At 41.8% G+C, this 72,089-nt stretch overlaps 1 protein-coding gene across 1 annotated transcript; it reads left to right on the top strand.

The window, feature by feature from the left end:
- Positions 1-28,703: 28,703 nt before the first annotated feature.
- SLC38A4 (solute carrier family 38 member 4) lies at positions 28,704-51,765 on the top strand. The gene is made up of 16 exons (XM_076331835.1): positions 28,704-28,776; positions 32,880-33,110; positions 33,988-34,078; positions 35,130-35,245; positions 38,308-38,381; positions 38,509-38,601; positions 40,228-40,309; positions 40,408-40,490; positions 40,589-40,647; positions 41,042-41,320; positions 41,439-41,518; positions 42,640-42,740; positions 43,722-43,846; positions 46,501-46,645; positions 47,620-47,717; positions 49,155-51,765. Exons 2-16 carry the CDS (start codon positions 32,992-32,994, stop codon positions 49,254-49,256), a joined length of 1,647 nt encoding a protein of 548 aa, XP_076187950.1. The 5' UTR covers positions 28,704-28,776; positions 32,880-32,991; the 3' UTR covers positions 49,257-51,765.
- The last annotated feature ends 20,324 nt before the right edge of the window (positions 51,766-72,089 follow it).

The raw sequence follows: 72,089 nt of genomic DNA, 5'->3' as shown, positions 1-72,089 counted from the left end.
TGTCACAATGTTCATGCTTGCAGGTGCAATCCTTGCTAAAAATGTTTTCCAGAGTGCAGAGATCACTCCACAAATCTCAGCATTTGCTTGATGCAGTTTTCTGTATCCAATATGTATTCATACTCATTAAAAACTTATCTCCTCTAGATAATGTATCCATGAAACAAAGAGCAGTAATTGAGTGTATATTGCCTGTCTTCCCAAAGTGCATTTCACCTGTGTGACAGTCATAGTGTTTTAATTGCCAACTCAAGAGCTAAGTTAAGAAGTTCCATAGTCAGTTTGTCCGTGTGTCCTTTAATCTGTTGTTCTGCACATTCTCAGGTATGTAATAGTATGCATTATTTAATTAAATGAACACACACTCATTTGTCCTTAGGAAAAGTATACATTTGCAAGTAATGAATGCAAAATATTTAATTCTTATGCAGAATCTAATTAATTCTGAATGTAATTTGTCTGCATAGTTGGGTTTTTTTGAAGTTGGCCTAGTTAATTATGGTAATCCAGTAGTATTACTCTGTCTTCATTCTGATATTAAAAGCAACAAGCTCCTCATGTTAAAAGAAACTTCTTATTTTTATTTTTCTCCTTGGGAATGTATGTGGTTTGTACTAGATCATAACTGGATATTTGTGAGTCTTGGTTAATTTGTCTTGTCGGTGGCCTTGAGGGGGAAAAAGGGATTTAATCAAATGATTTAACATTATCTAAGCAAGAATTAAGTAACCATGTTCATATTATTCTTATGAGCACTTCAGTTAACCCCAGTGAGACTACTCATCTGAATCAAATGAACAGGATTAAGCTTTCTGATAGCTGACTAGTTTGTGTGATGTCAAAATGGATGTCCATGTAGTCTGAATATTAAAAATTGAGCTAAGGACAGAATTTTGATTCTGAGGATCATTCTTCTAATTTAAATGACTGACAACTCATAAAATGCAAAGGTTTCTTCTGATCTAGCAGTTCATCAAAGTCAAAAAAACATTTGTCTGTTAACTAGTATGTAAATTTTAGCACTTTGACCCAAGGAATGTCCTTTGATTACACTTGTACAGCACCTAACACACAGGGTTGCAACCTCAAGGCACTCAGTGGCAGTAGTTTTGCCATTAATCACAGAAAGAGATAATTTGCAATTGAACCAACTGGAGCAGTAAGACCTGGGATGGGGTTACAGCAGAATTCACTAAACCCTGAAAATTCAAAACTAAACGGAGACTTTGTCCTTTATTCATCAGATATCACAAGTTCTTGCAACAGATCTTACATAACCTGCAGCAGATGCTGTAATACATAAACAAATTGTATTGAGCCAAGAGGGAAAAAGAGTTGATGTCTTAACTGTGAATGTCTTTACTTCCGTGCATTTGGTTTTACTCCTAAAAAAGAATTACCTTTTTGGTGGTGGCTGGTGGGAAAGCAGAGCTTTACAGGAGTTCAGTGTCACAGATACATTTTCTACACGTGCAGATGTTTACCCCTCAGGCAGAAACAACTGCATATTCAAATTGCTGTGATTATTAAAATGAAGTCTCAACCACATATTTGCAGAAGTAGTCTACAAAATTGCATTTAAAAAAAAATTGTGCATCATACGAGCCAAAGCAAGCACAAGACTTTCTTCTTCTAGAAGAAATTCTGCATAAATCTCTGGTTTGTTTGGCAGCTATTTTAATCTGCTTTTGTAATTATCTTCCTTTTCTCTTAGTCTACATGTCAGTGCATATCCAGTGGGCCGAATTACATATAAGATCAAAAATCAAGTTCCACTAAATTTCTGTTTCCTTAAACCCAAGGAGGCAGTGCAGAGATGTGTCTGCACACAGACACAGGGGGTGTGTCAGCAGAAGGAACTGTAAATGCCAGTGCACATCGCCCATGGCTCAGTGTTTCTTCTCTTTAAATCTGTCCTGTTAGAAAGTGCAAATAATTGTTCAGCTTTGCTTCTCAATGCTCGTCAGGCTCTCCAGAAGGATTGCTGCAGCACTGGACAATGAGCTGAGTGCTCTCAGAGGGGCTGGTGGCACGTGAGCTCGTAGGGGACAGCCACCGGGAGAGGAGGGCAGTGCTGGGCAGCTGACAATCCAGGCATTAGCAGCTCACCATGAACTTTACATGGTCATTTTCCTGCCTTCCACGCATTTCCCTAAGAACCAAGAGAACCTTAGCTAAATATTTCCCAGAGTTTGAATTTGGGATTTTGTGGTCCACAGCCTGAAAGAGCTCCAGGGGCAGCAGTCTTTGTTATGCGTCATTACCTTTTCTCTATCCTCTTTAATAAATGAGAAATAAAACACAGTGAATTACAGGATTAAGCAGCTGAACATGGGTTCTGCCAAGAGTGCTGAGGCCCACTGCAGCCTGGGAAGGGGTTTTCATGTGTGCCTTTGGTTACAATCCTGTCTTTGCCTGGCCTCGCCTGCTACCATTTTCCTAAGAGAGTATCTCTCACCTATCAAGTGCCCCAGTCCTCCTGGTTGGCAGCAGGAATAATTGCAGCTTCTGAAAACCACTAAAGCAGTCCCTGTTTGCATTTTTTTTGACTGCTGTCAGGCACTGCGCCCTCTCTGCTCTGCCCATTTCTCTGCCCTGTGTAAACTCCTGTCCTTGCAAGGAGGGAGCCCTTCTCCCATGATGGGCTCCATGGCAGGAGAGCGCTAGATCCCCATGTTTGAGTGCATGTGGGTGCCTGAGCCCCACAGAGATGCCCAGTTCCCAAAGGAAGCTGGGCACCCCAGAGTTAAGTCTTCATGCTTTGTCCCAAAGGATGGCATATCCGTCAGACTCTTATTGCAAAGATATGTTTGCTAACTATGATATGGAAGACTGACTTTCAAAAACACAAATTTTGGAAGGTTTTATAGCTAAGTACAAAGAACTGGCTAAATGTTCACCTTTAACCAGGACTGGGAAAAAATAATTAGGAAACTGCCTTCCCTAGATTTCATCTGATGCCCCACAAATACAGAAGCAGAAGGGTGAGCATATATCCCTGACAATGCAATTGTTTGCAGAGCGGTGTTGGGATCTGGCTCCAAAGAGATGAGCTTGGGGACCTCCACAAAAATCCACTCCGCCCAATGCACAGAGCAGCCCCAGTACCAACACAAGTGTAGGGGTGCAAACAATTAGAAGAGGGCAGAAATACTGGAGTCCAGCACTGCTGACAGGAAAAAATGCTGTGCAACTACAGCCACAAGCACGTCAGCTTGATTGATCTACAAGCTGAGCTGGAAAGACCAAAGGGGAGAAGTGAAGGAAGGTTGCGGAGGAACATCAAGCAATGAGACGTCCCACCCCAGCTCTGCTACAAGCATTTGTTTCAAACAACAGCTGTTTTCTATAAAGCTGACTTGAAAATTGGTATCTTCCTACTTCTGAGAGAACTTGTTCACTTCATCTTTTTACTGGCAATAGTACTGTTATTGCTTTTCATTCCTGCCAGCCCTGCAGAGCCACCTCAGCTCTGGGGAGGTGAACTGGAGTCTATTTTGGCATAAAGCAGAAAGAACACAGCTTGATCTCAGATCCCAGGGTGAATTTTCAGTGCTGGCAGTCAAGAAAGTCATGGTTTTATTTGTAAATTAAAAGAGAGGTCAACAGGAAAGTCATTGGGGAAAAAAAAGAAAAAAGCAAATATGGAACCCTACCATGCCATTTATAGTCTCTTTATAGATGAGAGCACAGTTTATGTAATGTAATTTGAGTTATAAATAATATTATTGTTTGTTTCAGCCAAAAAGCTGTAGCTCATGTAATTAAGAGAATGGGTGTGTTTGTGTTGTGTTACTCATTACTTTATTGTAAAATGTATCTGTAATGATAATCTATGGAAAAGTTACTCCAGTGGCAGGGAAAAGGATAGTAAAAGAACTTACACAAAATATTTCCAGTAAGAAAAAAACCTGAGGATTGTCGGATCTCTTTGTTTCTTTAAATCAAATAGCTGAAAAAAAACCCCAAATTTTAAAGAAAAAGAAATAAGGGAAGAAATGTGAATTGACAGATTTGACTTTGGAGTGCAACGTTAAAAAGGGACCATTTGCACCAATAAGTCTGGGAGAGAGGCTTAGTCATTTTCTAAATCTGTTCAACGCTCAGGGTGTCCCATTCCCTTGGCTGGTGTGCAGTGCATACTCAGCAGTAAGCCACACAATATTGTATCAATCTTTAATGCTCACTTATTTCAAGCACCACTGATGAGGAATTACTATGTGATGTCAAACAGAAACGTTCACTGCAGAAGATAAAGAAACATTCTTTTTCAAACATTGTAAATGAAAACATCACGCAAAAACACAGATATAGCAAAAAATATGTCACGCTGTCCAGAAACCTGGGATGGCAACAGTAGAAGATTTGTGGTACTTCTCTGAGCCACATAAATGCTGACATTTAATTTTTACAAAGCTGATATGAACTTTTTTTTTCCCCAGAAAGAAAATAAGAAATGAGGTTTTAAGAAAAATAAAACATTAAGCACTATAAAACAATAATTTATAACACCAGGTTGCAATAGTGGAACAGCTCATTTCCATCAGGAGTAAGGCAGGTGGAGGAAAAGTAAAGAAGAAATACATTCTTGTGAGGCAAGGTTAATGAGGCAAGGGGATGTGATTTGATTTTTAATGAATGGATCCACCCAGTGAATATCTACAGCAACACATATAGCAGGATGTCATGAGTTATTTCCATGGCTCCCTAATGTGGTTGACGTTTTGTGCGGGGAAGAGGCAGGGGGTGGGAGACTGACAGGGCTCCCTCCTTCGGATCCAGAGACCAAAGTCCAGTGTCTCATCTGTACTGGTGCCAAAGGCCATTTTCAATAAATCCAGCTATAAATAGAAACTCATCTGTTGAAGCCAGGGACTCAAAGGCAGCTGAATGTGATGCTGGCCACATCACATCCCTGGCTGTCACTAGTTACAGAAAATGGTATACTTCGGTCATGCTTGTTTGGAGAGCCATATAGGCAGACCTTTAATTCATTTCAATACAGGTTGTGTGGGGTTTAGTAACCTGGATTTACATTAGCAGGAACAAGTGATGTTACATATATATCCCTGTGATAGTTAATCACAAGGGTCTCAAGCTAATATAAGAAAATCAAAGCCAAGGTGGCTAGGCTACTTCAATCACTTAAACTAAAGTACATGTATAAACCTAGGTCTTGAAAAGTAATCTAGATTGTTATTGTTTTATAATAAGTTTTGGCCATATTATTATTTCAGTCATCTGAGGACCACAACCAGCAATTCCTAATAGTGGGAGCTGTCAAACTTGCGGTAGATGCACGTTGGATCCATCAGCCAGGCAAAACCCAAGTCCAACTGGTACCGAAACTGAAAAGGAAACAAAGGACACTCTCCCCACAAAAAAAAGAACTACAGAGATATCATTGCTTGGGAAAGAGGGCTAGAGATGTCAGGAAGCCATGGCATAGCTCACATACCCTATGACAAACTGTGCCACCACAGGGTCACAATTTACATTATCCCTACGCTGAGCAAAGGGGCAGTTGAAACTGAGCACAGCCAGCAGCTTAAAGGAACTTCTGAATGATAATGAAGTTGTAAATTGTCACACAACTTCTGAGGCAGGCACTCTTTGGTGGGCTTTCACTAGTGCCAGCTGAACCATCCCTTCTCACCAGAGCAGCAGCACGTTTTGCACCGATGGGCAGTCATGGCAAGGGAATAAAAATCAGGGATTAAATACATCTCCTGGCGCAGCGTGTCTGGGAGGGAGGCCACCTGTCCTGGTGGGGGTCTGGGTTGAACCCTCCTCAGCCGCTGGAGCACTCAGCCTTGGCCCCCACCAAGGAGAGGGCACCCATCCTGGGGGCATGGAGCCAGGGTAGGGGTTTGACCCAGCAGCACTCAGACCCCAAGGCAGGGGAAAGGTGTGCCCATGAGTCCCACCACAGCCAGGGTTACCTGGGACCAGGACACGTCACCAATGCTCAGCAATGCCGGGGACCATCCCTTCTGTCACTGTGCATCATCCCTTACCCTAAATATAAATAATCCTCCATGAAAGTAAGAAAATAGAAAACCAGTGGGGAAACGGTGCTGTAATAAAAATAAATTCCATATGAGGTGGATGCACTTCATCAGTAGATTTCTACATCAGATTTTTAAACATCTTCAGTGGAGAAACATGTTAGTTCGTAAGAAAAAAAACACTTCCTTGTGATGAAAGGAGACATGCTGATTGACGATGAGGTTTTTGGGCTTATTAAAATACTTTGAGGCTTTAACTGAATTTCTGCCTCTGCTACCAAAAATATTCACAATATATTTGAGGTTTTTGCATTTCTGTACCACAGGGAGAAGACCTTCTTGAACCATCTAATTTTGGAATAACATGAATTCTCAGGACCAGTGAAGGGAGCGTGCCAAGGTAATAAATCGTTCACTGCTTAGCAAAGAGGAAGAATCTAGGGACTCCAGCATGGCAGCAGAGACTTTAAAGAATACAGCAGGAGTTTTAACCTTTTAACTTGACTGGAGTTGGCAATTTCTGAGAGCCCATGAGAGGTACCTAAGAAAAACAAGGCTTTTGTCAGTAGGATCAAATTCACTGCAGAGAATCCTTACTCATGCAAAATTCATTAGAGGTCTCTAAATTTAAAATAGTTGAAAGCTGTTGGTATAATAAGCCAGTAATAAATGTGACCAAATCAGGTAAAGCAGAAGAAATAAAACTCATTGATGTAACTTCTAGAAGAAATAGTGCCATTTAAAACAAGTAAAATCAAAGCATAACATAAAGATTACAACAGTAGTAAGGATGGCCAATATATTTATTTTTATTCTAGAAGTTGCTGATTACTTCTGTTACAAAATATGCAAAACCTCACTTGTCCTGAATGATGAATGCAAAAATTGTGCACATGATATTGCTCTGGTTTGTGCTAATTGATCTTTTGTACTCTGCATCCCACTAACTTAGGTTTCCACAGTCATTCTAAACATAAACTTCTGCATTTTTGACAAGTGTTTAGGGTCCATATACAGATTTTTAAATCAGTTGGTTCAGCAAAATTGCTATGAAAACCTATAAGAACAATACAACACATCCCCAGATTGACCAGTTTAAGGCTGAAGAAGACCTGTAAGGTGTATCATTAATCAAGGAAGTTTAGATTTTTAGTGAATGAATGTGCTGAACGACACTGAATACATTCATGTGATCATATGTTTGGGGAGGTGCATTGTGTTTATAGTGTAAGAATACCCTTTCAAAGATTTATACCCAAATCCTGCTGGTTGACTGGAGCTGCTCTAACATTTAAAGGCAGGGAAGGCAGTAGATGAGTCACCTGTGGTGTGAAACAGTGCGGCAGAATGGACATCACTCTTTGCAGGTCAAAAACCAACAAAGAACAAACTTACTACAACAGCGGCGTTTGTGCACTTAAAGAATAGCATTTCATTAAACTGCACCTATTTCATACTGTTTTGGCATATTTCCCTCTGTCTTTTGGTATTAACTGCAGACTACATAACATGTATTTATCAGAAGATGAGTCATAACAGTTTGGGTCCTGTTAAAGCCACAAAGTGAATGGGACTGCTACCGCAACAGCAGGTGGTACAAGTTTGGAGAGAGGGAAAAGGGAAAGGAAGTGTTGGAATCTGCTCAGGGTTTTGGTACATTGGCATCCCCCATCAGCAAGGTGAAAATAAGTTTTAGCCATGCAGAAGTCATTGAAGGTATATTTCTTGACACTATGTTTTTTTGTTCTCCAAATTCAGCCATGTAGGTCTGAAAAGTCACACGGGTCTGTGAGTTTTCAGGGTTGAAAGAACATCACTTTTTGTGTATGAAAGGAGAAATTGCATTATTTGAGCATGAAAGACAATGTACATTCAAAGACAGAAATTTCAGCAACTTGATGACACTACCATTTTAGTCCTGATCTGTGTCTGCTGGCATGTATTTCTCAGTAAAAGTGAGGACAGTGTAACCAGGGACATACTGCTAGTCTTACTCCTGCTAATTCACTCCACCTCACCTCTGACAAACCAGAAGCCCTAGAGTATAATTTGTCTGAGCCTATTCCAAACAAGACTTTTCATGTCTTCTCTATTTAGGAAGATCCTGATTTCTTTAAAGCACATATATATATATTTTTGGAAGATATTACAAAAAATAGGTTATACTGCTTACTAGGACTCATTCTAATAATTTTTACAGAACATAGAATTTTTGCATTTTAATAACTATATTAATTTTTCTGATATTTCTTTATTTAGATGTATGCCATTGGAGCTGTTCCTGAGCACTACAATAGTTGCTTAATTTCACATTCTTTTTCCGGGAAAAACACAGGCATTTTCATAATTCTCAGTTGACATTTTAGCATATTAATTTGTTTTCATATAGCTCAGGATTTTTCACTCTTCATACCTGAGACATGTAATATTTCTAACACATAATTCAGAATACTGAATGGAAGGATATCAGTCTAGAATACATCTGAACAATAACCGTTGGATCTTATCATTTCTCCTGTTCTGCTGGATTTCAGCATTTCAGAGAAATTTCACATACTGAAGATACCTGAATATCTTGCAGTAACATCTTCTTTTCTCTCCTTATTAGTCCCAAGAACATGGATTTCATTCATTTATTGTTTTGTTCAGGTGGCTGCATTCTTCATGCGATTTATTCTGCTGAAGTTTGGAAGGCTTGAAATATGATTAATATGCAAATTAGAGTGGTAGGTGAACCCCTACAGTTCCCCTAAGATTAAAAATACTGCTTGTCATTATTTTAGAAAAATAGCAATATTAAATTATGTTATTTTAACATAGTTGTGGACATATAGGTCTATTGGGCTAGCCCAAGATTCAGTGTCTATTCTCTCATAAAAACAGTGTTAGAGGGTGGCAAAGTCTTCTTAAGGGAAGCACCTCTCTGTTGGCCTGACATTGATGTTGCGGGAGAGGCGCTGCTGAGGTATAAAAGAACTACCAAGTGTTGCTCATGTTTTCTGCAAAGTGCAGAGCTTTCCGCTGTGAAGTGTAGAAAGTAATTGCTATTGATGATTAAAGTGGATAACACTTCAGAGGTTTAGCAGGCAGCTGATTCTGTGGTGATCACGTAATGATATTCAGTTGTGTTATTCCTGTGAAATTCTGTATAAGAAATCTGTAGGTGTAAAGCCCCACTGTTTCCATAGACAGTGAGCTTCCAGATGCATTACAGTTCATCTTGGTATACCAGCTCTAGACAATCACAAATGTATAAATCAGTTTGCATCCAGGTGAGCTGCTATTTTGAACAACACCCAGTGTAATCTCTTCCTTTCTTCAAAAAATAGTGGAAATCTTAAAATATCCAGTTCACTGACAAATCAGGTAGTTGCTCAGTCCACGTAGGCTAAAGTAGACTTGGGAGAAGGAGCAAGAAAAGACGACCATATTGCATATTAGTAATTTAGTAGAACTAGCAGCCTTGTCTCCATCTCTTCTTCCTCCAGGTGGTCCCAATGGACTAGATATGGAGAGGAGGGAAGCTTGTAGCCCTGGAGCTGTGCACAGTTCCCGAGTTGCTCATGTGATGCTCCTGTGCTCAAGCTACAGCACATAACCAACAGATTAAAGACTTTGGCATGTGTCTCCCAAGAAAGTTGGTCAGCAGTGATGAAAGAGCCTATGGAGACAACTTTATGTGGCAAAACAGAATACTGGTTGTCTTCTTTATCAGTCTTCTCAGGTAATGTGAGAAAATGGGTGTTCCCCCTCTACAAGTGAGATCTGGGAACAGGCAATACAGTTGCTTAATAAAAGGAAAAGACCAAAGCAGACGTGATCACTTAATTCTCCTTCCAGGAGTAAATTCTGCCATGAATTGTTGGGTAAAGTTTAAGAAAGATCCAGCAGCAAAAGCTTGATTGCAGGAGGCATAGCAACCCGCTGGATATCATCAGGAACTTGCTTTAGGCACTGCATAAATGATTTAAAGTTGATGCATATGAATAGGCAACCTGCCAAGGATTTTGGTCAAGTTGGAGTCAATGGTACATCAACCCAAAAGCTTTTTATTAAGATATAAGTAATACTGGATATATTAAGGATCAGGCCTCCAAAGGAAAAATGCTAAAATCAAATTCAACACAGAAAATGCTTATATCAATCATAGGAGAAGGACTGAAATGATGAAAACACTTAAGTAAAAAAACCAAGCTGTAACTTTGTAAATACAATGACATTTTGTTCATGCAAAAGAAGGAAAGCCAACCTGAATAAAGATAAATTGAAGGGACACATATTAGCTGATAAAATTCAAGATGAAAAGTAAGAGCAGAGGGATAATGAAGAGGACACAGTCATACGCCTAAAAGTGGGCTACAAGATTGCAGAAGAAAATCTACTTCCAACCTTAACTGTATTCACATCATTCTACTGAATATCTCATGGCGAACAGTAGTATTTTTGCAAGATCTCAGGTCATCAGCAGTAGGAGGCCCAAAAAGGACAGGTGAGTCTCCTGGATTAGTAGGGAGTGTAAGGATTCACAGTGACATTTTGGAGGAGCTCAATAATGTGTTTGTCACTATTTTTGCCATACTGAGTTGGGGAGTCATCTAAACTTACATTCTGAGGCAATAACCATGAGACAATGAAAATAAAGTCCAGTAATAAATTAATAATTTACATAGCATCAAGTTATGTTGCTTTTTGATATACTGTATGGCAAAGTATTTTTGAAACACAATTTGGAATTGATAGATGTTTACCTAATATTCATATGTATTTCTTCAGGAACGTTTGCCGTATCTTAGAAGCAGCATATCTGCAATGTGATGCAGGGGTTGCTATGGTGAGTTCACATCTCTTATTTAATGCTGTACCTGAGTAAATACACATTGTAACAATCTCTGTTAGAGGTGCTATTAGTAAAGTTATGTCAGCATTTCTATCAAAAAATACCTGTTTTCCTGTTGCAACTTGGCCAAAAGACAAAGAAAATTATTCCTAGACCAAATCCACAGAAGTCTTTGCACTCTTCTAGTGTATTTTTTTCACAGCTTCAATCACTTTCTGAAGCCCTCCGTCATAAAAACCAAATAAAAAATCAGTGGATTTGTTTCTATTCTTTAGTAGCTAGTGATTTTGATGACAGTTATGGCACTTTTCATTTAGAAAAATCTTGAGAAAAATTTGGGGGTTAGTTTTCATTTCACTGTTCCAGTTGGTGCCAGTTGGCATTCAGTCAGGCATTAATTGCAGTACTTGTTTTACAGCCCTTCTGTACTGCCAGAGTGGCATAAAGACAGTTTTGTGTAAAGGAGAACCATGTCCTTAGTTCTTGTATTTAATGACTCAATTTAACTAAATGGCATCAGAAATTTAACTTGCAGACTCCAGTGCATTCTTTTTGAGCAATTATTAGAGTCACTCTCCAGGATAACACATAAGAAAGGAGTGCATTGCTGGAAGTAATCAAATATGTTTATCTTTTTGGCTCCTATTTATTTTTCTAATTATTTAATTTGAAAAAGAATAAGCAACTTTCTGAGAATATTTTTTTCTATGAGCTCCCCTGTGTATGTCAGGATAACTCTTGCATTATGCATTTGTATAAATTTGTAGGTTGACCTGATTAAATGTTTTCCTTCTGTGAGGTTTTTTTTAACTTGAAAAACTTTTGTAGGAAATGTCTATATTAGGCAAAATCCCTTATACCAAATAATAATATTTGTGAAACAAAACTGCTACAAAATTATTCCTAAATACACATATTTTTGCTCAAAATTGTGGGTTCTAAGGACTTGAGTGGAAAAGTCAAAATTTACAGTAAAAAAACAAACCACCTTTTCCAACTTGCCCATAAGGTCTGGTTATTATACTGGGACTTGCATATGTGCTTGTATGTTGACCTTATGAAGACTGTATGTTTAAGTGGAACAGTTCCTTCTGTGCTTCATGTCAGCCAGTAAGAGTGGATACTCATTACTGAATTGGCCGAACAGTGAGGCTGAACAAACACATCTTTCCCGTAAGTCAGGAAGAACACGGTTGAATGGAGAAACTCAAACAAATCATAAATGTACATCATTTGCTGGTAATGAGAAGGGAAGGCTATTTTTTGAGAATTTACTCCCATAGTCAGAAAGAGAGAGATGTGATGTGTTTCAGATGTTGCCCTGACATAAACTATAGAAGCTGGGTTTTGAAACGGTATAAATCAAAGTCCTTCGTGGTAAATTGAGTCATAGAGATCCTTGAAATAATTTTGATAGTGTTTTTGGGGGTGACTCTTTTGAAGTGCTACAGTATTTGGATGTTACTGCCTAACTTGTTGCTCGGTTTCTGCAGCACCATGTAACAGGATAGATCTCAAGCTCCACAAAATCAAGTATTACAGCACTAGAAGATGAGAAATAGATCATGCACTTTCAACCTTCTGTTGTAAGGCGTTCTTTCCATATACAAGGCAGTATCTAACATTGCAGTATTCAGGGCTAAAAGGTGCAACACTAAAGGATTTAGAAAATACTGTCCAGTAATATGAATGTATATTATATTTATATATAATATAATAGGAATAATAGAACATAATGAATTCTACAGGTCTTATGGCACTTACCTATGAGCAGATTATGTCTAAAACAGCAGCCTGTCCACTTTTCAAAAGAATTATCACCATGAAGCACTAGTAATTAATCTTTTTTTTTTTCCCATTAAGGTCCTGTATTCATATTTTACATAGCAGTTATCTTCAGTCTTATTCATCCATGTGCAAAGAAATCTATCTCTCCTTCTAAGACAGAGAGTCAGCATATTCTTTCTTTCTCTTTCTATCGTCTTCCTTCACTTGTGCATATAAAACTGGAGCAAGGAAGACTGGAAGGAGAGGTTTAAGTTCTACATTTAAGGGTCTTCATCGGAAAACAGTTTTCAGACCCCAAGGGTGAATACCTATATAATATCAGCAGGGTAAACCACGGCAGCTCTGTCAATCTTATTCATGGTAAGACACAAATTAGTTTTTCAAATAAGTGGATCCGAGAAAGTAGCATTTGAGCTATCTTGAAAAAAGCAGCAGAAAACAGTGTGATGCACCAGGGCAACCTGCTAAGACCAACCTCCCACCACCTCTTAGGAGGTCAGTGTCTACATGTTGAAACAGTTGACACTTCTCTGGTTTCCCTATGGACGGTACCAACCAGAATGAATTCCAAGTATAGCCTTGAGATGACAAAGGTATAGATTAAAAGACCTACAAGAGATGGAAAAAATCTGGGTCCATGCTTAAAAAGTTGTACCAGTGTGATACCATTTATTGTATGTACCACTTTTCTGAAGCACAATGGATTGTTTTGAAGTTAACTATAAATTTTCATTGCTTTTGTTTTGTGATAAATCTAGCACGTCTTAGCGAACCTCACTGGTGGCTAAGACTTCTTGTGTTTACCTTCTTTATTCTTATGATAGAAAATTTATCAGGTGAATCTGGAAATATGACCTCATGTGTTACATCTTTACCAAAAGTCTTATGGGCCACCAGTGAGCCACAGACTCTAGCTCTTGACAGTTATGTGACATATACCCTTTATATTGGTACATAATTTGACATTTTAGTCTGTAAACTATTAGCAGCAGAAAGCAAAAATTCAGAACCACAGTGTGATAATTTTCATCACTAAAAAATCAATAGCATTATCCGAGTGTGTTCTGAGAACAGGAAGATTCATCATCTTGTCAATATTTTAAATTTCACTTTCAAATCATGCAAGGTGCAGCCTTGTGCAAGATATCAGTTGCTAGACCGTGTCATAGCTAAAGAATACAACGTTTGAAGGAAGTAAAAGGAAAATGAAGAATTATGTTATTAAGAAATACATTAAGAATATTTAATATTACATCAAGGTCAGATGTCCGATTAAAAGATGTGCATTCATGCAGCATTTTAGCCAATCAAAACATTCTACAAGCACTAACTGGTTTTCACAAAATCATTGTGAAATAGGGAGGAAATTATTATCACACTTTTCCTATCATCAGAACTGAATATTAGGACTTGAAAAACGTATCATATGTCACTACCACTGATGAGACTTGCAAGAAGTAGTAGACAAGATTGCCATCTAGTCTTGATAAATTGTTGGACGATTTGGAGTTCATAACCACCGTGGACAGCTTCTCTATGCACTATGAAAAATGGTTGAGCTAGCCCATTTTGCTTCAAAGTAAAGTAGAGTTTGCTTCAAAGTAAAAAGAAAATTTCATAACATTGCAACAAAAAATATAACATCTTCCTGTTTTTCTAGCAATTCATGACCTTAATTTACAGAAACTTTTGATTCCTAATATAGCTCGCTTTCTGCTTTTTTTCTTTAATTTATCCAGCAATTAGATCTGAAAATTTGAAAGTCATATTTCAGAAATTAATGTTAAAGACATTGCACAGGAGGAGAAAGACAAGGTAAGTTAATAAAAATCAGAAAATTCCGCTATGAAACCAAAGGTTGAAATTTAAGGAACAAACCTTTGCTTCTCAAACCCACCACAAGTCCTGTTAGGAGGCATGGTTTTACCCTTCTGCTTTTAAACCAGCTTAGGGGGTAATGTTCTGATTATTGAAACTGAGAGGAGCAAAATTGCTAGATGCTGCGGGAATATGATTTTTTTAGTATTTTTTCCTTTTTACAGTGAAAAAATTAGGGGATGATAAGGTTACTCAGACAGATCTTCCTTTGCCAGTAATAAGAGTTTAGCCTCAATGAGTATCTCAGGATTCAGTCCATGTTTCTACTTTATGGTTTATTGCTTACAGACACCAATGCAGGTGAAGACACAAAGCAAACGAAAGAGTAAGTGGCTGATGGACACTTTTAGTTTTGTTTGAAATAGGTATCACAGAACTCTCACGCATCTTAAAAGTGTGACTCATCTTGTACTTTTTTGTTTCTATTTTGCTATGGAAAACATCATTTCTGCTCTGAGAAAGTTTGTTTTTGTGGCACTTAGTGTACTGCTAAATTAGCTCAGCTTTTCCTCCATGCGAGAGTGAAGTTGGTCACATGCTTAAATGCTGCCCACAGGAGTAGAAGGGACATTGGATCGAGCCCTTTCTGACAATTTACATCATTGGCTAATGGTCGAGGAGAAGATGAGTGGCACCACCTCAGCCATGGTCCATTGATGACCTGCCTTTTGTCACTCCTGATTCCTTTTATTTTTTGGAGCTAGAATGCTTTGCAGAAAGCAGCTCCAAGAGAGAAGGAGCACTTTGAGAAATTTATTCAGTTAATTAAAGTTCAGTGTCGACAGGCTGAAGGGATTCCCATCCAGACATTGGCAGAAGAAAGGCTAAAACAGAGCACAGAAAAGAAGTGTAAAGCGTGACTGGCTCAGGAGACATAAACTTTCCCCTCTAGGTCAAAGCATCGACCTTAGCCTGGAACAGGGATGATTAAAAAATCTCTGTTATCACTGTTGCTGTTCAGGACGCCGTGTGAAATTTAGTGATAGCCAGTCCGGCTACACACATCACAAAACCCTTGTTATCTTTCTCAGCTGTTTACAGTTTAACGTAAATCAGAACCAGATCTGAAACAAGTCGTATAACTTGAATTGGACTGATGTTCTCTATACAGTAATTCTTGTTTCCCTCTTGCCAAAGTGGTGAAGTTAGAGTAGCCAGATCTTAAATATCAAGCCAAATATGGACAAGAAGGAGCTGTATACACAAACTCTTCTAGAAATAGAAATATATTCATTTTCAAATAGAAATGTCACTGAGCAGTACACACAGACATTGCATCTGTACAGGAATATGGAAGTTTCCCACCTTCATATTTAAATAGGACTATAGAAAGTAAATTTCTCACTTACCACATAGCACTACTTGCAATAACAACAACAACAAAAAAAATATCTTCTGAGTCTCCTTGTTTTGCTGGAATGGAGGTGGGGAGAAATCCAGCTCAATTCATCAACATGTTTAAATAGTGCCTTTGAGAAAGGATTCAGAAGCAAATATGTACTGTTGCACCGGGCAGCTGCTCTTGCGGATTTCCAGTTAAACAAACATCTATTGCAAGGTATGTCTCGTAATGAGGTTGTTTTCTCTAGACTTTTTCTAGGGTCATGGTCATCACCTGGGAATTGTGGTTTTCAGTTTTACGAAATTACTAATCAATATCTGTGCAAAATTACACAATAGTATAATAAACAATAGTGGTGTATGAATGTGCAGCACAGAAAAGTAAAAAGTGAATTTCCTGTGAGAATTGTTGATTTCCAGATTTTACTTCAAACTGTACTTAACAGAGTCAAGTAGAGTAAGTGACAAAACTTGTAACATGTTAAATAATTTTTAAAATTTGATAAAAAAAGAAAGACATGGAAACTAATGGTGACAAAATATAAATATAAATACAGCTCCATTTTAGCAATACTTGTATCTGTAATTTCTGATTACTTTCAACAGGCAAGAGCGAAGTAAAGAAGCGTGAGCCTTTGCAGGAACGGTGATGGCTCATTGCAGTGTGCTCAGTCTTCTCTGGCATGTTCATTCAGTCTGCTGAGCCAGGAAAAAGCTTTTACTAATAGGATTTGATTAAAAGAAATACTAATTGCCTATTGGAAGACAAGAATCATTTTTTCTTTAATACTTAAAAAAATTTTTAAAATGGCTGATATACTAACAGATTGTTCTCATTAAGTACCCTTTTAACCAGCATGGTAAATACATTTGTTTTCAGCTTCAGAAAGACAAAACTCTCCAATTTGGACTTCTTTTCCGAGTGCTTTTACAACTGTATGGAGTTACAACAGGGTCTCAGCTACTGCCAAGACTCTGTACTCACTTCTGAGTTAGGTGCTCAAACTGCAATAAAGTGCCTGGCTTCATTTGTCTCTGATTTTTAGCAGCTGTGTTTGAATTGAGAGCTTGATTGACAATTACCTCACCTTGACAGAAGCTTGATTACTTGGGCTATGAAAAGATTCTTTACACTATTTTGTAATAAACAGTTACTTTTTTATCCCACTTTTTGACATTAACTCTTACTTGTTCCTGAACAGCCACAGCTATAGTTTTTAAAATTAAGCCAAAAACATTAGGTGGTTGTGGCTGGCATGACGCTTCAGTGTCTAGTAATGTTACTTCTTGGATTTGCTTATGTTGATGACGTTTTAGCATGGATAAAATTCAAAATCAGTTTTTATCCAAGAGTTCTACTGAGCAAGGATTGTGATAAACTCTGTTAATTTAGGATTAAAGAGAGAATGAAAAGCCAGCAATAAAGGCCCTTTGATAGCAGTGGGGGATGAATAATGGAAAATGTTCTTGCTGCAGACTAATCAGAGTGTAATTGCTAAAGGAACCAATCTTTCATTAATTGGAAAGGCAGTAAACTCAATCAGTCACAGTGCCAAAATATTGCAGTTCAGTTGAAGAATTTTATTGAACTAATTGATTTAATTGTTTTCAGTAATGATGTTATGAGTCATTATTAAGAAATATTATTCTCAATATAATTTTCTGAAACATAAAAAATTTTTATGAGGCAAGTGATTTTCATTTCAAAAAAAGATGAGACAAAGGTTTTGATTTAAAAGAGCAACTTGACTAGGTTATGTTTCATTAGAAATTATCAGTACTTGATTTTGGATGTCATCATGGATAATGTGAAGCACTTTGTAAGTGAAGGATACTTTAGCTATGTTTAGACTAGCTTAAACATTTCTGACGGCATTTTCTCGGAGTCAGAAAATTGGTTTCATCTTATCTGCCTAATCGGGATATAATGGACCAGGGAAGTCTGCCTCCTGCTTTTGCACACCCACCCTCCACTCCTCTTCAGCCCTGAGGGAACATTGTACAAGTGCTGTAGGTTACTCGCTAGCTCCGCAGTGAGTTTAAACTGGAATAAGCAGTCCTGGCTTACCTTCCAGTCCTCTGCCTGCATATTGCCACTTGAAACTCACTCTCCCTTCTGCCAGATGTTTGTGCAGCCACACGGTGAGTGGGAACAGGGCAACGCTCTGGGTTAAAACTAGCCTCTTTTTTTTTTTTCCTCCCATATGTATTTATGACTATTTGCGGTCACTGGGGAAGCAAAGAGAGTGAAAACAGTGATTGGGTCAGTGGGAAGCTGGCACTGCCTCTTTTAGCATCAGCATTTGCTTATGTTGACTTAAGGGAGTTGTGGGACTATAGTGTTAGGAACGCTCCTCCAGGGTTCAAACCCAGCCGGGGTCTGTGGAGTAAGAAGCAGGAGCCCAGATACGTCGGTCACTGGTTCTCTTCCTTTCCCAACAGTGTTTGGACTGATTGAAAAACTCATCTCATTGGCACCAGTTCTGATGCAATATCCCTTAAATTCAAAAGCAGAGGGAGAGTGCTTTATGTAACCCTATATGAACTGCAAGTGCAGTGTCCTGGCCATGTCTGTGTAATCTTTCTGGGTCTGTGACAGTGACAATAAATATTGACATCACTGCAAAGCCAAGCAAACTCTTTGGGAGTTTTTCATGCCACAACGAACCTTTAGTGCATTTCTAGCAACATCCCATTGGTTATCGAATCACAGACAATCCTGACGGCGCAAGATTTGTAGGGGAAGGTAATGTAATTCATTAGACCCAATGGCAGAATTAAGGAGGGAACATTCCCATTTCCAGACATCAGGTCCAAAAGGCAGAGCTTGTTGCTCTTTCAGATACGGTCCACAATCAAGGAGATATCAACAATGACTGAGTTCCCATAAGGTGACTTTCTTTGATTGCTATTTGTGTTCAGAAAGTTACTTGGCAGGCTTCTTGCCATCAAGCTGTGGAGTCATTGTGGCTCAGGGGTCCAAAAGGCTCGGTTAAGTGCCTGGAAAGCCTCTCAGCCAAGGTTCTGCACAAATTCATTGCAGCTGCAATATGAAAATAGGGTTGTCATTACTGTTGCTTTATCACTGTTATTTTTAGCTATTACATATGTCTCCTGCGGCTTCTCCTCTTGATCAAATGCCATTATATTAACAACCACACAGGCAGGCAGTACATGACCATTTCTAACTCACATTTTTTAGGAAAGAATAGAGCTTAAAACTCAGGAAATCTCATGAATTAGGACTGGAATTCATGAAGGCATCTTCCCCATGGAGTGCCTCCCAGGATTAGGTGTGGTACTGAGAGGTGGAGGACAATCTGCTGGGTCAGATACTGGCTACCATCATGTGAGGCTGTTGAACTCGGCGGATCAATGGCTTGATCAGAGGGGGCAAAACCTTGCAGAATTTTCACAGTTTGTTCAGAGCAAAAGTATGTTTTGCACAAGGTAACAGGAGGGATATAAAAACATGACAGTGTAATAAACATGTTTCAGCCAGTGTAATAAACAGAATTTGGAGCCTTCAGAGCTGAGCCAGATTTCTCTTTTAAAAGAGGAAAAATGCACAGCCAGGCATTGTCTCATATGACAAATTATAATAATGAGTAATAACGATAACATGAATCAGTGTTATAAGTCATCTGGTGATTTTTTTATTTTTTTTAGAAACTAATAAAGCATTACAAAAAGTCACTACCATGGGGTGAGGAACACTATCAAGAGAAGCATGTGGAACTGACAGAGACAAAGCTTTTCTAGATATGAAGTTTCAACAGAAAAAAGAACAAGAGTGTTTCACAGAGTATGGTTTTGATCTTTTTTAACCCTTTTTGCATCTTGTCTTTTTTTATGTGGCTTTACTATACCATTAATTCATTAACTAGCTGATAAATGGCAGCCAGTTTTCCTTGAGGGCCTACATGCTCCTTTGTTGCTTAGCCTTAAATATACTTATCCCTGTGATATCCAAGTGAAACAGGAAGGTACGACATCCCCAGTTTTGCAGATGGAGGACGGGGGAGCAGAGAGTGGATTAGATCCATTAAGGACATTGGGACATCTTATTCTGAGCTGCTGCGAGTTTGTCTACAAGGTGTATTTTAGGCAGACATGCACTGACACTTCCCATGCTCAAAGTCAGTCCAACTCATGGAACCCTTAGGAGTGCAGCAGCGAACTGAAGCTTTGTTAGGCTGCCACGTCTCATACCAGTAAATGTGTGTTTGGTGTATTTCGAACAGATTGTGCAGACTGAACAGTGAAGAAACTTTGACTTTGTAGAACCTGAGTTGCCTGGGTGCTGAGCTGCTCAGCCCTGCCCAGGAGGTGGCTGCGCCAGACAGGGCTGTGTGCACCTTGGGGACCTCCCCAGGGAAAGTGTCAGTGCCTAACACATTGGTGTGAGCTCTGACTGCCACTCTGGTCCCTAAGCTCTCCACAAACGTTGCCTTAGAGGTGTGTTCAAGACGGCAGAAAAAGTCTGCAACAGAGCCAGGAATTCCATTTTATGCCCTGGACTAACTGCAAGGCACCTGGGGAGATCAGGACCAGGTGTATGGCATCTCCCTCTCACTGCCAGAAGAGAGTAACGGGCTCACACTCTACCAGACCAGGAACGTATTGGTTTCACCTCTTTTTCATTCATTTTAATAAATGGGAAATCCTTGTAAGCTGTCAACACCCATAGGTCTCTGAAGGCATGCTTTTCCCCTCATGTAAATATAAATCTTTTTAAGAGTGGTACCTCATTCTGATTCCTTCTAAAGAGCTGACTCTGCTCTCAGGGTCTAAGTAGTGTTGTTAAGTGCTGCAAAGTATTATACACTGCTCAGACAGCACAAAAAACAGTATCGCTCTCCCACAGAGTCTGCTAATGAAAGGGAAATATGATTGTTTTCACGGGCTGATTTTAATCGCATCTAGTTTATATGAACACGTTGTTATTTTTATAAACAGAAATGTAGTCACAGGACCCTAAGTATTACTGGTGAAATTAAGTTATCAATGGCTTTTTTCACGTTTTATAAAAACTTCTTGACTCCTAATGTAACAACAACTGAAACCACACAACTCTGTGGTTAACACAAACACAGTCAAGGACAGACTAGACAAATGCATATTAGGAAGAGCTTGTCCACTTTTTCCAGCTAGGTCAATGGTCTGATAAAAGTGGTGCCCTATCCCCTTGCCCGCTTCTTTTCCTTAGCTCACCATGGGAGCTACAACTATGCTTGTGGTCTTAGTCAGGAAGGACCCAGCTGTTGCTAACCCTACTGTGGGTCAACTGTGTTCAGTGCCCGTCTGCCTCCAAGGAGAGCCTGGCTCTTCTCCATATCCCCATTAGGTTGTTGTAGACAGCAATAGTATCTCTCCTTAGCCTTCTTTTCTGCAGGCTGACCAAGCCGAGCTCCCTCAACCTCTCTTTGTATGCCTTGCACTCCACTACCATCTTGCTGTACTCTTTCTTGCCGGGGGAGTGGGGGGTGTGTGTAAAACTCAAAAGTGCCTGATAGAGGAGAATAATCTCTCCCCTGCCCCTTACCTGCCAGCTGCACTTTAGCTAATACAATCCAGATGGTTTCATGAGAGCTCTTCCAGGCCTTCACTCTATGACCCCAAGGTGAGGAGTAGTGGTGTCCAGCTCTTCCATCCCAGAACGTCATGCCAGCACGTATGGAGGCATTTGAGAGCTGTACACTACTAAACAAATATAGGCTTCTTTGGTTGACTAGACATGAACAAAAACATATGTATGTGTTCCCTATTAAATGATGAAGGGTGAGCTCTCCCCAACCTGTGTGACTGGAAGTGTATTTATCTCATGGTAGATAACCGTGGACATGTACCATGGTGAACACACATCTGGTCATGCAATAGGACAGGCATTGGGCCCCAGGGAAGAGGGAGCCACAAGCAGGCTAGCCTAGGGAGTAATCCTGCTGGAAACCTTTCCTTACTCACATCTGAAGGGCCTCCACAAGAGGTGGCAGCAGAGATGGGGACCACCTGGATGAAATGTTCTGGCAGGTTGGATCTGAGCTGGGCTGCTTCTGACGAACTGCTCAGGATGCAGCGGTCATTGCAGCTGCTGCAAAAATTAGCCTTCTCAAATGAGGATGGAGACCAAAATATCAAACTAGGTTTAACTCCTTTTCACCCAATAGATCTGGGCCTGCAAGTTTTCAAGATCTTAAAAGAAGCAGAGGTCCCAAAGACGTGCCTAACCTGCAGCTCTGGATGCTCCCAGGACCACTCAGTCTCAGCACTACTCACTGCCCAAGTCACAGGTGTCAAACCAGTGGTACATTTGAGAGCCTGAAATCACTAGCTCACATTTGGGCAGACCATGGCAGCAGCTGTGAGAAAGCACAGGCACTCTGTTAGTCACCTGAAAGGGCAGTTCTCTACACTTAGCAAATGGCACAGTGTAAAGAGATTGGATAAATTGCAATATATAGCTCCAAACAATCAGGGATGTTAAGACTTCTTATATACATCAGTATGGAAAGGGGCTAGGCTAAAGTGATCTAACACCTCAATATTCCTCAGTGAGCTATTATATTTAAAAGCATATAAAACCATGGTATTATATTGCATGTTATCCAGCAGTGGCTATTCACTACCTAGTGAATTCATCATTCCTCTGCCCTGCAGCTTTGTCTGCTCAGTCTCATTCCATGCAGACCATGGACAATACATTCTTTCTAGCACAGGTGGACACTTTCAGAGCAAACAATAGACTCAGGGTTGCAGTGAAAACCTCCAGGTAGCCCCTGCCTTTTCTCAGGCACGGCTTGAAGCCAGGAATTATTGTCCTGACAGTGCAAGATATTCCCAAACCTGTTCTGAAAACAATGGAGGGTGGATTGGCACCACTGAAGTAATCTTTTTTATGTGAGGGTGAGGAACAACAGAAGACCTGGGGTAAAAACCAAGAGAGGATGGTTTTGTCCGTTCCTGACATCATTCAAATAGGAAGAAGGCAAAACAAATTTTGCATGGTAAGTCCTTCTTCTAAATAATATAAATAACACATATACCCTTCCCAAAGCCCAGACTCATACCATCAACCTTTAAGCACCTGACTGAAGTGTATTAAAGAAGCTGGCTGGTGACCATAAGCCCCTTCTAGGTGGTCTGAATCATTTTCTGAGATGTTCCTGTCTCCTTCCATTGCGATTATACAGACCCTAAGGCAAATCATCTCCTTTCTTAGTCATTGCAGTGAAATGCCTTTTGTTAGATGTTATGAACCTGAAACTCTCTGTCTCTCCCTTCTCCTTAAAAATATTGGGCAACAATAAATACTCTGCACTGGCAGGAATCATTACAATAGGGAGATGTGGTAATGTTGCAAAGAAAATATCCTGTGCCATCTGTAGTCATACTTGACATTATAAGCACACTAAGTCAAAAAACACAGTAGTAAAGCAATTAATATATTGTAAATTATAGCCATGATTCTGAAACTTGTGTTTATTATAAGGAATCCTATTTCTTAAAATGAATCACTTGAGTTTTATTTAATATTCTATTTTAGCTCTTCCTCAGTTCACTGTAGCCAGCTGTAAATGCAGCTTTTCATACTTGCCTTGTGAAGCTCATTATTGCCCGAGAGACTGGAATAAACTTGGGGATAAGAAGAAATTGTGATTTTGGAAAGGAAAAACAGGATGTTGCAGCCTTTTTTCAGAACATACCAGTTATTCTGCTACAGAGAATTTAATACGTTTACCAACTATCCTCAGCTTTCTTTTGCAAAATTTGTGAATATTAATATTTTAAAAGAGCACTTTGAGCTCTTTTGTGGGTAGTGGTAGGTGGGTATTTACAGTGTATGTGTGAAGGCAAAAAGATTTCTTAAGCCAAAACCCGCTGCTCTTTCTCCAGCAAATCTCCTCAAGAAGTCAATGGACTATTGAATTCGTCACTAAGTCCTTTTTTTAGCTTGCTTCTGACGCATGGAGTGTTGTTTGCCTAGCGTCTGGCCATGTCTCACCTAATCGCATTCCTGCCGTCAGTAGTTTTGAGGGCATCTTTAATATCTTTGTGTTCCTGCTTGTGGCACTAAACAGTTTCACAGACTCATCAGAACACTGGTTGGAAGGGACCTGTGGAGGACAGCTGGTCCAGCCGCCTCCACAAAGCAGGGCTGCCATGAACACCAGGTCAGCTCAGACTTTTGCCTTGCAAAGTCTCAAAAACCTTCAAAGGACGGTGACTTTGCAGCCTCCCTGAGCAACATGTTCCCGAGTTGCACTACCATTCTCCTAATGTCCAGCCTGAACCTCCCACACTCTGGTATGTGGCTCCTGCCCCACATCTGGGCTGTCTGGCACCACTGAGAAGAGTCTGGCTCTGTCGTCTTTGTAACTAACCTTCAAGTAGCTATAGCTTGCTCTCATGCCCCCCCCTTAGCTTCCCCTCTGCCAGCTTAAATGAGCCCTGCCTTCCCAACTTTTTCTGTTCTGAAAAACCAAATGCTTTAGTCCAACTGAAGTCATGTGACTCCTTGGATTTGCAAGATCTGGGTGAGAATTCAGGGTGTTTAAGATGCAGGAGATGACATTAGCCCTCTTGGCCTTAAACTTCTAAAAAACTGTGAAAAAAAATAATTTTTTTTGATGTGTATTTCTAAGGATAAAGCATAGCAAGAGTCAGCTAATACTGAAATGATCCCTGCAAAAAGCGTTCTAATCCTTTTAAAGTGTGGATTTGGACCTGTGTATAGATGTGTGCGTAGGGACAGCTGTTTTGAATGCAGCTGGTTTATCATCACCAAGATTACTTTGTCTTCTTGTGTATTGGTGAAGAGCAGATAGGCACAACAAAATAGAAAAATACACTTTGCTTTCCTCTACAGACTGGCTGCCTCAGTGACAATGACGATGAGTACAGAGTGAAAACTAAACTCAGAGCTCCAACAAAATCTCCTGCAACTTCAGAAGATAGTATTTGAGCAAGAAGCAAACACAGACAGACATAAGGCTCTTGTACCAAGAAGAAGGTAGTATGAGTCAGAGATGAGCAGTTACTTCAAAACAGGTATATTACCATTATTTTTTTTTAGTTTATAGGTGAGAGCGGGATTTCCTGTTCGTAGAAAACAGGAAAATGTTAATGAAACATTTAACACAACCTCACATTCTAAAAAACAAAACCAAAATGCAGAAAAAATGTGCTTAGCATTTTGGTAAAAAGCATCTCCTGCACCTTCAGTACCAACCTTATTTCACCCTATAAAGCCTTTTTGCCAACATAGACTCCAGGCATAGCAAAGTAAGCAGCTACAGGGACAGCAGCGCAGCCCTGACCTGTTTTGCCTAAGCCCAAATCCTAGAGGCTGACCACTGCAGCCCAAGTGTGTGGGACAGCAGCTGGGGCAGAGGCAGGCCACAGAGCGCACTGGACTTCCCCCATAAGTGCCCCAGTGCTCCCCACGTTTGGGGGACCTGAAGTACCATGCTCTGGGCCAGCACCTCCAGTTCACGCAGCCAGACCAGATCTTGGTTACTCTTTGTCTCAGACAAGGGCTTTGAGCAGTATCTGGTAGGTTTTGCTCCCTAAAGAGCATTATAGTGTTCAGAAAACGGGACCTGCTGACGTGGGAGAATGTGGGAGGTTGTGCCTGGAGCGCAGGGACCACTGAGCCCTATGTAATGGCACTGCTGCCACCACCGCTAGCTCCACTCCTTGCTGAAAACCTCTGCTCTGGAAACACCCTTCTAGCTATAGAAGATTGCTCGGGGGAGGCCTTCTCTGTGCAGGAAATGTGCCCTCAGTCCTCACATCTGCCACGTCTGGAAATTTCTCTCATCTTTAAACTCATGCACAATCTCAAGTAATCCTAGCAAATGCAGTTTTCTTTAGAAACAGTGAAATCAAATACAGCCAAGCTGAAGACAAGATAGAAAGGGCTCTGCAGTCCTAGGGTTACGATGTGCCTCCCTTCAGTCTGAAGACTGGACACTGACATTTGCTCTGCTGAGAGAAGTCTTTCCTGGTGAAATTAAGCAGTGCTTTTCTAGTTAGGGATAGGCAGAAAGAACTATCAGTGTCAAGAAACCCCATGTTAATACAGCTGGCTCCTCCTCTGCAGACAAAATTGCCTACGAGCATGTGGATGGTTTCTGCCAGCCCCACCTGCCCGTATACCTTATGCTGCCTGGCATCTTCGGGGCATCAGGTGCTGGGGTGTCCTGATTTCAGCTGGGATAGAGTTAATTTTCATCCTAGTAGCTGGTATAGTGCTGTGTTTTGGATTTAGGATGAGAATAATGTGATAACACACCGATGTTTTAGTTGTTAATTTTCATCCTAGTGGCTAGTATAGTGCTGTTTTGGATTTAGTATGAGAATAATGTGGTAACACACTGATGTTTTAGTTGTTGCTAAGCAGTGTTTATACTAAGTCAAGGACTTTTCAGCTTCCCATGCTCTGCCAGCGAGGAGGTGCACAAGAGCTGGGAGGGAGCATAGCCAGGAGAGCTGATCCAAACTGGCCAAAGGGATATTCCATACCATATGATGTCATGCTCTGTATATAAACTAGGGGGAGTTGGCCGGGGGGGGGCAGTGATCACTGCTTGGGGACCAGCTGGATGTCGGTCAGCGGGTGGTGAGAGGTTGCATCACTTGTTTTTCCTGGGTTTTGTTCCTCTCTCTCTCTGTTGTTGTTTTCCTTTTCATTACAATATTATTATTATTATTATTATTATTATTATTATTATTATTATTATTATTATCATCATCATCATCATCATCATCATCATCATTACTACTACTACTACTATTACTACTACTACTACTACTACTATTACTATTACTATTATTATTACTATTATTATTTCAATTATTAAACTGTTCTTATCTCAACCCATGAGTTTTCTTACTTTTGCTCTTCCAATTCTCTCCCCCATCCTACCGGGGGGGAGGGGGGGAGGGTGAGCGAGCGGCTGTGTGATGCTTGGTTGCCGACTGGGGTTAAACCACAGCATGGGGCAGGGGCACTGCTGAGCACCATCGGTCCTGACAACTCCGTCCCTCCATGCACTGAGGAAAGACCCACCCAAGTACCCTGATGTGGCTACAGAGAGAATTGTGCCGTGCTGCTTAGGCTCGATGGGTATCAGACATAGACATTGATATCTGTGGTATTTGAAAAGGAAATGAACTCTAATCTTGATTATTATTTTTTTTATCAGGTTCAAAAAATGTATCAGAAGTAATTTTCACAGCTGCTGCTGATTTGTTAGTACATCTGTCCCCAAATCTCCCTGCTGTTTGCTTTATGGTTTACAATCTTATTTTCATTTGTTTAAAAAAATGTTTTTCTCTCCCCTGTTGTTACATGAGACATCCACATGAACAACAGCGCAACGAGGAAACTGCCTATACCCACAGTCCTGTCAAGTGTGCAAAGCAAACAGGCGCAAACGGAGCAGGACTGCCTTCCCCAGCCCTTCCTGCGGCTCTGCTCCTCTCACACTAGCAATGGCATAGAACAGTTTGGTGCCAAACCGCAGCTGAGAACTGCTTTAATTCATTAAGGACACCTATTCTTTGTCGTATGCTGTAGAGGGAGAGCCTGTTTCCCTCATTAGACCAGCTGATGCAATGGAAAATGTGGGCAGCTTTCAGACTCGAAGTCCCTTCAACCAGTTTAAGCCCCAAAATTTGTTCATTTTTCCAATTATGCGATAGGTTTAGAGCAAGATAGGACCTCTAGCTCCGAACCTTGCACCTCTTAATCTTTGGATTGTTCTACTTTTGGCATCGTATGGCATGACGGGCCTTATGATCAGTCGCATTTTCATGGGAATGCAGAACTGAGGGAGACAGAGCTTATTTTTGTTAAACTATTTGTCTGAGTCTATATTGGAACTAGGATTTTTTTTGGAGGGGGGCAACCATGAAACGGCACACCACAGCCTGTGCTGGCAGCAAGCAGGCAGAAGCCCTGCTCACGGCAGAGCGGGGTTGGGTTCCCACAGGTTGTCACCCAGCCTGAGCTAAAGCAGTCTGAAGTGCTCCACAGGAAACTCTAAGAATTAAAAATTACATCCCCTCACTTGCCTTCCTGCCTTTGCAGTCAGGCCAGTCTGAGGTCTTTAATCACAAAGCCTACACGGGAGGGAGGGCTGGAGGGTTGTTTGGTTTTTTTTAACTATGGTCATTATGTAATTGGATAAAAGGCTGTAAATTCTACAGTATTACAGGCACAACACAGGTAATTAAATACTTCTCCACAGGTCTATAGTGCCGTTAAATGAATAACATTTGTCACTTGACATATACCTCCACAATTGCAATTACAGTAAATATTTCAGCTGGGAAACTAAGGCACAGGTCAACCAGCCTATTTGAAAGCACACACTTCCGACCAAGTCCCGCTGCGCACACATCACTGCAATTGCAAGATGTAGCTCTGTAGTCGCAGAGATAAGAGCAGTGTGGGAGCCCTTAGTTAATTCTCCCAGATCCTATTTTCCAGGCTTATTACTATTGTGCTACTGCAAGTTTAATGCACACGCATCATTCAAAAATCAAGACTATCAAGTGAAAGCATGATCAAGCCTGGGTGAAGCATTCGGCGGATATGCATTTTGTAATAGTGCTAAGCTCAGAGAGCAAATAGCTCTGGTAACTGAGATGTTTGCCCTCAGTGTGCTCCAATAAACTGATTTACCTTTCTTCTTTTTTTTTCCCCTTTTTTTTAAAAAAGAGCTGACGCAAGTTTATCAAAGGGAGTTGTTGGGGTGTAGCAGCTGTTGATTGGTTCATCTGATACACTCCCATTTGTCTTTAAATCACTGTCCAACTGCTCTAGGTTGCACATGAGCAAACTTTTCATTACAGGTGCAATTCCTAAACGATATAACCTGCTTAGCAAGCGAGCAAGAGAACCTGCCTGACTCAGAGGTAAACCTAAAATTTTTCTCTTTGCAATGTTTGATCAATGTATGTTAGACACTGGCCACATCTTTAAAAATCGAGAATTAGAAATGTAATTAATCTGTAAATATAAGTGCAATGTGAAGGATGGGCTCCTTAAGATTTACTGACATGGTAATTTATATTGGCAAGTATCTTTGGTATTTCTTCAGGAATGAAATTTAGTCCTTTTTTTGTACAGCAAATCAAAACCTAAGCAACCAGAGAAGCAGCAAAAGGTGTTTAAAATTGACCAGGCAATTAAGAAATCAATGCTTGCTTTCCTTTGCAGCCCTTGGCTAACTTCTGAGAATCTTTTTCAAGGCTCTTGATTTATTTGGCTAACATTTCTGTAAATAAATGAATTTGTGAAAGCAGGCTCTGCATTTTAATTGTTTATTTCACAGTGACAACACATTTCATTTTGAAATAGCTGCGCAGACAATAATGTTATAAAGTCACTGTCATGAACATGAAGAATCTGGCAAAATCTGCTAAATCAGATACTATGGCGGAGCTTACAAATCTTGATACTGCAAAACCCATGAAAATGGTAGTCATATCTGTGACCTGGCATTATTTGCCTGATGGTTGTCCATTCTTTTAATGTCCTAACTGCAGACTGGACAGAAATCAATAACGTTGTGAAATCAAATGCCAAAAACGTCATCATTTTCTGAATCATTGCTGAAAACTGTTATTTAATAAATGATGCAAACAGTACCCTATACTTGAAGAGAAAAATAGTTTTATAGGGATAAATAACTCCCCTCTAATAATAGGTGAATCTCTTTTGCAACCAGTATTTCCATTTTAATGCCGTACTTTAAGAAAAATCTTTTCTGTTCAGCCAAATGCCACAGGAGGCAGAAAAACCATCACCATATTGAAGCCAAGTTTAAGGAACACTGTAGAGCTAAGAAATTTTTCTTGTACGTAACCATAAGGCAAAAATGTATTTATTTTAACTAAAGGGAAGGAAAAAGAAGTGGAGAGCTTTTTGGTTACTTCCAAACTTACAAAACTCCTCTGTAGGGGAAGGAAACCGGGTAAGTCACGATGGGTTTGGATGCCTAAAACAGGGTTTAGGCACCAAATTCAGAACTCTGAAGCAGAAAGCATTAAATCCCAGGGAAGCTAAAGCAGATGAACTTCGGTGTTTCTCCTCCAATATCATGTGCTAAGCTTCTGGCAGGGCCCAGGCCTGCCCGACCTTGGTGGCCGTGTTCTGTCATGCCATCACTGCCCTGGTGCCTGGCCATTACCCAGGAGCAGCAGTCCAGCCAGCACGAACCCCTGCAGGGGTGCAACTGTGCACCCACCTACCAGCCCTGGCAGTGGGCTTGGGCATGGTACAGCGTGCAGCTGTAGCCAGCATTTTATTTTAAACAGAGCCAGCTGGTGCGTCCCCCTTTTCCTAAATGATATCTTGCAGGTCAAGCAGACTCAAGAGGCGGAGGGCTACCCCATTTCCTCCTCAGGTGAAGGGGTGGCAGGCCTGTCCCTTCTATGTTACTCATGGGGAGGACGAGCTACCACTACCTCAACATCCTTCCAAAATCTTCAGTACCTGCAGCGTTAAGAACCTGAAGATATGGATTTCCACCAACTAAAGGACCAGCTCTGCCAAGTTCTGCTGAAGTTCAAAGGCACCATTGCTCATAATTACAGTTATTAGTGTTTGCAGGATTCAGATCTAATACCAAGCCTGTTTCATGGGTCTCATCCTGCCCATATCTGTGCCAATGGCTTTCAGCTCATGGTTTGCAGACACCTTGAGCTCTACCAACCGTTCCCTAAAAAGTGACAACTGCAAGAAACCAGGTTCTCAACAGATTTAATTTTGCTACCTGAGGCTTTGCAACTTCACCAGAAGACTTTTAGGTATTCACAGATTAAAAAAAAAAAAAAAAAAGAAAATCACTGCTTTATGCAGGAATTCCACAGCCTCCTGAGATGATGCCCATAAATCAGATTACTTCTGTAAATGTTTGACAGGACAATGTCCAGATGATTCTTATGCTGTAACGTATTTCCAGTCAATTTTTGCTCCCTTTTCCAAATTGTGTTTACTGTGCTGCACAGACTTTCCTCCTCAGCCTAATCTCTGTGTAACTTAACTCCTGGCAACTTTTTTGCTTACTTTTCCTCTGTTTCCCAACTGTTTGAAGACCTGTGTTTTTCGGACTGCCACTTCTGCGAAAGATGTTTCTCCGACAAGCATTAGGCAGTGCGCACAGGGGAGATTTTACCGTTTACCAGAACAGGGCTAAATGCAGTCAGATTTGTCTGCCTGACTTTTACACCACAGATTAAAAATAAGCATCAGGAATTGGAAGGACTTTGTTTCTCAGACAGGGCAGCGTCTGCTTTTGAAGACGGCTCTGTGAATGAAACCACAGTTGGGAGGGCTCTGTTGGGTTTTTTTTTTATTATTTTTTTGTCTCCCGGAGTTATTCATATCCCGAGCGGGCAGAACCCCCCGGCCACTGGAATGCGAGTGCCGGCAGCTCTGCCCTGATGCCCGAGTCACTCGCCCCCTCACGCACACTCCCCGCGCGGCAGCAGAAAGGAGTAAACACAGACGCTGTCTCTGGTAGGAAATTTCCTAATGCACTGTGTTATTGCTTTTCCTTTTCAGTTGTCTGGTCTGGGTGAATGTTTTTAGTAAGAAGCAAGGAAGCTGACTTTAATTTCTGGCCCGGGGTCAGTTTTAGCCTCCAGGATTGGTATTTAAAGTTTACATTTACATTTTAAGCACATGCACTCTAGCATTTTGCCACTACAAATACCTTTGTAAACGTTCTTAAGAACAGCATGTGATCAGTAGCAGAGGATAGTGAAGGTCTGATCATCGAGCAAGGACCCATACATCCATAAATGCAAAACCAGGAAAAAGGCTATTAAATAATTGCAGGTTTAGTGTTACAAAGAGCCAGAGATAGAAATTATTTGTTGCAGAGTTTTCTGATATTGTTATTATGCAGTGCTGGGCTGCATTTAGCATGTGATATTTAAGAAAAATATAATGGATCCAGCCAGTGCGCCTGATTGCAAGGTAGCGGGTAGAGTGCCAGGAGTCTGCAGTTCTGGCCCCAGGTGTGCCAGCAATGTGCTACCTGGTCTGTGCTTGCTCCCTTCACCGGTGTGCCCCTTTGTCTCCTCAGCTGTGAAATGGAAATATAAAATGCACCAAGGAATATCTTTGGGAAAGGAAAAGTATTGTAAAACTGCAACATTTCCTGCACAGTGTTTTCCTCTTGAATCTGGGAATAAGCAAATGAATGTAAATGTCTATCTGCAGATGAGACTGTAACATAAAGTTGCTGAGATCCCGGAGGTGAAGTCTTCTTTGTAACTTTGGTTTGTACAGTTTCCTTTGGTCCATATAGAAATAGAGAGTTGAGCATTTATTCATATGATTTTTAAAAGGCAGGGATTTTTCTAACAAGGGTAAAGATAGTCAGTCATATCCATGTAATAATCCTGTGTGAGGCAGAGCTTCTAGTCATGGGACAAGTAAGAATTAAACACAGATATACTGAAAACCAGAAACTGCTATATCAGAATTGCACCTCCTAATTATCGAAGAAGTGATCATACAGAGATGGTCACCTCTGTCAGATCCCAGTGAAAGGGACAAATCTTCAAAACATTTAAATCTGTGACGACATTAATCTTACAACGAATGATTCAAAACACTGAGCATTTCCCTTAAGAGTATGCACGTTTTGAAGCAGTGGTAGGAAAACCCTGATATACTCCCTTCATTTCTAACACCAAGCACTTCTGCATCACCATCCCCTAGCAAGTCAAAAGCAGCAGTTCAAGAAATTATTTTCTGCTGGCTTTGTAATTTTGCCAGATGCTGGACATGCACTGTGCATCCGTTGGCCCCTGCACTCTTTACCATTTGAAGGGAGACAGAAGGGCCAAGCGCTGGCACATAAAGGGACATTATGCTTGCCCAGAATTTTCCCGGTCTGCAAGTCTTATTGCTATTACAAAGAACAAACACAAACCCAGTGATTCACACTGGTTTATCTAATTTGAGGAAAACTCTAATGAGTTCTGTTGTGTTTTGTTTGCAGAACAGAGTGTTCCGGCAGTCCCCGCATGGTAGAGAGGACCCGCAAGCAGACGGCGCGGTGCTGTTTACCCTGAAGAAGCGAGTGTGTGTGCTGGAAAGCGCTGACCGCTCTAATGGATCGCATGGAGCTGCAAAAAGTCAACATCGAACTTGATGATCAGAGCAACAGTGGGGAAAGCCTCGAAGACAACTACACGGAGCTGGTTGATTCAGAAAAGGCTGCAATTAGGAGGTAAGCATTTAATTGGGAAGGCTGTTCTGTTAAGGCTAGAGAGCAGTAATCAAAAAACAAGCTTCACTAATGGCATCTGGGACTCAAAACATTTCCTAGGTAACACATTGAAATTAGTGTGATTGTTTAGCTAGCGCTTTCCCCCAGCACCGGCCCTCCCTGCTCTGCACCCTGGAGGATGGTGTGCCCAGCACAGCAGGGGCAGCCCGGGTCCCCCCTTGCCAGCCATCACCTGGAGTGACCTCTGCAGGCTCCCAGCCCCGAGCACCCACTTGGCAATTTCCAACCACTCCAGTTAGACAGCACACGTGTAAATTAATACGCTCTCAGGGCGGTGCAACCTGAGCACACTGAGACGGGGAATGCTTTCCAGGGCGAGGTATGGAGGGCAGCAGCTTAGTGCTCCCACAGGGACAGCCCACCCTCAGGCATCTCCAGCAGGACGCATCATAGCACCGGCACCTGAGTGGCCTGAGAAAGACCTCTCAAAACCAGCCACCAGCCTCCAGCTCTCAGCTTGCTGAACCCCCCGGCACGTATCTCCAACAGGGCAGTTACAAGGCACTTTGTTCCTCAGATGTGAAGTACGTGCTCAGCTTTAGCACATTGCTGGCAGTAAGGAATTGTTACTTTCCAACATCTGCAATCAGATATAATTTGAAGATTACTGGGTTTAAAACTAAATTCCAAGGCAAAGCAAAGATCTATTAAACATGACATTGGACATGAGAATCTTACAGGAGAAAAGAGGGTTTTTTCCTGAAGGATTTTTAAATATTCGTTGCAATGTCAAAGGAAAGTTTCCACTAATGACAAAAGGCACTGCTTGAACATAATGTGCCGTATCTAATATTTCCTTATTTTTCTTTGTGTTCAGTCCATTTGCTAGTGATGATGCAGAAAGTCAGAAGTTCCTTACAAATGGATATCTGGGTAAAAAGAAATTGGAAGAATATAATGAAGAATATGTAAGTTTTATTCATTTTTAAGGGTAATTAATTACAAAGTAAATCTTACTGACCTGAATCTTTTTCCAAAAGTTTCAGTAAACAAAGTTACTCTGGAGCTTGGTCAGCCTAATCTTGGCTTTGGAAGAGTAAACACGTTTTCTAACAGTTAGTGCAGCAAACCCTTTCTGTTGTCTTGCAAGTAAAACTGGGTCTTTTCTTCACAATTAATCAGAAAAATTCCTCAGATCGTACTTGGACTTCAGTAGCACCCTTGTCATCTCACTCGTTTAGCAAGGGGTGAGTCTGGACCCATATTTCTGACAAGAGGTTTGGTGCAGAGAAACTTTGTTACTCCTACATCCAGGTAGAGCTGGGCCTTAGTGCACACATCCTTGTATCGCTTGTTTCCAGCACCAGTGTAAATGAATCCACATCCCTTTAAAGAAGGAACATTCATGTTTGGCTTTACAGTGCTGAACATTACACACTCAGCACAACTTTTAGGCAACTCCACATGCAAATGGAAGCACAGCACCGGTTCCTGGGGCGTGCATGTGGGTATCTCTCTGCTCAGGATTTAACTTTATTCAAAGTTTTCCTGAATCTGATGCAAAGAAAGGCATCGTTTTGTTGGTCATGTTACAGGTTTTATTAGGATTGTTCAAATAAAACCAAAAAATATTATTTGTGATTGCAAGCTAAAATTAAAAGCCATATATCTTCTGAATTTTTAAAATCAATAATTGGGAAGTCTGTTAGATAACATCATGTATTTCTATAGAGGCTGGCCAACACAGCCAGTTGTGGTTATGTCACCTCAGTCGCCTGTCGGGGATGTAGCCCTCCCTCCTGCCGAGACAAGGGGAGAGCGGGAAGAGGCAAACGCCTACCAGCACAGCTGGCTTTGGGGGTAAAAGTGGCAAGCACCTGTGTGCTCAGGAACCTCGACAAGGCTCCACCTCTAAGGATCAAGACAGCAATACCAGGAACCCCAGCAATATGGATAATTTGTCTGTTGTGTGCAGTAAAATGCAAATTAATTGCCATTTTCTGTTCTTGCTCCCAACAGCACCAGGGCAGAGCTTCCTTTGGAATGTCCTCGTTCAACCTCAGCAATGCCATTATGGGCAGCGGCATCTTAGGGCTCTCCTACGCCATGGCCAACACGGGAATTATCCTTTTCGTGTAAGTACATAGAAAGAAAAGCAAATAGAATATAAGCAGTGAGCTGGAGCTAAAGCTTTTGTGGTTAGAGAGGTATGTTAAACATGGGGTTTTTAGCTGAAAAGTTTTGTAAGATCATCTGTAACGAAAACATTTTAGCTGCACCGCAAGGAACCGTCCACTGCTGACAAACCTTTTTTTTTTTTAATTTTAGCCCTGTTTTGTATCAGGAACACAACTGTGAATTGATACTGTGCAGTCAAAAACCAGAGGGGAGGAACAGTATACTGATCCTAAAATAACAACAGCAATCTTGCTGGTTCAGTATGGTAATTCAACAAGGAAAATAAATCACTCATAAAGTATATATTTACATCATCCCAACTATCTAATCACTATGTAGAAATGTAAGAAGAATATTCGATATAAGTCTGAAATAGCAGCATGCTTTGAATGCAAAGGCATTCACAGATTTATTCAGATTTAATGTTGCTCCCTCAAGTCTATTTGTACTCAATGTGCACAGATGACAGCAATGGTATGTGGCTGACATACAGTATCTATACAAAATGAGTTTTGATAGACAGTAACAGATAGCCATGTGAAGTTTTTTAATCTATGCCTAACCTTGTAAAATGAGAGAGACTGTACAAAAAAAGTTGGTTTTCTTTTTTTAATAACTGGTTTTAATTTTAACTGAAGCCTTAATTTTAATCCCCCATGAGGCTGGAATAAAACATGACAGTACTGTATGACAATGAGCCATTGTTTTACATTACTGAAATCTAACAAGCCTTTAAATCAGGTTGCATGGCTATCTTTATACGGTTTCTTTCTTCTGGAGATTGTGTAACTATGACAGCAACACCATTTGAAATGCTACATGTAGCTTCCAGTTGCTAAGAAACACCTCCTGTTTTGCCAGTAGAATTTTTAACTGAAAATTAATTGTAGATGCAAATTCTGTCCTGGATAAGTACTTCCCAGCACCTGCGCTCAAATAGTTTAGATATAGTATTTGCAGATACAAAAATGGAAGCCGGTTCTAAAATTGACTGCATTAGAGTCTGAAAAATGCAGGATTTTTTTTTTCTCCAACTTTCTCTGAGCACTTGTATTAACTAGTATGGCCATAAATTATCAATGGAAAGAAAACTGTGATACATCAAGCCTCACTAGATGAAAAAAACTTTGTAATATCTTTATTTTTAAGGCTCTGTTCATTCACACAGGTAGCTAAAAAAATTTGATATGAGCCTAATGACATTAGCTCTGTTGGCAGTGCTAAAGCAAGGAGTAATGCTAAAGCAACCCTATGGGCTGTTATACAGCAAAAACAAAGGATGTCTCCACCCCACAGTTCATTTTCTTTTCTGTCATACTTCCATACTTTCTGCATGAGAACATTCTCCCTTCTGGTAGAGGAAGGAGTTTTATTTAAAAGTACAAAACTGTGTGGGGATATTGTTACCCTCATGGCATGCATCCACTTGCCAAAGATTCTTCTGTTTTCACAGATCGTGATGCTAGCGTTAGCGGGACAGAAAAATCCCATCCACTAAATGGAAACTGCTGGATATTAATTCTAATTTAGACGATGCTGGCAGCATCGTCTAAATTTTTGTAATTTACTGTTCTCATGTTGCCCAAGTGCTCTTGTGCTGGAAGATGTTCTACAGGGTGAAGGCAGAAGGAGGGCCCCTAAAACTCAGCAGCTCTCCAGAAGTTCCCATAAGATCCTCCTCTCCCACAGGGAAGGTTTTCAATGGCACAGAGCACACACTAGAGCATCTCTTCTGCTGCCTGGCATGACCTAGCAAGTGCAACCAGGATGGCTTTGGTTTACCACACCTCATGCGTCAGGACACGGAGACCATGTCTCTGAATAGCAGCTGCATGGGTGCCCCTGATCAAGAAGGATGCCAGCAGGATACACTGCAAGCTCAGACATGATGCCGCTTTACCATATTGCAGGAGCCCACAGCATGAGAGATGACCCTGCTTACATGAAGTCTGTAGTGCTGTCTGTCTCTCTTGGAGAAATAAACTTGAGAGAAAAGTGATGGTCTGGTGGCCATCACCTGGCCCCAGGGCCTATGTCTCCTCTTAGACTGTAACTCATTTATGAACTCGGCTGTCAGTGTCTCCCGTATCTATACCAAACTGTGTGTTCAGTGGAGTGGAAGGTGTGGGCACAACCTCCTGTTCATTGAGTAAGGCACATCGGTATTTCCCAGCTCTGTCATGTTATCATCGCATACCCTTCTGCACCAACACTTGTGCAGGCTGATGACAAGACGGTTATGGTAGTAAAATATGCTGCCCATGGTGTTGTGCCCTGAAAATGTCATACAAAGGTACATTTTTCACCAGCAGTTTGCAAAAGGCAGATAGCTGAAATCACATAGGATGCAAATGTTGTGTGGAAGGAACAGGGCAGTAATCAGAATTAACAAATTCAGGCACCAGTTACCTTCAAGCAGACTAGGCTAGAAGAGTACGCTGCAACTGCTCCAAGAGCAGGTTTTCCAGTGTCACGCTGCGCTTTAGCATTATGCAAGATTCCTAATGTACTTTGTAAAGTAAGCATCTCAAGCTAAACTCCACAACTTCACGATGACATGGCAGAAGTCAAAAGTAGTGACAAGCCAGGAGCTGGCAGTGAATTTGTCACAATCATGGTTTGGGTTGGGTTTTTTTATAGCTCAGAGTAAGGCAAGAGATTAAAATGAGAGGTCAGTGAGCAGGTAAGAGACCAAAGACCTGACTGTTGCATAGAAATCTGTTTACCTTAGTAGGGTCTTGTTAAGATGTAAGATTCTGTCCTTGTGGAACAACACAAAATTGGCACCTACTTGGACTTAAACAAGCCTTGAGGGGTTTCTGGAGTGTATAAGGTGCAACTGCACTCACGAGTAAGCTGCAGACACTTAGGTCTGCATTTACCACTAGGAGTCCAAAGCACAAACTTGCTGAAAACTATTTACACATTGAACTTCATAAGAATGAGCAAGCATACATTCAAATTAACTGAGTGTCTCTGGTGTCCTGCTTGGCATTCTGATTTCTGTTTTGCCTTGCAGAGTTCTGCTGCTCAGCGTAGCAATACTGTCGCTCTACTCGGTCCACCTCTTACTGAAGATATCAAAAGAAGGAGGTATGAGAATCAGGCTGTGACTGACAGAGTCCCTACTGCATGCATGTATTTTACCTTGGAATGCAATTCATCAAGTGTGTCCAATGCAGTGGCCCATGTTTCTTTTTTGTTTTGTTTTTTTTTTCAGGATCATTAATATATGAAAAACTGGGAGAAAAGGCATTTGGCTGGCCTGGGAAGTGTGGTGTTTTCATTTCAGTTACAATGCAGAACATTGGAGGTAAGGGGCAAAAGTTTTTAGAAAAACGTTTTCTAACTTCTGATGCTTTTCTACAGAACATAAGTGATTTCGCTCCTCTGTCGGGCTAAAAGGCATCAGGGATGAGCCAGGTACAGTATACACTATACTGTAATAAGGAAGGGCAGGAGGAATTCATCTTGCCTTGTTTTGGCTACCTGACACTTCAGTGTCTGGTGAAAGCTAGTTGCCTGGGATCTCTCCATGACCAGTGAAGAGCCCTCGGTGATGGCTAAAATGGCTTGGTTGACTGTCCTCAAGGAGTTGGCCATTTCTCTTCATTGAGTACAGCTTAGACTAGACACCATCTGCTTCAACTTAGAAAGGATGAATCCCACCTAAAAGGAAAAGCACATGGTTCTGACTTCTCCATTAAAAAAAGTGCTTCAGTAGTTCATTTTCCAGCTCAATTCCCTCCTTGAGATGACAGTTGGGTTGTGATCTCTCTAAGAAGTTGAGTGTTTAAGAGTGTTGAAAGTATTGATCCACACAAATACTTCCTGTGAAATATCTATCAAGTAACCTCCATCCGCTCAGAACAGGAGACTGTTTACTTACCAATGTAAACAGTAGAGGTAGGACTGTGCCTTCATGCAACAAAGTTTATTTCCTTTTACTACCCTGAGAGAAGCCTTTTAGGAGACTGGAGAACACCATTGTAATTTTTTCCAGATTTCTTAAGGAGACATAGATGAAATACAAATTAAATGCATCATTGGTCAATTAAATATATGTAGATTTTTTTGTGATCTCTCTCTTGGAACTTGGTATGTTTTGCAAATCTCCATCAACAACTTTGCAACCCAGACAGAGGTGGTTCACATCTCTCTACTGCAAGAGACTTTTTGATTTTGTTCATAAAAGATCCTGTTCCATGGTCTTCCTTTCCTTCCTCAAGCCTGGATATCAAAAGTGGTTGAATTCAGGAAGGAAGTATGCTTCCCTGTTAGAGAGGAATAGCTGTTCCTCTAGTCCAGTGATTTTCAACCTCTTGTCTAGATTGATCCATAGGTCTCCAGAGACCTCTCTGTGGCCAACGTAAAATAACTGAAAAAAAGCATGCCTTCTGGCAGTACATTTAAATGAGATATATAGAAGTCCACCCTTCCATCAGGAATCTTGATAATTTGATATCTTGATATCTTTTTTTTATATATATGGAGTAGAGTCGTGGAAGAAAGAAGCTTAGAATAGAAGGGATAAGGTAGATGAAGAGATTTAGAGGCAGCAACAACTAAAGTTACTACAGAATGTGGATGGAGGGTGTCCGTTGGAAAACCAACATTTACAACAGAAAAGCAAAAGGAAAAGTTAAGAGTGTAAATTTCATCAGAACAGTGATTTGAGCATGTTGTTAATTCAGTAATAACTGTATTGTATTCTAATACTGAATGCTAGATGTCATTCAGGACATGCTCATAACAATATCAAGGGAACGTACCATCTATTTAGTCACACTGTTATTTGAACAAAACTCATTTCTCTATTTTAGCAAAAACTGGTTTTCCAAAACAATGTGGTTTTCATGCAGCATTAATTTTTTTAAAACAAATTATTTTTGTTGGAACGACACTGTTTTCTCTGAAAGTGTTTGTTTGGTTTTTTCAGCAATGTCAAGCTACCTCTTTATTATTAAATATGAACTTCCTGAAGTGATCAGAGCATTTATGAAACTTGAGGAGAGTTCTGGGTAGGTACCTTTGCCCAACCTAAACCTCAGATGAATTTTTTTCACTTTGATGTCAATGATAATGATGATGATTGTTATTTTTTATTCCTCCTCTTCAGAGAATGGTACCTAAATGGGAACTACCTCGTCATACTCGTAACAGTTGGGATTATTCTTCCCCTCTCCCTTCTAAAGAGTTTAGGTAAGATTAATGCCCCACTTAACCTCATTTCTTATTTCTATTAGGACTGTGAATTTATATGTAGCTGAATTGTATATTTTTTTTTTCTTGCTTCACAGGTTATCTTGGTTATACAAGTGGTTTTTCACTGACCTGTATGGTTTTCTTTGTCAGTGTGGTAGGTGACTGTTTGGGTATTGTCTCTAAACAAATACAGAGTCTGTAAACTGTGCAACGCTGTTATATTTCTTACCATGACAATTTAATGTGGATGTTAGAATAGCACCTACAAGTGAATCAAATCAACAAGCCTATTGCTGAACGAAGCCAGAATAAAAAAGATCAGCCTAAAAAACAACATTTGAGAATAAAAAATAAAGCATGACAACAGCAGAGACAGAGTAACAACAAATACTTGCAGGAGAAGCAGAAGTGATAGCACTCAGTTTCTTGCTCCCACTCTTTCCCCGCTCTTGTCTGTGTGCCTGTTTATATTTCTGTTGGCATATCATGGGTATAAGTGTAATCTCCTATGGTGGTACTCTTCTGATGACATTGCTACTCTTTTGTAGGTAATCTTCAAGAAATCCCAAATACCCTGTCCTCTTCCCATCATGGATCACGGGGTTGAAAACTGGACCGCCACCAACAACACAGTGCCAATGCACCTGGTCACGTTACCAAATGAGTCTCTCAGTTCTGGTGTGAATTTCATGATGGACAACACAGCTGGGCACTTGCCGGGCCTTGAGGAGCCAAAAGATACCTTCCCCAAAAGTGGTGTAGAATATGAAGCACACAGCGACAGTAGTGACATGTGTCAGCCAAAATACTTTGTGTTCAACTCACGGGTAAGGAAGATTCTGTAGAATTTGTCTTTAGCCATTCATACCACAGCTAAACTGCTGCCTGCCAAAAGTCAGAGGTACAGCAGTGACCATTCTTACTAATGGGAGCTTTATTTTACAGACTGCCTATGCAATACCCATCCTGGCATTTGCATTCGTATGCCACCCTGAGGTGCTACCAATATACAGTGAACTGAAAGAGTAAGGTTCTTAAATTTTGTCCCATATTTCCAGTTAACCATAGCTAGAAATCACTTTCTGTCTTCTTCCTTGACTGGTGGTGTGTAGACACCCACCCACTACTGATTTATTGCATTCCATAGTAAGCAGATATTGGCTTTGCTTTGACCTAATAGTCAGATAATGGTGACAGAGAACCACTATTCAGATAGCCGTGTTGATCGATATTTACTTAGGAAAGGAGGAATCTGGACAGTCTTTCAAACGATGTGAAATATACTGGGGAACTTGGTTGCACTGAAACAGATAATTCTGTTTTCTAAAAATATCTTAATGAGTTCTGTGTCTGGGTCAGCTGCTGCTTAAAGTTTCTTGGGATGCCATTGTTTTGGGTGTCTTACATAGGCTCTTAACCCAGACTATTTTGCTTATCAAATATCAAAAAACAAATACCCTTGGTTAAATCAGCACAGAGTTGACAGTGGGAAGGGCTAAGAAAATGCATTTGTTCAACAGCAAGAATTATATTACAGGAGGTTTTGCTGCAAAACTCAAGGAGGCCAAGACCCATTACCTCCTATTTCAGCAGGTTTAACCTCAGAAGAAATAAAAATTCTCAGATGACTTGGGAACCTGCTTCAAGGTCCTATATGCTGAAGATTTTCTTACACCAAATCTTTAACCAAAGGATTTCTAAAGAAAGGACTTGACCTGCAGGAGGTTCTTGAACCTGCAGAACAGCCCTATGTAGATATAAGGGTATGTTCATATAGAGCTGACTGAAAGCTCTTGTCTGTTATTATTACCAGCCCTGTAATTTTAGCCACTCCATTTTTTATTTAAAATACACCATTTGAGATTGATAGTACATAAATAATTATACACAAAATAACATGGCACATTTATATGTTGCCACTAAGTAAGCAGTGGAAATGGAGTTTCAACTCACTTTTATAAGTCTGTGCTCTTCTGCATAGAGCTGCAAAGCTTCAAGTAAAGAGCTCTGTATAACTAATGTGGTTGCTATGAACTTACTAGCCAGTGAGGGGATGTCAGTAGAGCTATGACTCTTCAGAGTACTTCTTGTACAAATAGAGGCTTTATAAGAATAACACTGTTACTCTCTTTCTCTCCTACTTCAGTCGTTCCCGAAAGCGGATGCAGAATGTCTCAAATATCTCCATCACAGGCATGCTTATCATGTATCTTCTGGCTGCCCTCTTTGGATATCTTACCTTCTATGGTAGGTCAAAGCCTTGTTCTCTGCAGAATTTTCCCTCTCATTCCAAAGCAGGCGAGATGGATCTATCACACTGAAGCTCAAGTGCTCATGTATTTTCTGTGGGCCTGAATCCAGGTGTAAGCATTATTCAAACATAATACGTAGTGTATAACCTCCTGAATAAGCGGTGGGACTTATCCAGCTGTCAGGCCACAAGTTCCTCACCCATGAGAGACTCAGGGGCACCTACTAGGGGGGCCAGTTGTGTATCTCTTGGTTTTGTGAACTCAGACAACAAGCTGCTGTAAACTTGGCTCTTGGCAAAGGCCAAGAGTGACCGTACTAAAAATACTCTAGTGCTCAACAGTTTTACATGACACTATTAAGTGCTACCCACCCTGGCTCTGACGCCACTAATTCAGCTTCACCTATGCTGAAAAACAGGTGCAAATCATTCTAGTGTAAAAAACATATGGACGAGCTAGACTAACAGGTAGGTAAACAGAGTAGCCCCCGTATTAGCACACTGTTTTATGCAAACGCCACCTCTTTTTACCTCGTTAGTTCCTCCGTTACAGCAGAGAAGTGAATGACACAGCACAATCTGCTCTCTACCGCTGGGGCAAGAGGGCTCTGTCCAAGAGCTGGGACACCTGGGTGGAGGTCAAGGGATCTGTTCCCAGTTCAGTTAGTTGTTTCTTATTTCGATTCAGATAAATTATTTTTGCCTCGGGTTCCACATCCACTTAATGACTTTGAGAAAGTCATGTGAGATACTAGAGTACAAAGCATCACCTCAGAGCTGTATTACCCTCATCGTCTCTGAATGATGGACTTGTATCAGTCATGCTGGGAAAATTCCACTTTCGTGCCTAGCTCATAACATGTATCTGATGACAGCAGCTGGCCAGAGCTAATCTTATCTGGCTGCAGTATAAAGATCCTTTTGCATGTGCAGATACTGCTTAAGTGATTTAACTCCTTTCTGTTTCCTTTTTGTAGGAGAAGTTGAAGATGAGCTACTCCATACATACACCAAAGTGTACACCTTCGACACCCTTTTGCTGTCAGTTCGCCTGGCAGTGCTGGTGGCTGTAACCCTGACCGTGCCCCTTGTCCTTTTCCCTGTAAGTAACACAGCTGCTGAAGCTGAAATCAGGGCTAGCCCATATACACTGGCTGTATGTCCTTAGCACAGACAGACTTTAACAGTGAAGAAAAGTAAGCCTGAGTTTTTATTTGGGAGGGTCTCTTTTCTCACATGCAGTTTGACCAGAGCAAGGACCTTAGGTAGTTAGGGTTGCAAACTTTGAAAGGCTGAAATAAATCAGTCTTTATAAATAAATCAGAAATAAATCAGGAACAACTGCCCTGGCTCTCTCTGGCTCTCTCTGTACTATATTTAACAGAGCAGCAGTGTAAGTACTGAAGACTTGGGGATGTACTGAAACCACATACAAGATTTCCTAATACAGACATCGGCACTTACTATAGCATCCAAACTCAAGAAAGACACATGCAGCCCAGGCCACGTGCTGCGCAGGACTGCCAGACCTGGCTGCCAAGGTAGAGAGGCAGAGGCCCTGTGCACGTCTTACGTACTTGAGTCTACGGAGAGGGGAGGAAGCTAAGTGCCAGGAAAACAGATGGAGTCAAGACCCAGCCATATAGTGAGATGTCTGAGCAAAGTTTGGAGCTTCTAAGTGTTGTTCACAGGGAAAAACGCAATATCCACAGTAGCAGGGACAGAAAGGCACAGCTAAACAAACCACTCTGCAGAGGGACTGACCATCCTCAGGGACCAACCCCCACCTGAAGAGCAGACCTCCAGGCTCCTGAATGTACAGGACTGTCCCTCGTGCCTTCCCTGAGCTGCTATGCAGCAGGGGAGAGAATAGTTGATCCTGGTCAGTAAGTTTTGGGAGGCTGGTGTGCCATTTGTGTGGCACGTACAAGCCCAGCATCATGCTGCCAGCAGCTTCCCAGCAATCTGTGTCACACCGTAGTGTTTCCATCTGATGAGAGCAGTAATCCTGGGGTCCTGTTGCTCCGTTGTCCAGGATGCAAACACAAGCTCTGCGTATATACTGTTTCCAGGCTTGCTGACAAATACCTAAGAGCAGGGATCACCATTCAAGGTTGTCCACAAAAAAAATATGTTGTGGTATAAAGCACCCGGAGTGATCAGTCCATCTAGCTTACAGAGTGCTCCGGTGCTCTGCCTTAAATGTTGTGTTTAAACCAGTGACTAAATGCTTAAATTAGTCTTAACTAACTGATCACTATTCATGGGAAAACAAGCTAAGGACATTGCAAAAGCCTCTATCTGTCAGATGTAGCATTTTGCATTTTTAGCTTTCTGTATTATCATTTTTATATCTGAATAGTGTGCAAAGGCCTAGCAGTTACATACCACAGCACTAATTGCTCTATTAAAAGAACTCCCAAGAAAATATCATTTGCTTGTAAGCCAGCATATCAAACAATTTTATACGGCCTATCAGGAGAGCCAGCTCAGCAGATCTAATTACTCCAAATAAGCAGTATAGTTGTATCAACTACTTCTTTATGAACTACCACATTTGTATTTTCTTAAAGTAGTCAGAGTTTATTCTTTTTAAAAAAAAAAAAAGAAATCATTGCATTGCTAAAAAATAAAATTAAATATAGATCTATGTACCATTAGCCACTGTAAAACTTCAGTTTGATAGCTTCATTTTAAGGACAATGTCACAGCAGGAATAATGCACAAGATGCTGACAGTAAGTGAACAGGAATACAAGCAGCAGTTCTTTGATGGAATAAAGCTGTTTTACACCAACTCAGGGACTGGACAAAATTTTTGCAATCGGTGTCCCTCTTCCTAATATTGGCTCACATCAACCTGAAAAACATAAAAAGCAAAATTCATGCTGTGTTTTCAAATGATGGGCTCCAAGTCTGACAGCACTCCATACATTTATTGGATTGCCAAACTCATCCAGAAACAGTTGTCTGTTATTTTAAAACAACCAGAGGTAGTTTTTGAGCTTTTTTAAGTGTAAAAACATTTTTGTTCAACTTCTACATTTCAAATCTTCTAAGTTAATCATGGTACTTCAGAGTAACACTTATCTCCCGCCACCAAGGGGATTTGCTGTTGACCTTTTTCCTACTTACCATCTTTGCTGATGAAAAAGCAAAAAAACGCTCTCTGTGTTGTGTGAGAAAGTCAGCGGAGCAAAAAGGATCTTCTGCAACAGCTTTTAGGATTATAATTTCCAAATGGCATTGAAAAATATGCTTTTATTTTGAGAGAGAGAGATATGTATATACATATATTTAATGCAAGTAAAACAACAGCTTGCTCCTTCTCTCACAAAAGTAAATGACAGAACTCCTGTGGGATTTTCAGAGGGATCAGGTTCAGGAATACAGCAACTCATATTTCACCAGTGCATTTTTTGCCTGCTGATTAGTATTCGTAGTGGGGGTTTCGGGGCGGTGGGGGGGGGGTGCTGATATTAGCATCTTTCAGGTGAACAGATTTCATGTCCCTGATTTTACACCCTATTTACTTGACGTTCTTCTACACTGCAAATATTTGAGTTTCTGTTGTGAACCCAGTTCTCAAAAACCTACATCAGAGTAAGATTACATTAAGGGAATCAAAGACTGAAAACACATTTCTTCAGTCAGAATTTCTCACAGCAAAAGTAACTAGTATAGATCATTTAAAAAAGTGAAAAATGAAGATAAATTAATTGCTGGTTTGCTTTCCCTGCTGGTTTTCATCTTACAGATCCGTTCATCTGTCAGTGCATTGCTGTTTCCCAAAAGGCCATTCAGCTGGATAAGACATTTCCTGATTGCGGCAGTAATTCTTGCTTTTAATAACCTGCTTGTAATTTTTGTCCCGACTATTAAAGACATCTTTGGATTTATCGGTAGGTTTCATAAATACTTTTTGTTTACTCTGTTAATCCTTTCCACAACATATTTACATTCATGGACTGAATGACAGTTTCAGTTTGGGTCTTACACAGACTAAAGTTAAAAGGGAAATAAAAATTCTCAAATATCTGACAGAGAAAGCTAAACGCTACCCAGCTTCGTTGCTACCTTGCATGAGGCACAAGGAATCCAATAATCCCAGTATAAAAACTGGCAAGGAATTCCCATTTTGACAAAAAGGGCATTTAGTGCTTGTGGGGGAGAGGGAAATCACCTTTGGTTTTCAAGCATCTATAGCCTGGACAAAATGTATTGACTTCCAAACTGTGATGTTAGAGAAAGGAGAAAAGTGACACATTTCTTTTGACATTCACAGTTCTCTCCCTGCCTCTTTCTTTTGGTCAGTTTTGCCCTCTGACCTAAGAGGTCCATGAAGGGCCTCCATGCTCTGAGCTGCTTGAGGACTCGGGGATGCAGATGCCCTTGAGAAAGAAACCTCCATGGGGTTTCTGCCTTTTTCGTATTTTATACTCCATGCAAGCAGTTGGTTTGCACGTCCCTGGCTTTTACACCTGGGCCACCGCACTGGGGTCTGCCGAGATGAGAGGAGTAGGCATTTCCAGGGCACAGCTCATCCACCCTGTTTTCAACACCTGCTTTCCAGGGTCATCACGCCCTGGGAGTGCCTGCTTGTCCCTGCTTGACCAGCTCACAGGCAGACGTCTGTATCACAGGCAGCCACACCAGTTTGAAAAAATCCTCTCGGCAACGAGTGCCTCTCCGGGCCCTGAGCACTCAAATAAGTGATTGGACATCTACGGCTCTGCATGAATGCTGTCTACAGAGAGATCCCTTTGTGCAGCTGGGCTCGGAAGAGCAGCTGCCTCCCCACACACTCCCTTTTGCAGGTGCACCACGTTGCTTATGTGTCAGACGGCACGGTACTCAGCTCTGCTTTCTCTTCCAGGTGCCTCTTCTGCTACGATGCTGATTTTCATCCTCCCTGCTGCCTTCTATCTGCGGCTTGTTGAGAAGGAGCCCCTGAGGTCTCCCCAGAAGATTGGGGTAAGGGAGCTAACAGCAATTGCAACAGGAAGGATGGGAGGGTGTGTGCTTTCCGCTGGTCACAAATACTCGGCCCTTTGACTTGCAACACCCGGCAGTTGATCACAAATGGTAGCATCCCACTCAAAACACAGGTCGGGTAGTACAATTCACCTTAGTGTGGAGAGCCAGGCTTCACAAGCCGAAGCCTTTAGCACCCTGCTGCTACTGACACACAACAGTAAGTGTCTAGGTTAAAGTGTATCTTAAATCACTAGAAAAAGGCATTTATTTAATCCAGTCTAAGCTCTAGTTAACACCTGCACTTGTATAAATAACACCTAGACAGCGTATAAGGAGCTGTTGGTTCATGCTAGAAGGCCAGCTGTGGATTAACAGGAAGATTTGAGGTCAAGGTTGGGAAGGAAGTTGTACTGCAGAGATAATTAAGTAATAGTGAGTTCCTCACTGAGATAGATCCATACACCTACAGGAGACACGTGTGAAGGTCTATCATTTATACACAGCATGTGTTTACACATCGTGCTGGACTTCCGCAGCAGTACCTTTCATCCTGAACATCAATAGCTATCTGCACATTTAACAATATCACCAAGGAGATGTCCTTTGAAAATTTGATCAGAAAGGTTATTGATGAAATATATGTGCAGACACATAATGTAAACAGATGTACATATATACATCTATATAAATGTTCACAAAAAACATGGAAGTGAAAGTTCAACCCATACATACTGCAAGTAGAAAAGAAAAGTTTTGTCATCATAAAATTATTTCTGAGGATGACTTTTGGAGCTGTTATTATAGAGAGACTGTGAATATTTGTTCATGTCTCTTTGTTCATTCTTCATGTTGCTGTGTGTTAGGCACATCTAGAATTTCACACCCTGCACTGAGATTACATACAATATTCATCTTTTTGTCGCGAGGCAGAATATTGTTAAGTGTGGACAGATTACGGCAAACTAAAGCCCCGCTAAAGCAAAGAGGGAATGTAAGCATCTGAATCCCTTGAATATATACAGAAATGCCTTCAGAGGAGAGGGATGGGCTTACCTGTTTGTCTAATAAGGACGAAAGAGATGATTAACTCTGAAGCTGTTCTTGATATGATCAAGAGACAATGATCATTCATTGAAAACTGGTCAGGTTTAAAGAAAAAAAAACTGTTCCTCTGTTATAGTTTATATTATTGTTCATAATAACAAAGTGGGGGGGTTTCAGGTCTAGTCTTGTAAAGCCTGGCTGTCTTGGACTGAAATTCACACAAGAGTAACTTTGATTCACACAACCCTGTATGACATTACTTGGGCCACAGAGAATGACCGAAACTCAGGCCCTGGGTGTTACATAAATACGGTTCCAGTGGGACAGTCTGTGAACTACAGTCTGCTCAGTCACTTGCTTTATTAATACAATTTCATTTTCCAATTGCAGGCTCTAATTTTTCTCATACTTGGCATAATCTTCATGATTGTGAGTATGACTCTTATTGTAATGGACTGGATTTACAATCCCCCAAGTTCCAGACATCACTAACCTGTGGAGACAACCGAGTGCTTTTTATACCGTAAATATTTGTATTGTGTGCTCCAAAGGACACCTAAACGGGACTGTTATTCCTAGCTAGTAACTGCAGTATTTTGAAGACAGTTTCTGGTAAGGTCACTAGAACCCAATGGAGTCTACGTCATCCTTTTCACTAAGGATCATTATTTATGCATTAGGAACCTGAGCTTAGCATTTCTGGCCAGGCTAAATGAAATGTGTGGTGTGGATGCGTGGATGCTTTTTATTTTCAAAACGAAAATAACTGTGTACATAGTCCTCAAAAATAGCTTGGTGTCACCCTTTTCAACCTCTCCCGTCATGCTAATAACCACAGTTCCTAAGGCCCTGGAAAGGTAACGGCCAGAAAACCAGCTAGTGCCTTGTTTTCTTTCTGAAGCTCGTGGGAGTGGCTGCCCAGCTCCAGGAGAAAGGGTACGGTTTCTGTAGGGGATCTGAAAGGTGACTGCTCCCTACCAATCTGTCTATCAGAAAGGTGACGGCTTTGACAAGCCAGTGGACAAAGCTGAGCATCAGATTTGTTGCCCAAATTCGTCACCCTTGGCAGGTGACCGCTGTCGTACAGAATAAAGCTCTCTGGCACAGACTCTGTGCTGGGACATGTGCGTGAAGAACAGTTGAGCATTCGCGTTTTGTTGTTAAAGATGCCTGTGCTGGAAATGTCAGGCATTTCTGCTGTGGGGTTTTTTGGTTTTCTTTACTTTTTTAATTCTTGTGTGAGCTTGCATCACTGAACAAGTTGTATCCTCCATAGAAACTTGTCTTCCATTCTCACGGGAATCTAAGGAGACTACAAGGTGTGGCAAAGCACCCTATCCAGTATTGTTCAGTACTTGTGTATTTGATAAATGTTCAGTGCAGGAAACTGTAATTTGCTATATATAAAAATATATGTATTTATGTACATAATTTTTTGTTTTCCTCTAGTTATAAAAATGTTACCCTGTGGTAAATGATTTTTGAAAATTTTTTTATGTGTCACTGTTTTCATAGCCACACACTTAATATTGTTTTGAAGAAAACATATTGGATTGGTGGGTTTGTAAAAGGTTCATTTTTATTCAGCAGTGTTTGAAATATACCTGTAGCAAGCCCTAACTGTTACCTGTGTAAAAACACATTCAGATGTTTACTACTTATGTTACAATAAATTGCAAGATATTTTCCTCTTGAGAATTTTTAATACGTGCCTCAAAGTTCTGTATTACCATTGTAAACCACAAATTTGGGTAACTTGCTCTGTTGCTGTACCTTAGCTTCTCTATGCACATCCTAGCATTCAACAACATACATAATTAAGCTATGCAAAGGAAAAGACATTACTGACGATCTCAAGCATATCATGCTATGCAGCTGTGCAAGACAAGACAGGAAAAAAAAGGTTAAGTAAGTAAGTTCTGTGTTATATGGATGCTTAATTAACACTCAGTACCCTCCAGATTGTGATTTTGTCTATGCTGTGGAGTACCCACTGCATATGTTCTCTGTACACACAGGGAAAAAGTCAGAGAAGTCACGTTAACTCCATAGCAGAGGGAATGAGTGGGAAGGTGCGACTGTTGGTTTTAACACACTTACACAAATCCAGGCTCATGTAATTGGAGTATTCATTTTCCAACTTAGAAATCTGTTGAGTACACACCTGTGAACTCAGAAGGCCAAAAAGCACACAAAAGTTGACTCTGCTCATTCATCAGCTTTGCACAAAATTGAGTGTGTGTATAAATGTGTGTCTACTTACAGGTTAACTGGAAAAGCATATCAAATATATATTCCATGCCAACTGCTATATTTCTGAGCAGTATTTTATGCTCACTTGAGTACTGTATCCTTAATATACTGGAGCACACTTCCTTGTGAATGCTAAGTCTGGGTTTGCATTTTTTAAAGAAAAAGGTGCCAATAATCTTTTGCTCTATTTTAAGCAGACTAATACAAATAATGCTGCATTATTACTGAAGAGACCTTTAACATGGACTAGAGTTAATAGTAACACGCCCCTACACCTCTCTTCCTATTGCCATTTCTGAGAGTTACATGTATGAAAGAACCGAACTGTAACTGCATCTTTGCTTCAGAGCAAAAGCACATATAGTGACTGCAGCTGCATGTAGAGACTTAGGAATTTACATAGCCCACGTAAAATATAGATGAACTCAAGAAAAGTAACAGAAAAACTATGGGACAACGGCACAAGTCACTGCCTTTTCATGGCACAAAACTATCAGTGTCCAAAATAGAGGTAGAGAGTGTGTAAAATGCCAATTTTTCAAGTTAAACTATGTTGGTCACAGCGATATGCAGCTGCCGCACATACTGGGACTAAGGGTAGTATTGCACACTAACTTATTAGCACTGCTGGGAACGGTGGATGTTGGAGTTTCTTGTTCATTTTGTAATGTTGACAATAGGCCTTGTGAGTATTTTTATTATAAAACCGTCCATTGATGTACAATAAATGAATTTTTCAAAGACTACAGAACTTTTTTCTTCTGTTTTAGGCCAGCAGGAGAAGGAATTTTTTGAAAATCAAGCAGAGTCAAACTGGTAGCCTTAACATGAGCATCACTAAAACTGCATTCCCTTTTAAGAGAGAAATTTGTGTGCCCATGTATCTGCAGATGAGCGAGACAGCAGACAGTGCAGCCCCTTCATGTAATAACCCTTTTGCATACCCCGTTTTATATCTATTCATGGACCTGCATAGACATCACCGGGTAGAGAATGACTGGCGTTAAAAGTGGGGTTATCTGCGAGATACTGAATGCCTCGTTCTTTGGAGCATGGGATTAGCCGGGATACAGGGTATAGCAGCTAAGTATAGTCACTATTAGGAGCGTGCACCAGATGGTACCGCTCTGTATAAATACTTCCTATCATTGCAGCTGTAGGTTTTCCTGCTGTTACATATTTGTCTGGTGTATAATCGTAGCCCAAAATATACTGGTCTACGCACTGCTCCAGCACCGATGAGCTCATGTGAGAACCACGCTCACAGACCCGGCCAGCCAGCGTTTGCAACCTGCCCACTAATGAGGGAGGCACTGCAGACCCAGACGCTTGTTCAACACCTGTGACACAAACATCCTCCCCGAATTTCTCCTTCCCTTGAGGCTAGGTATCCTTAATCCTGCAGCACCTCCTTTGCTCTGTCTTGATGGTTCTTGAGATGTAAACTTCTTGTGGCAGGAGGCTGCTTTAATTCAACAATTAAAATTGTAGCAAATGAATGAGGAGAGTTAAAGAAAAGGAAAAGGCATGTCTTCAAGAACAAAAAAGAAAGCAATGAAAATGTATTAGAAATTTTTATGGTCATAGAGGTGTGTCATTAAATGGACGTGACAAGAATGCCAGAAGTGATATAGAAAAAAACCAGAAGTACTCAATAAATATTTCAGCTCTGGATTTGGAAAGAGGCAGAACAAGGGACACTCATTAGAGGGCAAAGTCCTCTCTAGTCCATAAATAATCAAAGATGATGTTAAACAACATCTATCTGAAAGGACAGCAGGCCTAGATAAGCCACAAAGCAGCTGGCCCTGGTGTTCATTTTCAGTAAACCCTGGCATGCTTGGCTAGTTCTCAACGGCTGACATAATAGTAATTAGAGCTAGTCAGCAATTACTCACTGAGAGGTCTAGTTGGTGCTATAGGTGGAAAATTTCCATTCATTTGACTTTAAGTTTCAATGGAAGTTTTACTGAAAATGTGCTAATGCAACTAAATTCTGGTGGAGCCCAGGCAGACCCGAGTGGAAACCTGCCTGGTTTTCCATTAACCTGCCTGGCAAGGTGCTGGGGGCTCCTGGGGGTTACAGCTCCTGGTCTCCACCTCCCCTGGCAACTGAGTCCCCCCAGGCGGGGGACCTGCTATAGGGCCATCCTGCTGACACCCAGCCCGGGCAGCCCAGGTGCTTTGGCTGGAGGTCCAGGGGGAGGTCGGGGTTGCAGAGCTTCCCCCCGTGGAGCTTGGCCTCAGTGCTGCAGTGACAATCCCGTCAACATTTCCATGGTATATTGTGCTGTCCAGTAGCATCCTGAAAAAAAAAGCCACCTGGAGAATGTTTTTAGTTAATTAAATCATCCCTTACTGCAAACACTTAAAAGCTTGTGCTGAACCTGGGTAATAAAGACTGTTTTCATAAGAGCATGTGAGATATGAAGCTGGAAGAGATCTCAAGTAACCTCCCATTCCAAACCTGGGTTAGAGAACAGTCTTAAGTTAGTGTTTGCAGGCAACAACATTGGCTCCAGCTGCTCATTTCAGACATTTAGTAAACTACATGGAAAAAAAAAGGAAGTTGCTGTGCTAACCGGTCTCACAACTACTAGTGCCTGTGAAGAGCTGCTCTTTCCAGCTACAGAGGAGACACCGCTGACACCCCAGTACCCTCTGGATGCTGAGGTGCTGGGGGGTCCCCAAGCTCCCCTGCAGCTGGGATGGCCTGGTGGCATTTGCAGTGGCGCAGAACTGCCGCCTTCCTCAGCGGAGCGTAACGCTGAAAGGAGTCACGTCACGTGGAGCCTAAGTACCCCTGCCCGCCTGGTGAGCCAAGTTCTAAACCCAATGCATTGTATAATGATAAATAGCTTTGGAAATCAATACCCTGTCCTAATTTTGCTACATAAAATGAGATGGAGACCTTGTTCTGTTACTAACAATAAAACAGAAGGTGTTTCTCTCCCAGCAGAAGCAAAACTAAATATAAAAGGATGCTCGCTTGACCACAGCTCTCCGGGATACTTTGAAGTGGATGTTTCAAGTTCCACATGCTCAAATGGAAAGTGTTCACAGCATTCATTCATCTTTACATGCAGCACGTGCCTCTCCTGGCACGTTTATCTTAAGGCTTGGGAAAGTTACACTGTCCCAAGCAACAGATTGTCTACACATATTTTACTACCTAGCTGTTTATTCCCAAAAGAAGGGTCCGTACCTCCTCTCAGGGGGAAGCTTGCTGATGGCGAGAAGCGACGGCTGCATGCCATCAGCGTCAGCCTCCTTTTCCCTCTCTGACCAAGGTGAAACTTCTGCCTCTTTCACCACAGAGCACCTAACTCATCCCACCCTTTCTTTCTGAGATCACTGGGTTTAGCTTTTACACAAGCAGCTCAAGCAATTGACCCAGTTTCCAGATTGTCATGGTCAAAGTAACCCAATAAACAGCTTCACAGGCATAAGTTAATACAAGTGCTCACACTAAGATTGACACTTCTCCTTTGAATTCCCACCTCCAACTTGGTCATCCTGAGCAAACTTAGAGGGCTTAGCACAAAACATTTCTGAACTTCCCCAGGAAGAAGCAGCTGCTGAGGCAGACACCTTTTCACATACTCCACATTATTTACTGCTTCTTACAGGTCGCTTAATGTTCTCCCTTTGGCTTGCAACAACACCTCCCCACCATTCAGAGGCACTTTAGCCTAATTTATCACTAGTGGACAGAAATAGGTGCCTTACTTATGTCCTCAGAGCCCTGTTGCAGGGATTAGGAGCCACCTGTTTCCCTCCTTCAGCTACAGAGTGATGTAAGTTACATATATCTGGAACTTCGATGAACTGATACAAATCTTCCGATGGGGCCTGGGCTGTCTTAATACACTCCTTTGCTCTTAATAATGCTTTTGCACTTTACAGTTCATTTTATAAACCTTCTGCAAAATGCAATTCAGACCTTTTTTTAATCCAGCCTCAAAGAAAACAAACATTTGAATTACCCCTGCTTTTACACCTGTGAGTAACTGGGCAGATAAAGGCTCAGTAGAAAATTATATTCCCCATTATTTTCTCCAGGAACTCTTATGTCAAACCCTAGGCTGTCGCAGGGAATGTGGTTCCTTATATTGCTCATTAAGAGTCTGCGAGACACTGAATCCTGCTACTAACCTCACCCATAGCGAGCTGTGCAAACATCCACACAACGTGCAGCTAAAGCAACAGCAGGCAATTAAAGCAACTATGCTCCTAGAAGCTGTTGGGAAATCGGAGACGAGATTACTCAGAAAGCAAGTTTCCCTGAAACTGTCTCCAATGCCCGAGATCTCATACTACTACGTGAAATACATCAAATTGCATTCAGTCTAACAGCATTCATGGCGGGGTGAGTCAGGCAACCTAGTCATTTTCTTATATACACTCATACACACTGCCAGAGCCATGAACAGACGTTTTGGTTAAATGGGAATATCTTACCTGGCTTCAGGTACAAAAGAAAGACAAGGACAAGCTCAATATTTCTGTAAAAAAGAGGGTATCACCGGCGCCCTTTGGATGGGACCAAAACTGTTTCCCTGCCATAGACGCTGTGCCACCAGCAGCAAAGGGATCACATCCTCAACTTCAGTAGCTGGCAGCGTGCAGTTAATACCGCTTCAGTCTGTGCTCCAGCCGCTTTGAAGCACAACAGCTACCATGAGGGCCAGGTTAGTTATTCAGTGCAGGGGAAGTTTTGCTAAAACACTGGAGTCGTCTAAAGTGCCGAAGTCTTTACCCAGCATTTTCCAGATTCAGTGCCAAACCAGAGAAAGGCCTCACAGCTGTGTGCCCATGTGAAAAAGTTTTTTACAATACTTAGTACAGCCTGATAGAATATTTTGATTGGTTACCATGGTAAATACCAGGAAGCAAGCTACTAGAATAAGAAAACTCTCCTACAGTCAAACTGGATTGTTTCCATGCCAAAGGAGATTGTTTCAGTTTCACTTTCAGTTTTTCTATTAACCTTATGCCCCACAATCAGTGAATAATATGAACTAAGCAGTGTATGGGTACTAGCAATAAAATGTGAATCACAGGAGAAGAGGGCCTGCAGGGTGTGCTGAGCATTGCCTCCTGGCTCCATGGAGCCAGACACAGCATTTTCCCTTCTTTAGTCAGCAACAAGTGAGGCAGGCAACTTTTTTTTGCCCTGTTGGACACAACAACGAGTTACACAAGAAACCATCTGAAGCCAGTAGCAGGTCACCCCGAATGGCCAAGCCCACCCTGCCTGTCACAGAAGGCTGTGCCACACACGCCAGCCTCAGCGGCAGCTGGCAGGAACAGCTTTCTCCCTCTGGGACCTCCAACTAGAAATTGCTCATTGTAGTCCAGATTCCCCTCCCAAAAGCTAAAAGTAGCTTTCCTGAAAACCTTCTTGGGGAAAAAAACAGCAAAAGACAGTGAAATGGAGAGAACTTCAGAGTTTTTAAACATTATTACTGGGTGGCTGGGGAGGAGAGGAGAGACAGACATTTTTAGCCTCTGTGATACAGCATTCAGCACATGTGAAGAAGACCTGTGGTGTTTGTGCTCCCAGTTTCCATGTGCTGAGATTTCATCTGAGCACTGAAAACTACTCCATCATCTTCTTTGATTCTTATAGTCTGGCTATCTTAATCCTCTGATATTTGCTAGTGTCCACATTGGAGGTTTATGCTGGTTACTACAGCTATCTAAACATTGTATTTTAGGATCTATTGTAAAAATCACCAGGGATTTAAAAAACCCACTAGTTATATCTGTCCCCTTAAGGAACAATGAAGAAAAACTTTTTTATTTGCTCTGGTAAATTTACTAGTACATTCACGTTGGTATATAGCCATGTTGAAGGTGGTGAACAGAAGACAAGGGACAAAGATTCACCAGAATGACAGGTTCCACCATCTGGCCCTCACTTTGGAGGCAAGACATGAAAACCTTTCTCTTTCAGCTGGAGTGCAGAAGGTGGGGAACTAAGAAAATGCTAACTTTTCTCCATTTGCTTAAATATCACCCGTGTGCTCTGCTCTCCTCATTCCTGAACACAAAAATACTTTGCTCATGACAATTCTCGTGCAAGGAGATGGTCTGGAGAGCGCCAATGTGCAAATGAATTCACCAGAATGACTGCTGCTGCTTTGGGGAGACATGCAATCTGTGATGGATAATACACAAACACACGTCACTATAGCAACACTCACACTAATATACGTTTGCACAAAGGTCCAAGCCTCGAGGGACCCATTCAAGCCTTCATGAAAAGTTTCAGCTCGCCAATGAGAGAGCAGGCGCAATCCCGTGAGATGGAGACGGCCAATGCACCATATGTTGTGTGAATTACTGGTCACTTGGGGCTGAAACAAGTGACGGGAAATAGTTTGTGAGAAATCCAGCATCTGACTAAAACCATCCAGAACTAACTAAATAGCAAACATATTCATAAAAATCCAAGTCTTCCTATGACAATGCACAGAAAACAGTAAATATGGAGTTAACTGCTTGCCCTGAAGTGTTAGATCATCTCTGCTAAGGTATGCAGACTTGATACACCATGTATCTAGTACTGGCTGGCATGAAGTTACTCCATGCAAGTGGAAAAATTCACATGCACCCAAAGACAAGTGCCAACCAAATCACAGGAAGGAACACATTAAACATGTTCCTGAAAAAATTTCCTTTCTTCTGCTTTGAGGATCCCCCTATATTATCTTTTAATGTAAGGAAATCATGCAAGCACTAATACAGATTAACTCTAAGCACGTGCTTTATTCCATCACATCTGTCACTCCTGTATAAAATATCAGTTACAGTATAATCCTCTGGCCTTTTTTCTGGGGTGTCATTGTTCTCTGATATTCATTGAAATCAGGAACACAAAATATGATGTGTCAAGCACCTGACATACTGAACAAAATGTGCAATATTTCTAACTTCTTAGTTAAAATCACCTTATATTTACATTTATCCTGCATACAGGGAATTCAGTTGAATGTCAAACAATACATTTGGATTTAGTTTCCGCTGATCTACTGATAATATTAATGTGTCCTTTGAAAGTATTCAGCTCCGTTACATCCAAAGTTCAAATAGATTTTAACCTCAGTGAGGTAATACAATCCCAATCAGAAACCAAAACTATAAGGCAGTAATAGTAGTAGTAGTAGTAGTAGTAGTAGTAGTAGTAGTAGTAGTAGTAGTAGTAGTAGTAGAAATTTTGTCCCATCTTCAGAAAGCATGTTCGACAGCTATCCTCTGTCACATCTGTCCATAGTTATATAGGCAGAAGGAAGGCAGGGGTGCAATCTGGTATCAGAAAGCTCATTAATCCAGTCCTGGAGTTTATGCAATATAAGGAATTGTATTTGCATTTTCTTTTTCAGTGTTGCTCATTGCACTGATGAGCCTCAGCCTAGAACAATGTCATTTTTAAGACAACCAGCCTATGTGGGTGGCTATTTTAAACATTGTTGGACAAAGCTACATATCATAGAGGTCACAGGTTTGGAGGAAGCTGTAGCCATGTGCACAGTGTATTGTTGACACAAGGCAAGATGTCTTTGTTTATTAGGCACTGATTAGATCTTTTTTTGTGTTAAATGCACTTTCTTAATTGGCACTGCTCACCACCACGCCTCCACGTGAACTGTTAACCCCAGCAACAGCCTTTAGCCAAAGGAATCAGAAACAGCCAGACACTTGCCCCGACCGGTGCTTGTGGACAATCCCACTGGCACTTCTGCCTGGAGAAAGCATCCATCCACATACCTCTGACAAGATTTTTCAACATTAGCAAAAAAAATATAAACTGCTAACGGTCAGACATTAAATCTTTCCACAAGAGGGGAGAGAAGTGACCCTAACCACAGCAGGCATGGCTCATCGCTGGCCATCGGGATCACCCACCCCAGCATTGCACCCAGCAGTGCCCAGACATCCTTTCCAGAGCTCACCGGAGCGGCTTGAACCTAGCAGGCTGATTGTGCTCTGAAACTATGGACGAGCGCTCACGTGTCCCTTCCAGCGGCTCTGCTGTGGGGACTGCATTTCCAACAAAGGGCAGTAACGAGCTGCAGAGGGCAAGTGATATTTCAAATGCTGAAGCCCTTTCTTCAGTGAACGCGTGCCTGTCCGTCATTGTATGCAGGGTCACTGAAGGCAGCTGCCTGATACCCTTTAACTTTCAGGTTATGAGTAAATTCAATGCTAAAACAAATCGACTGATACTTGTTCTCTGAGCTGATCTGTCTCTGGTAACCAACAAAACTGCTTCCTCTTGCATTTGATTCTCTGTATGAGGAAAGAAAATTTCTCTTTGACATTTCTGGCAAGGTCAAACAGCTCTACACTCAGTAACACACAACGTGCACATGAGAAATGAGTATTTTGGAATAATCTCCACATTGTTGTTTCCCGATTGCTCATGCCTGTGTAAAGAGTGTAACAAGTTCTTGAGTTCCTGCAGAGCATGACATACTAATCCTCAAAACTACCACAAACAAGCTGAGGAGGAATTCCTGCCGTACCCACTCCTGTCCTTTAAAGCATCACCTTCAGACTGATTGAATAAGAGCCTGGTATGGTGACAGATCATACACAGTCACTGCTGCTCTATGCCGCCTTGCAGAGACCACTGGGTGCTGTCTGTCCAACCCTTTGACTCATGTTTTGAGGAAGACGCCGTGAGTGCTGCATCCAGGATAATTTCACATAGTTCTTGAGGCATCAGGCAGTCAGCACAGGTGGGGTGGCAGAAACAAAGTTGACTTTAAAATGAAAAATTTCCCACTACGGATGTTAGAAGGAAAAAAAAGAGGTTTACCCAACTATAACTGAGGAAATGCCAGGCCAGTCCCTAGGCTAATATACCATTGAACTGGGAGGGAGCAGGTGTGTCTATCTTGACTCTACAGGGAGAAGACAGCTTTTGTCTGACTGTTTTCAAGAAAAAAAAAGAAAAAAAAAACCAAAAACTTTAGGTGGGATTTATAGGTAGAAAAAAAACATAGATGTGATGGTCCATAAGTTCAAAATTTCTATTATAGTTTTAACTACTGCTGCCATGAGTAGCAAGAAAGATAACAGCATGAAGCAATCACATTCGAGTGCACTAAAATCCTGTCTTGGCCTTCACTGGGAAAATGGCAGCACTGAATTGGCTGGAAAAAAAAGCATTGCAAACGGCACTGAATTGCTAAGGAACCAAGGCTAAGCTCATCACAGTAACCATAATACTGGGAAAAATTATTCAAAACCAAAGCAGGATCATCTCATTTGTCCCACCGGAGAGAGGATTCACGCCGGCACCACTGAGACCTTCCATGAGCTGCATCCTAGGGTAAGTTTGGAGGGCATACTAATAGCCATGCAGATGGGGCAGCAGAAGAAGGGATCCCTGAGCAGTTGACCCCCTGAATGCTTACCCAGGGTGCCAGGCCGGTGCTGCAGCCCGTGCTGCTGGGGCTCACGCTGATACCAGCACCTGAAAAGGTGAAGCCACATAAGATGCAGCCATGCTGTGGAGCATAGTGGCTCTGCAACCAGGCTTACACTCAGCAGCACCATCAGTTCAGTCTGCTCTCCATTATCAGCCAGTAGATTACCTCCCCTGCAGATAACACCTCCCCCAACAGAAATACCAAAGCTGGCTCTACTCAGGGCAGTGTGGATATGGCTACGGCTATGCTAGCACGGAAAATGTGTCTGAGCAGTACCAGATAGTTCATGACCACATGGAAAAATTTGCTTCCACCCCCAGGAGAGATAGCCGTGTCCACGTTGCCTCCAGCCCACGCTCTCCAAACTGTCCCTGCCTACCCTGGTCTGCAAGAGAGTTAATTGGCACTGGGGAAAATCATACCACGGAGTGAGTGAACAATTAATGGCCACTGTCTGAGTCTATACTCTGGCCCTAATATTTTTGCTACAACCAAGGTACCCAAATCATGTTCATTTGGGTCAGGCACGGCTCTGCTCCCAGTGAGCCAGCTGAAAGCAGCATGTCCACAGCCCTGGAGTGCAGCACCAGGAGCTGGTAAACCTGAGCTGACTCCGTACCTCCGCACCTGGCTCCCTCCTGCTCCTTGCTCCAGGAGCTCAAGATCGATGCCTCTGATCCCACCTGAGCTGGCTTCCAGCACCCATGCAGCAGCACACATGAGCTGGGAAGCCCTCCCTGAACGAGTGCGCCTGGCAGCATGATGCAGAAATTCAAGCTGGCTTTACATGGAGCCACCTTGGGAAGCCGTGGTACCTGTATTACACAGGTCTTCCAGCCCCACTTTCCCTTGGATAACAGAAAGCTGACAAGATATAACAGCAGTAAGGAAATAAGCAAAAGCTTAGGCTACAGACTGTCATCTAGGAAAGCACTTGCAATAGCACAAATAAAACTTTAATTTGCACTTTCAGCTTCCATGGCACGACTTCTGTTTGGTACAGTTTCTTTGTCCTTCACATGCATAATAAATGATGTAGGGCCTGATCCTGAAGCTTTTATGTGTTCACTTATTTTGAGTGCCTGCTCCTGCAAGAAGGTGTGGCGTACAACTACCTGTAGGACTAACGTCTAAGTGACCGTTTCCATCTCTTTGTTTGTATAATATTGATCATCTCTTTGTACTTTTGCCTTATTTCCCTGGCAAAACCTTTCAAAGCCAAAGGAAATGAAACAATACTTCCCTCTACTGGAAGACCCAGGAATTCTGGAAATTAATTTGAAGTGTTAAATTTTTCTGAGCTACTTTTGGTAGATTGAGAAGACAGACCACAGCAGCAGGGGACCAAGAAGAAGACAGAGGGGAGTTAGAATTTTTTTGTTTGGTTCTTAGCCCTGGATTAAAGCATTGGAGAGCTCCTATATAACTCACTCTTTTTCCTCCAAGTTTTAGTCAATGTGCCATGTTCATTATTTTAATTATCAATGCACCTCTGAAAACCCTCATGTCACTCAGGCTATATGCTGAGATTTTTTTAAGTAAGTCTCACTGCGTGTGCAATTTTCTGAATCTGTTGCATGGTTATTAGGTAGATTTTTCTCAAGCTGCAATTACATGGCTTATTTGAAGACTCCAATGAGAGGTTTGGAAAAAAAATCAACCACCACCAATGAATATCTTTGAAACTCCCACTGGGAGTGTGAATCAATGGCTAGCCAGGGGAAGGCTCCAAGGGACATGGAAAATTTCACTTGTGGCTTATAGATCTTGTTGAGAAGGCTGTTCCACAGGGCTGGAAAGGGTGATTCCCACCGGAGTCATGGGAGCCCTCAGATTTCCAGCTTTTTTTATAAATCAGGATCATGTAAAGCAAGGTCAAGCACCAGCTGTCCCATTCCTGATTTCCAGGCATCATCTACTGGCAGCTGTCCATAAGCTTTTCTATAGATAGATTTCTACTGGTTGTGGAGGCCACAGGGAAATTTGATAATAGGAGAAATTTATACCGAGTAATTCCCAGATACCTCTGTTCCCAGTTTTGTCTCTGTCAGGTTGTCTCCCAGTCTCTCTCTGGGTTCTGCACAATAATTACATTACTTTCCATACCTTCTGATCATGCATAACTTACTTCTATAATCAAATTAGGCCTACAAAAGTAAGTCTGATCAACAGGCTTAACATCTACAAATGTTTATCTTCATATGAAATCCAAAGTGTCCTGAATTGCTCTTTAACTGACAAAGTATCATTATCTAACACCTCTTTAACCGATGAGGTAACAGATGAGGTATTCAGCTGCTAGTAGATGTTACCATCTCTGGGCTGAAACACAGAACTACACAACAGCAAAACTACAGGCAGGAAAACAGCCACAAAACAGATTTTTCAACTGAAAACAAAAAGAATTATAGGTAGGATCTCCGTGGTCAGATCCTGAGACCATCTTTGGTATACATCCAGCTTGTACTGAAGGAAAGCTTTTACCGATTCAGTAGTAGCTGCTGAAGGATGGCAGCTCTAATCCAGGGGTCACATTTTGCCAGGGCTCTGGAATTAACACCTGCTGCTTTGGAAATAGTGCCGTGGCATCCCTTGGGGGCTAAAAGGGGTCAGAATGCCCTCCCCTGCCTCCTAAGATCCACTTGAATCACCGGGTTAGCAAGCTGGCTAAAAAAAAAACAAAAGGTAATAACACAACTTGATTCATGGGTTTGACGTGCTCAGCTGAAGACTCTTCCCCCCGCCCCCCTTTTTGTTTGGTTAGTCAGTTCCTCTGTTTCACAAGGGACCTCGGATACTGTGTTTCTTTCCTGCATTCAGGAACATACTCACCCCAAGTCTGAAAAGGAAGGAAAAAGTACTGTTGCTAAAAATGACCATACGGTCACTTCAGGCAGGTCATGAGCTCTTTACGCCAGCAGCTAAGCAGCCATGCTCAGCTAGCTCCATTCAATGAAATCAGGTTGCATGTATGAGTAACTACTCATTCAGCCTCATAGAGAATTCAAAATCTGGTCATTTAAAGTCAGAATAAGAAATAAGAAGACCATAGCAGATCACAAGGCCTAAGTCACACTGTAGGAAAGGACTTTGTGTTCTTAATTATTCAGAGCAGTGGGACCGCAAGACTTGGCATCTTGCATCGAGTAGGAAAAAAGGGCCTTTTTTTGTAGGAAAACAGCACACCAACCTCCCAGAAACAACATAGTTGGAAAGAATAGAGCTGGAGAGATTTCCTTTTAGGGCAAATAGCCATTCACTGATTTATTATTAACATTCATACTGCTGCTGTGCTAAAAGGCTCTGGCTAGCTTGGGGTCCACTAGGCTAAGTGCCACACCAATGACTTTATCTGTACCTCGGGGCTCAAGCTCAGCCTGTAGTCCAAAGCCCTAGATCACTGATACGTTGCCCAGCTGAGAGGTGACCTGCTGGTCCTTTAAACCAGGAAACTGGGGCAGAGAAGGAGAGGTTCCCAGGTGAAGGCTGTCCCTACACATAGTGTGGTCACTGCTAGCTCAACACCTTTTGTTCTGAAATTGGGACCGAATTTGAGAAAAATACGTGAAAGCCTCAGTCTCTGCAGACTTTCACATCTGATTCTTCAGAGCTGTATGCCTTGCTGCTGAATACAGGGGTCCATCATTCCCCATGTATAAATGGGCAGTTGCAGAATGGGGGGAAATTTCAACCAGCTTTACAAGATACTCTTGAGTGCAGCAGCAACTGCTTTTAAAAAGCCTGATCTGTGACATTGGTCTCACACTGACTTTGCTCTCCGTGGGTAATAAAGTTGTAAATTCAACCATTGCAACACATGGGGAATTTTTTTTTAATTTGGTAACCATTGCCCCCATATTGAACTTGTTGAATCATGTTCCTGAGATTCTTGGACTGACACATCCCCAGTGTGACCGGAAAACAGTTGTGCATCCGCTCCACGGTACCACCTGTGACTAGCCTGCCTGGTTTGGCCATGTTTTACCCCCCAAAAGGCACAGTATGAGGCAATAAAGTCCTAGAGCTGACTTTGTTTGGCCACTTGGTCCCTCTGACTGCAAATACCTGGCCGAGTCTCGAGGGAAAGCATGTTCCTGCTGCCCCATGACTTCTGTCGCCTCTGCCGCACCCTGCAGTTGTGCTGTACCTTGGCAGCGGTCAGCCTCGCAGAAAGCCATCTGAGCGCACACTGTTTCCCACTGCATTTGTATTTGGCTGGGCAGCTGGGGATTATTCTTTCAGGCTCGAGAGCAGTGGAAACCATGGCTTACAGCAGCTGGGAACTGCTAAAACAAGCCTTTTCCTGTTTGTGTACTTGAAAGCAAAGATGTAGGGTCCCAGGACTTCAAGGAGAGGCTGCAGCACCTGGGGGTTAGTTAGCAGTATGTGTCAGGGGTGCCAAGATTCAGCCTTATGGGTGCTGCAGGGCAGCACGAAACAGTCACAGAGAGACTAATCCTAGATGGCTTCATTTTGTAGTTCTGCCTCCGGATAACTGCAACTGATGAGTTTGCTGTAAGGACAGGATTTCGTGGATATATACAAACAATAAGTATGTTTAAAAAAGGGTCGAAGAAAGCAAAGATCAAGCGAATAGCATGTGGTATACTCATAACATCCGTGAAATCATAAATTGAGCACTTTAAGACCCGTTGCCCTTTAGTGCCACCCATTTTTCCTATTTCCTGGCTCCCAGGCCATGAAAGGTTGGCCACTCCAGAGCAGGCTATTGCTAAGCAGTCTTCAAACAGCATGTAATTGCCAAGACAACCCTTTTAGATTTTACATGTCCTTGTGAATTATTAGACTTCACTGCACAAAGGAGCCTAAGAAGAGCCTTTGAAGATAATACTGCATGGGTTAGCCCTGGCCTCTGTTTGCCAAGTCTCTAACGACACCGCCTCAGGAGGAACCCCTTGCCAAAGAGTCTCCATTTCCTGATGCAGCAATATGGCACAACACTATGAAATCCACTTTTTTACTTCCTTGTCATGGGCACTAGATGCCACATGCTGCCAGGGGCCACAGGACCTGCCCTGCCCATCCCCATCCAAGGTCTGAAACCCAGAACCCCAGAGCAGTTCTCTGGGAGCAAACACAGGGGTCATGTCATCAACAGCAGCAGAGCTGTCCTCCTTCCCAGATTTTGTTTCAAAGTGGTATGCCCTTCTGAAACACGTGCCCTAGGCAGCCACATGACATCAAACATGCAGCAGGTTTTGCAACAAGAAATTCTGAGGCATGTGCTACCCAAGCTAAATATTCAGCGTAGCTCATTAAAGTGGCCACTCTCCATGTTACTTTTTTTCCCTCTCAGCTGTCTTAAACAGAACATTCAACCCAAAGAATCACGTATTGTCCTCAGCCTTTTTCACAGGGGCTGTTTTCTAAACCTTCAGGAGTTTCTCTTTTGCCCGCCTCTGGTCTCCATCTAATTTGTCTGCATTTTCTATTCCAGATCTTGCTCATATGCTCCAGAATCACATGTGCAGCCTTTAAAATAGCAGAATAAGCTTTATACAGCAAGTCCACAGAATGGGAGAATAGGTAAGCAGTCTATCTCAATGCTCAAGTTAGTTTACAGCATGCAGAGAGGAAGGGCGATGCCTCCCCATGCTTTCTACTCTGTCTCTGCATACGGCTGACTGCTATTTGGTTTGTGCTCCATTATAACAGACAGATCCCTTTTTTTGCTTTGCTGCTGCATAAATGGTTGCACCTTATTGCTAATTCTGCATTTTATTTTGCCTCGCTAGTCACAGAACTTTTTACTTGTCATGAAATCAATCAGATGAAGTTTAATAATGACATTTCCCCAATGGATTTAATTTGGAAATCTGCTGCTCTCCACAGTAATCCCCATCCCTCTTAGATTGCTTAGGCCTTGTGTTTCTCCACTACCTCATGATAAAGTTCATCAGTCCCTGTTAAGACAACTAATTTACCAAAAAATTTGCTGTTCTTGACCATGCTCTGAGCCCCTCACGGGTAAAATTGTGTCAGAACCAGAAGTCTGGAAAAAAAACAACATAATGAATATTTCAGCCTCTTCTTGTCCTTTACAGACTGGTCAAAGGAAAAAATTCAGGTGTTGTTTTGGCACACGGAAAGTATTTCATCCTAGTGCAAGGAAAAGTTTTCAGACATGATCAAAAGATTTTAGATTTGGGGATTTTAAACCTCGATAATCCAGCCACATAAGTGTGGTTGAACTAGCAACACGGGTATTCCGTTGGGTCTGTTACAGTTCACTAGTCTTCTCCATTAAGAAATCAATCTACATGTTTCTTCTTGTACTTCAAATATGTTTCTAGAATTTTTGTCATCTGTAAACTGTCACTCATTTTCTCCTTAAGTTTTCTTTCCCCTCTTATTCCATCCTAACTAATATATTTTAAGGCTAGGGACCGCTATCTACCCTCACCTCATGAGAGCACAGACCAGAAGACTCCATGAATTCTTGTGGGGAAAAAAAAATCAAGCCCTGAGGTAAAGATTTCTAGTGCTAGAGTATCTACCACTGCCATAAGCAAACAATTCCAATGCTTGCTTTATGGCAGATAAGTCAATAGTGCCTTGACGTACGTGTCCCACAATCCAACAGCAGTATCAGGAGGAGAATCCGGCCGCCTCGTGGCCCCAGCATCCACCTCTCTTTTCAGCACCACCACCTCTGAAAATCTAGTCCTTTCCACCGTGCTTCTTTGGCTGTACCTCTACGTTTGAAACTGAACGCAACCTACCAAACACTATTGATTGATTGAAACATTATGCTATTATATTACTTTCAACAGCACTCTACTCCAACCCAAAATAGCATTTGCCTTTGCTCCTCTGTACCAGATGTTTTCACTGAGCTATCCACAATGACATCTGATTTCCTGAGTGACTACACATCATTTCCAACTCAAATTACTCTTCCCACATGCATATGCACTATTTAATATGCTATTGTATCATTGTGTTGGGTGGCTTAGTTTGGTCCCTCTAACCAGTGACTCACACAGTATTTTTATTAACCTATATAAACCGTTATCTGCAAGATTTATGTCTGATCTTCTTCACTCCCTATTCCACCAGCTTAAGAAGAGGACATATTTTTTTAAAACATCAGTCAAGACCAATCCATGTGTTATGGTCAGCTCCTCCTGTTTTCTAACCAGTCACATGATCAGGCCTGACCTTTATCCACTTGCTTACTGAAGAGTTAATTGTGGGGACTTTTGTCAAAACCCCTATTCAGAGGAAGGCATACGCACTATCACTACCTCATCTTGTCTCTCTAGAAAGAAAGGTGACACCACAATAGTAGAATAGTGTAGAAACTTCCCATTTCTTCCTGGATATCAAATTGTTGTTCATCTCCTCTACAGTACAGAAGAAAAGAGGTGTCTGGAAGGATAAAACAAGAAAGGATTATTTAGGTTGTCTTACATAACTATTTAGAACACAAACACGTAAACTTTTTAGATAGTCTGAAGCAAAAGATCATGTCAAATGAAAACCATGGTCCATCAGTACTGTCCGTGGGAGGGTGCCTCAACTCAGTGAGAATTGACTACGTACCCCTAGGACAAGGGATAATGGTTTTAAACTGAAAGAGGGTAGATTTAGATTAGATATTAGGAAGAAATTCTTTATTGTGGGGGTGGTAAGACACTGGAATATGTTGCCCAGAGAAGTTGTGGATGCCCCCTCCCTGGAAGTGTTCAAGGCCAGGTTGGATGAGACTTTGAGCAACCTGATCTAGTGGAAGATGTCCCTGCCCGTGTCAGGGGGGCTGGAACTAGATCATCTTTAAGGTCCCTTCCAGCCCACACCATTCTATGATTCTATGAATTTCTCACATAGGATCCATCAGAAAGCTTCTCAGCAGCTTTTGTCTCATTTCAAGGCGCCCCGGTCCAACAACAAAAGGATTTGGGCACATAAAAGTAGACACTTCAGTCAAATAACACATTTCTTTACATCTCTGTTGATTTTCCACCTATCCTGCCATACACAAAGTGAGTGGGAGTGAGAGCTGGCCAAAGAACTGCTGCTCTGCAGGCTGGTCCCCTGCGAGACCACAAGGACAGCTTTGCTGGCATGGAGGCGAGGGTCAGGTGGGGTGGTAAAGAGCAGCAGATGGTGGAAAAGCGTGAGGGCATAAAGACATGCTGGAAGTCACAGCCTGCAGTTCCACAAATCATATTATCTTTTATCTATTTTCACTGCTCAGAGTGGACTGATAGGATAAAGATCTTCTTGTTAGCCTGGATTCCCATGGAAATGAAGTTTATGCAATTACTCTCTTTTTCTGTCAGCTCTTCCTGCTGTTTTCTGGACCGATTTTTGGCCCGTTTTGGTGCAAGCTGACAGAACCTCATAGCCCTCAAGAAATCAATATTTCTAAGAGTTGCATGAAAATCAGCATCTAGAGAGAGAAGAGATCCAAATCAGGGCCTTCACCAGGGGAAAGGTTGCAAATTGAGCCTTCTTCCTCTGTCCTGTTTGGCCATTTGGCCGTATCTCCAGCCAGACACAAAATGTCTTGCCTCTTGCCCAGCCAGCAGTTAGCGGGAAGGGCAGGGTGCTATAGATACATTTAAGGAACATGGTGGGGAAAAGGAAAGATTGCCAAGAGCTACAAGAAACATTATTTCTGCAGACATAGAGGAACAGCCTAGCTCAATTAGCACAGAGGCAGCTGCTCTGAGCTCCCCTGGGCTTCCACGTCCAGCAGGAACTAGGAGCATCTGAGGCAAAATACTTCCAATCAGTCAAAACCTCCAGCTGAGCCCTAAACCAACCTCACTGCCTTCCCCCAGTGTGAGCCCTACCTTTTCCACCCATTCCTTGAGCATGAGTAACATGGTGGACGCCATCTGAACCAGCTCCAGGCTTTTAGCCGCAAGGGCAAAGTTGGGTTTTGCCGCAATCTGTTTGAGGGGTTGGGAAGTGGCTGTTCCTGTCACAGGAGGAAGAGGAAGGGATGGCGTGGGGCAGAAAAGCCAGGATGTCCACTTCTACAGCCCACTTTGATGGGGCAGTTGTGGGGTGACTGCTGCCACTGGCAATGGCCAGACATGAGCTCAGCATCTACCCCAACGCATCCCGAAGTGGCAGAAAGCAGCAAACCTGGCTTTCCCAGGGCTGTGGTTTGGTCCAAGCAGGTGGTAAGACCAGAGGTGTTTTACCATCTCAGGGATCTGCCGTTCTCAGCCAGTGCCTGCCTAATCTGGGTGTAGAGCCAGGTCTGGGTTTCTCCCAGAAGACAGCAGCTGCTTCTTCTCTTCTAGCTGGATCCTGAGAGCAGCCTTTAACTTTGAAGCCCTTAAACCTGTTTTCTGAAGTGGTTCCACTTTGCAAGGAAACTTCACTGAGACCAGAGAGGGAGGATGACCTCAGTGAACTTTGTAGCTTCTCAACACCTAGCAAGGCAGGGGGAAGGTCTGGGCTCCTGTACAACCTCCAAGAACCAGCTCTGCATTTTATCCAAACAGTGTGCATTGTTAAAAAAAATCTTTTGGAGATGTTCAAAACCAGTTTGTCTGATGCAAAACATTGTGCAAACAGAAGTAGAAATAAAGTAATTTTGCAGTCTCAATTTCTCCCAATACAGTGAATAAAGTCGGCCGACCAATACCATCTGAAAAAACTCAGACATTTTGAAGACTTTTTCTTGCCCTTTTCAGGGACAGCAAAAGTAGGACAAAAAAAATAAAAAGCTTTTCTACATCTGTTTAAGGAAAACACTAGATAGTGCTTGACTTCACATTTGTGGGAGAATTATTACAGCCAAATGTTTGATATGTGTTTTTTCATCACAGAAAGACATTCTGGGGGGTTTTGCAGCCACTAAAATGATGTGTTTCTGGTGTGGATAAACACTCCATTATCTGAGAAGCTGAATCATTATTCTTCAATGGTAGTGTTATGACATATTTTTAATTGGGAGCTTGTGTTGATAACAACTAAAAGTGCATCATCTTTTCCAGGAAGCTAGCCTAATGCAGAGATCCATTTGATCTTCTGATTTCTCTATCGACTTCGTGCTGTGTGCCAAAATAACAAGTCATGCCTTCATGTCACCACTAGAAATGAGCTTAGCCAGAGTTCATCTCCAGACAGAAAACATACCCAGAGTCTGAAGGGATTTGAAATCACTAAATCATAGGTCGGGGAAACAGCATCCAACAGCAGAGTTCAGAAGAATTTGGGAGGATGAGAATAGAAGTTGGGGGGGGGGGGGGAGGGAGAGCAAAAAATTGCAACAGAACTTAGAAAAGATCAATGAAAGCACTTTAAATGCAGTTTGTTTATGATACTTTAAGTAATCAAAGGCTACTCAATGTGGCAAGAAGAATTTGTGCCAATATGCTGAAAACATCAAGAATGAGTGTGTTATTCCCAGTGCTCGTGGGGGAGGGATTTTAGGGCCAGTCCATTAGCCCTCCTGAGCGCTGCTGCTGCTGCCGTGCAATGCACCTGGCTCCCGGCCAGCGGCAGGGATGGAGAGGGCTCCATCTCACTATTGCAGCTTAGACTTTTTTGTCTTTCACCCAGGTGAAACAGTACATTTTTCTCTTAAGAAAGTATCTCAGTCATTCACGGTGAACAACCCTGAAAAATTTTGGACAGTTTGCTCGGCTGTAATAATATCTTGAAGTATTGCAATAACAGCACTCTCCAGAAGCCTCTTTGGCATGTCTAACACCAAAGGCCGAAGCAGATGGCAGTGACACTGTGACTTGGCTAACACATGTAGGTGCTACACATTATACCCATGGCTTGGATGACACATGCAATAGCCCTCCTTCCCCCAAGACTTCCCCCCCTTCCCACTCCAAGGCCACATTCTGCTGATTCTCCTGAAGCCAGGCAGAAAGGGGTCCCCCATTTCCCACTGCTATTGTGCCTGTGCCACAGATTTGCCACTAGAGGACACTGAATCAACATGAGACCTTGCTGGAGGGCTGGACCTGGGGTGCTGCTGGGGGGGCTCTGTGGGCCCACACCACTGCCTTCTTCCACTTATGAAAACCCTGGGAAAGCTGGAAACTGGATGGGGGGGTTCTCAACTGCACCAGCGGTGGTTTGCCACTCGAGGCTATGACTTTCTTAGATGTTTTCCATCCCTTCGGGATTCTTTCATTTTATATTTGGGGTGCATTTTTTATGCCTCGGGGGAAGAAAACTGGGAAATCAATGTTATTTTGCATTGTGCAAAGCTCGATGTGTTTGTTTATGATGGGCTCTTTACTAGGGAGCTCATTCAAAAGGAATTGTGAAAGAAATCAAACAGGAAAGGGTGGAACAATGATCTTGATAAGAAGCATCACAGGCAATGCTCAAACACAATAGTTAGATTTACAGCCTGGAAGATGTGACGGCTCTGCCCCAACCCCAATGAAACTGTTGTTTTTCTAAGGCTGTAGATCTGGAGATCAAAGGGTAAAGATCAAGCCTGCAGAAGAAGCAGGGGAGAAAGGGCTGCAACAAGCTCTTTTAGGCTCATGAGGCTGACAGAGGCATGAAGTCTGCCCTAGGCAAGTTGTGACTTCGTCTCCAAGAGAACAAAGTCTCATCGACTTGTACAAAGTTTCTACTACTCATGGGCATGAGAGGAGTGCTGAGTACAGGATGG

Source organism: Aptenodytes patagonicus, chromosome 1 (genome assembly GCF_965638725.1).
Source record: "Aptenodytes patagonicus chromosome 1, bAptPat1.pri.cur, whole genome shotgun sequence".
NCBI lineage: Eukaryota > Metazoa > Chordata > Aves > Sphenisciformes > Spheniscidae > Aptenodytes > Aptenodytes patagonicus.
This window is presented reverse-complemented; position numbering and strand designations above follow the sequence as displayed.

Excerpts from the sequence above, each read along its gene's own strand:
- SLC38A4 (XM_076331835.1), top strand. The coding sequence starts at position 32,992 with ATGGATCGCATGGAGCTGCAAAAAGTCAACATCGAACTTGATGATCAG. Across the intron at positions 42,741-43,721 it reads TGGATATCTTACCTTCTATG|GAGAAGTTGAAGATGAGCTA; the intron begins GTAGGTCAAAGC and ends TCCTTTTTGTAG. Across the intron at positions 46,646-47,619 it reads AGACATCTTTGGATTTATCG|GTGCCTCTTCTGCTACGATG; the intron begins GTAGGTTTCATA and ends TTTCTCTTCCAG.